The following is a 72,089-nucleotide window of genomic DNA, read 5'->3' on the forward strand; positions in this document are numbered from 1 at the left end:
TGTATGAAAGCCCCATAGATTGAGGCAGCATGTCGGCGCCTCAGTTCTGGATACTGAACCAACCTAGTATATCGCCCTCTTGGTAAGATAGGGAAAGTTGCAGTCATAGTCATTGCATCATAGTGCATTGTCATGCATTTCCATTGTAGCTTGCATGCATTCATTGCATTTTCCCCAGTAGATCACATCATACTGCATTGTTATGCATTTTGTAAATATCCATTCCATTGCATATTTGTAAGTATTGCATTGTAGTTTGCATGCATGCATTGCGTCACGCCTTCCATCTGTGGCTTGCGCCTTTCCATGTTGAGCTTGGTCTGGTATGTGCCCTTACTTTTCACGTTAAAACACAGTTCTGCATGTGCGCGCGCCTATTCCACGCTGGTATGTTGGTTTGAGGGTTGCGGCACCTTTTCTGTGTTAGACATGGCTCGTATGCGTACATGTCTTTCCTAGGCAAGATTTTGTTTGGCCCGCGTGCCATATCCATTGCATCGTAGATCGCATGCATTCATTGCATCACCTTCCATCTATGGCTTGCGCCTTTCCATGTTGAGCTTGGTCTGGTATGTGCCCATACTTCTCGTGTCGAAGCATAGTTCAGTAGACCGTTCTATGTTAGACGTGGCTTGTATGCGTACATGCCCTACCTAGGCAAGATTTGGTTTGGCCCGCGTGCCATATTCATTTCCATTACATTGTAGTATAATTTTTGCATCCGGCATTAGGATCATTGTCCTTTCTCCAGCGGGTCGTTTCCCCACTTATGTCATTCCACCCAATACTTGTTCTTGTGTCTGTCTACAATGCTCACAGTTCAGTTGACCGTTCTGTGGTAGACAGACTTGTTACCTCCATCAATCTATTTGACATAGGTGTGGTTTCGAACCACTCGTGATTGGATCGTGATTCAATTGCTTTGCATTTTAGTTTGCATTGTTTCAATTACATTGCATCTTCATTTGCATTGTTTATACATCGTTTTGTATATATTGCATATCATTTTGTATCCATTCTTGCATTGTCATGCATGTTGCTAACAATATTGTACCTGTTAAGTTTGTTTTCTTTTCAGGCATGATATTGTATGTACGGTTCATTTGAAGCTGGTGCAACCAGACGAGCCGCACAGGTATTGTATCCTCCGAGTGAGACGTATTGAGAATTGCATAATTCTCTTACATCCTTTCTGCATTGTAGTGTAGTTTGGTGTATGCTAGCTTAAAACCGTCGCATGTGTGCTTCGTTACAGCTTTCTTTGCATGATCATAAGTTATGCTCGGCTTCGTGCATTGTCTTGCATTTTGCCCCCGCCTTCGGGCGCATATCTTGTTTGTCTTGCATGTTTGTCTAAGTCTTCGGCCTTGTCAAAAATGGGTCGTCTCTGGGCTTTGACATTCACTCCCATCATTGTTATGACTTTCGAGTTCTGTCAAAGAGGGGCAACTTTAGACACCCCATTTTTGACCGTCCTCATGGCTTGGACGTCACCGTTTGAACACTCGGTGATTATCCATGTTTGTGTTCGTTCGGAGTTCTCGGAGGTCTCGGCTCACGAGCCTTGCCTCAGGATCTCCGAACTCGACTGTTTAGTGTCTAGTTTTGCACCAAACACTTGTGTTTTGCCTTGGAGGGGCAGGGAATGCCTTGTGAGGCATCCCCACTCACCACCGGCAGTGGCTAGAGGCCACCGGCTGGTTTTTGCTGCCATCGGCACTATTTGTTGCCGGTCGGCACATTTTGTTGCAGGTCGGCACTATTTTCTGCCGGTCGGCACTCTTTTTTGCCAAAATGGCATTTTTGGCCGGCCGACTACTGTGCATCTGCTTTTGCAGATATTTTAAGACAGTTGTCTTGCTTTTGGCTCCCCTCCATACACGTGTATGGAGGGATCTCTCTCTTGGAAGCTTGTCTTGTAAGCTTTACAAGACAATAAGCTTCTATAAAGAGAAGCCTTGTCTCTTGGCCTTAGGGTTAGAGACTTTAGACATTTTAGAGACAAAAAACACAGAGAGAAGCTCTGGTTTTTAGGGTTAGGGTTTGATAAACATTATCTCTCTCTTTTTTCCCTCTTTGTGCTCTAGGTGTTTTGTGTCTTACTATTGCACACAAACACCTAGTGTTTCACCTTCCTCTAGCTACTGAGGTTCTAAGGGACTGATTTTAGTGTTTTGGTGTTGGATTCAAGCCAAGGAAGGCCATTGGAGCATCATTGTTGAAGAGGTCTTCAAGGGTAAGAATCTCACCCCTTTATTCCCCATTTTTGCACCTTATTTCTACCTATCTTAGAACTATTTTTGTGCTTAGTTTATAATACAAAAAAGTTATGTTTTTAGACCCTCTTGATTGTTTATTAAGGGTGTTTTGTGGTTTGAGGGTGTTTGACCCCTCTTAGGCCTTGAAAAGCCTCATTTTGTGCTATTTTGTGCTAGTTTCGGGACTTTGGTGTTTGGGCCTCTTCACCACTGAAATCTTGAGGGATTTCAGTGGTGGAGATGGTGCCTTGAAGTCTCCAAAAGGAGAGGGCCAACCCCTCTCCTTATTGTCCTTAAAATGGACCATTTTTGGCCTCTTGAGGGAGCACCATGTTAGAGTGTGTATTGATCATGTCTTGGCTATTTTCCATGCTTAGTATGTCATAATATACCTCTGTTTATTGATGGTTTTGGTACACCATGCATGCTTAGCATACCTACCATGTAATGCCTTGTTTATGCCTTAATATGCCTTAGGTTGTTAGCCTTTGTTCGAGCATGTTTTAGACTTAGTCTTGTGAAGATTTTGTGCATATTTTGCCATGTCTTAGGTCTGTCCATGGTTGTTTGGGTCGGATTTGGCATGCTTAGTATAGCCTCTTTGCATTCCGGCTTGTTGGCCTTAAGTATGTGCATGTATAGCATGACATCTTTGCATTGATTTGGTGATTTGGGGCCACCCTACGTGTTATTTCAGTCCCATTTTCATGCCTATGTGTTTGCCTTGAATGCTTCTTTAATGCTTCAAAAGCATGTGTGGTATGTTCCATGTTTTGGCCATAGTGCATGCTTTGAAATTGAGCCCCTTAGATGCCATCTAGGGAGTCCCTTTTGCATGGTCTAGGTCTGTCTTGAACCTATTTTAAGCCCTCTTAGCCTTGTGAGGCTTGGTTGGCTTAGCCATGGTTCAAGTCCCCTTGACTGGCTTCAAGTACTTGGATCATTTTGCATGTTAATGTTAGCCTATCTTGTTGCTTGGTTTGACACCATCCTCATGCATTTTCAGAGCTTATGTTGCATGTTAATTGTCCATGATATGCCTCTTCCAAGTGTGCTTGAGAGTTGTCCAATTTGTGCCTAAGTGTTGGTCCTTGTGTGCATGTGTGTTTGCTTGCCATTTAGCCCTCATTTTATAGCACTTTGGCCACTGTTTTGGGCCTTTTTTAGAGCTGCCCAAATCATGTTTAAGTCCATCTTTTCATCCATTTGCATTGCCTCATGTTTGCTTGTATGCTTGCATAAGTGCCTTGCCATGCCATGTTGCATCCTTAGCTTGCATGCCTAGGTTGCATTGCATCTTGCATGCATGCCTTGTTCCTTGACTTGATGATAGGAATTGGGCCTTGATTTGTGTGTTTGGTTTGCATTTCATTTGACATGAAAGTTGCATACTTGACTCCTTGGGCCATCATGCATGGAAATGCGTGATTGGTGGTCCGAGAATCGAGACACATGCCCCTTTGAGTCACAAACATGATAAGAGACATGAATGGTGCATATATGCCTTGAATTGTGCTGTCATGCTTTGCCTTGCCCTCTGTTGCTGTCAATTGCAGGTTCTGCAGGCATTCCTTGCCGATCGGCATTATATATTGCCGACCGGCAGTAAACGAGCAGCCGATGGATTCATCTTGTGCCGGTGACTCCACCACACTGCCGGTGGCAATTCTATTCAGCCAGTGGCACTCCTCAACGTCCAGAGAAGCAGTCCTGAGGTTTTGACAACCTCCAGAGGAGTGAAGGAAGTAAAACAGAGGCAGCCTATGCATGGCAGTGCATTTCCGAGCAAGATCCAGGCATGCGCTGCATTTGGCCCTCCCTCCGAGGCGGTTTACTGCTTTTCCTAGATTAATTAATTTGCTTAAGTTGATTAGGCAATTTATAATTTTTAATTAGCTTGCGTAGTTAATTAATTTGTAATATTTATTCGGTCCCTCCGAGTGAGGACAAATCTGTAATAAGTGTGTGTGAGTGGAGTGTATGTCTTCCAATCCCCACTTCTTTCTTTCCTTTTACTTACCTGCTTTGATGGTTAGTATTAGGGCACGTTTAATTTAGCATACCTTATGCTATGCATGCGTGCATCCATACATTTGTCTCGCATGCACCGGGCTCGGTACATCACGCTAACTGCATTTGTATTTCAAATTCCAAACTGAATACATGTTAGTTGTGCATTTTCATATGTCATTCATAGACTGGCCGGGCCTACTCTAGTGACATTTTGTATGCGAAGCATTAGTCAAATTGACATGAACTAGGACATGCATGTTTGCTAACTAGTTTATTGTTTTGGCACGGAGTACGATGTAAGTATTTTCCTGCTTTAGCATCTCGCATGCGTGTGAATGCTATCATGACAGCATGTTTACCATGTGGCTAGATGCTTATGTGATAAACTGTTTTAATGCCTGTGGGTGAAGGTTGGGTTGTTTGAGTTGGGAAAACTCGTTGAAATCCATGTTTTAGCCTACTTGCGAGTAGCAAATTCTAAAGCACTTTTCGAAACAAACGGATATGCAATGCTTATTTCTAAATTAGGCAATCTAGTCTATACGTGTTTGCTGCGCGCACAACGTAGTAATGCTAGGCTAATAATTGGTATAAGAACACATAACGTCTTCAAAATCGGATATCATGGTTAGTAGAGGCCGGTCTTCGGACCGGGCGAAAGGGGGTGCTCATAGCTGACCTTCCCCGATCGTACCCAAGCTCCCAAGCCGAGACAACTCCGGTGATGACGGACATGTGGCCTTCGACACCGAGTCAGGGTTTCCTAAATTTCCCCATAAAAAATATTTAGGTGGCGACTCTGTATCTGGCAAAGCAGTCCATGTTTGGCACTACTTTTTCAAAAATCTGTTTCTCAAAACGATTTGCCAGATTTGAACTCTTTGGTTCAGATTAAGAACCACGACAACAAAATCGCGAGTCCGAACTGTAGTAGCGAAGGCCCTCTCCGCGGGCGCGTCTACAGGCACAAACCTTGTTTTCCTTGTTTGGAAGGTGGTATAAGGGTGGGAGACCAGTTCTTCCCCTTGGAGACCACTTTCATTCCTGCCGGCCAATTTTCTGGTCGGCCAACTGGTTTTCTTGGTCTTTAGACCACCAATAGTGGTGAGCCACCACACCACCGCCTTGCTTTCAGTGTGCAGACCATCTCCCACCATGACCGACCACTTTCTTCCCTGGTCGATCACTTGCACTGGTCGGTCGACCAGTGTAAGTAGCTGGCCGACCACTTCAAGTGGTCGGCAACTTTCCATCACCTTTTTGGAGATATTTTTTAGCCAGTTATAATAGCTGGAGGGCACAAAAGTGATCCTCCATACACGTGTATGGAGGGATGGCTTTAGGCCTAAGCTTGTCCAACAAGCTTAACCTTTGGTTCTCTATATAAGAGAACCTCCCCCTCCCTCCTCCCCTCTCCCTCCTCGAGGTTCAGATTTTGGTGCTTGAGAGTTATACATACATCTTTGTATCTATCTTGCATCTTCTCTTCATTTTTGTGTTCAAAAGTGCATTTTCATCATACTATTGCACACAAACACACACTCAAACACCATACTCTTGTTGCTGAGGCTCTTTGAGGTTGGTTTTGGGGTCTTTGGACTGGTTTTGATCAAGGAAAGTTGCTGGAGTTGCAGCTTTAAAGGGGTTCTACAAGGGTGAGTTTCTACCCTCTTGAACCTTGCTTTTTGGTTAAGCTTTTAGCCTTATTTGCATCGTGTTTTAGGCTTAACTTGCTACTGTAAAAAGTTCTGATTTTTAGTCCTTAGCATGTTTGTTTAAGGTCTCTTTTGTGTTGGGGGTAGTCTACCCTCTCTTGTGCCTTGTTAGGCCTTGTTTTGAACCTTCCTTTTAAGCTATTGGGACCACCTTGTTTTGGCCTTCTCACCACTGAAACTCAGAGGAATTTCAGTGGTGGAAATGGTGTTTTGAGGTCCCAAATAGGAGAGGGTCATCCCCTCTCCTTGTGTTCTTGAATGCTTGCTTCATTTGCCTCATGTTTGAACATGTTTGTTAAGCTTGTGTTGGCCACATCTCAGCCTATTTTAGGCCTTATTTCAGCATGGCATACCACTGTTTTGACTTGGTTTTGTCACCTCATGCATGCCTTATACACTTGTAGTGTAAATCTTGCAAACTAGCTTTGTGTGCTTCATGAAGTAGCATGTCTTTCTATCTTGTTTTGAGTCCATCTCAGCATGTTCTTGGTGTTGTTTTTCCATGATATACCTCTGTTAAGGTTTGGTTTGATAGCCCCATGCATGCTCCATGCACTTGTAGTGAAATTCCATGAACTAGCCTAATGTGTATCATGCTTTAGACTGTTATTCTAACATGATTTTGGCTTAACTCTAAGAAGTTTTTGTCCATGTTTTAGCATGCTCTAGCTCTGATTTATGTTGTTTTGGTCATGCATGTATTACTTTGTATAGCTATAGTGCATTCTAGCTTGTTAGCTTTGTGTGTTGAGTCAACTAGCATGCATTACTTGGGCTATTTGAATGATTTGGCATCATTTGAAATGTGATTTCAGTCCATGTTTCATGTTCATGCACTCACATTTGTCTCTCTTTCAATGCTTTGGAGGGTTGGTCCGTTATGCCTTAAACATGAGCCATTGTGTATGCCTTCATCCCTAAGCTTGCTAGCTATCATTTCAGTGTGTTTTTGGGGTTATTTTTCCATGATATAACTCTGATTTTTGTTGGTGAAGCCATCTCATGCTTGGTCTTGATAGGTGTAGTGTAATCCACCTTATTTGCCTTACATACATCATGTCTTATACCCTTCATGCTAGCTTGTTTTGGCTTCCTTCCATGCATGTTTTAGTATTATTTTGACATGTTCTAGGACTATTTTGGGTTGCCTCGACCATATGCTTCATGTTTTGTATAGCTATAGTGCAAGTGCCTATGCTAGCTTTGAGTTTTGAGCACCATAGCATGCTTCATTTGCATCATGTATATGATTTGGCATTATTTCACATGATATTTCAGAGCTTATAGCATTGCTATGTTCCCACTTCTTTCATGTTTTGAATGCCTTTAAGGGTTATACATTGTTGCCTAGCTTATGGCTTAGCTTGTATACTTGCATGCCTAAGTCTTTGAGCCTCCATCTCAGCATGTTTTGGTCCTTGTTTTGACCTATTTAAGCTCTGTCCATGGTTGGTTCATGCATTTGTGCCATGCATTGCATGTCCCTTTGTATAGTCCTCTTTGCTAGCTTTAATGCTTAAGGACCCCTTGCATGCTTTGCTTGTGTTGTTTGAATGATTTGGCATCATTTCATACCTTATTTCAGTGCTTATAGTGTTGTTACACTTTCATGTTTATCACACCTTGAGCACTCTTGAGGGTTATGCTCTTAGGCCTAGTTGACGAGCCAATGCATGTGCATGCTCGTATATGCTTTTGTGCTTTCATTTCTTGGCATTATGGCCACTGTTTTGGGCATGGCTGAGGTCTATCCACATTCGGTTTAAGTCCATCTTAGCATGTTTGTTTGTATGTTGTTTGCATGCTTATGTTACATTGCATTGAATATGCCATGTTGTTACATTGCATTATGTATGCTATGTTGTTATTTGCATTGTGTATGCCACCTTATTGTTTGCATTGTGTTTAGCATGCTTGAGTTACATTACATGTTTGCATGCTTGAGATGCTTTGCATGTGTTTTAATAGGGTATTAGTCCAAACACGAGAAACGAGGGACATTTCATACTTGAAGTGATGAAACGTGCCTCAATTCTCGATCGCCGACCCTCTTGATCATACCTGATAGAGGTCAAGGCTTTATGTGTTATTTGTGCATTCATTTTACATTGAATTATGCAAATTGGCTTCTCGGCCATCATGCATCGAGATGCGCAATTGGTGGCCTGAGGGTCGAGAACCATACTCCCTTGAGCTTATAAAATGATAGGGAGAGTGGTTGTGCACACATACCTTGCAACTACATTGCCATGCCCTTTCTTGCTCTCTGTTGCAGCAAACTGGAGAAGTGCAGCAACAAGTGGTCGGCCGACCAGAAAAACTAGCTGGCCGACCATTTTTTCTGGTCTGCAACAAAGAAAAGTAGTCGGCAGGTGGTTGGCAACATCAACAACTGGTCGGCCATGTTCCTACAAGTCCCTAAGGTGAGTTAGAAGCTTTCTAGAGCTTGGTGCAAGGTTTTGAGAACAGTTGCAAACAGAGGCAAATTGGGGCATCGTGTTGGATTTCCGAACAAGGCGACCGAGCATGCATGCTCTCATCATCCCGAGGACCTCTCTTTACTGCTTTCCTTAGCTGTTTTATGCTTTCGTTCTGTACTTAAATAGTTAATGCGTTTAGCTATTTAATTTGTGTTGTAATAACTAGTTAGTTAACTTGTTAATTGATTAGCTTGTTTTGTAAATAATTAATTAACTAGGATTAGTTAATTAGTTTTGTGATGTAATAATTAGTTTAATTAGCTTAGATTAGTGTGACAACCCTCACTTCTGATTGGTGTTAATCTCTGATTAAGCATGATAAGTAATTGATCAGACTAAAATTCTGAATTGATTGCATGAATGTACTACTTTAATAGCATTTCTATCTGTCTGCCATTAATTGATCTGTTCGTGTTTTAATTTCAAGCTGCGAATTGAATGCCTTATCGGCGACCGATTCAGAAATTGATTGGTATTTTATGCTAATTAGAATTTATGTGATTTTATGGTAGGTTTAATTAAAATTTAATTTGGAACGATTAAATTCGATTAAATAATGTTAAATCACATTAGTTCAAGTAATTACCTTATTGCCATTAAGTGGACAATGCTAGGCCCTTTATTTAGTCTTGATTTATATATGCTTGGCATCACTCTTCATCACTTTTCCTAGACCAAAACCGTGAGAGATAGAGAGAGAGACTTGGTAGGAGATTGAATTCATCAAGAATTGTTTGAACTTAGAAGAATTGAAGGGAATTTGCATATTTGAGCTTCTACATCTAGAATTCAAGACATAAGGTAGGAATTCACCTTCTTCATTATGAAATTAAGTTGTTTCTTGCATGGTTTATGGAGATTTGGAGCTTAAAGTCAAGAATTAATTTGAAACAGTTGAATTGTGAGCTAATTCATGCATGCATGTTCATATCATAGCATTTTGAAGTTGTTCTTCATGAAATTCTTACATACAAGTTCATATTTTGGTTGTAGTCCATGAATTCACCTTGATTTTGAGCTCAATCTTACATTTGATCATGATTTGGAGCATTGGAGTCCATTAGAACTCATGTCTGTTAAGTTCTTGTATTGTTCATGAAAGTTTATTTGAAATTGTGTTCAATTGTCTCACCTTTGGGCTTGATTTTACAAAATTGATCTTCAAAACATATTGTAGTATGAGTTTGCAAGTGTCTTCTAGAAAATTGGCCCAAAAGGTTGAGTTTTGATGTGTTGAATGCTTGGTTTGAGCTTGGAAGGCAAATCTAGAAATTCTAGATTTGGCTTCCACCCTCGAGCGAAGGATTCCATGCTCGAGCGACCACCGTTTTGTTTAGAGCTCCGCTCGAGCGATGGAATGCTGGCTTGAGCGTAGATTGCAAGCTCTTAGGTTTTTGGTGCACGCAGACGCACGCTCGAGCGACGAGACCTACGTTCGAGCGAAGAGCTGTGTCTCACACTCGAGCAAGCATCGAGCGGGGATTTTCAACATCTAACACTTTTTGCATTTTTACAGACCGTTCGAGTGAGGAAGTCCACGCTCGAGCGACCCCTCTGTTTTGGAAAGCTCGCTCGAGCGTAGAAAGCCACGCTTGAGCGAGACCCCTGTTTCAGCAAAAATTTGAAAAGTGTTTTAAAGTGCATTTTTGCATCCTCATTCCATCTTAGGCATTCCTAGGCTAAGTTTAAGGCATCTTAATGAGGATAATGTTATAGAACCACACCAAGTATAATTAGGGGCTAAGTTATTAATCCCAAGTGTGTGTTCGTTCTGCAACAGTAGGGTTGGCATCCGAGGACGCTCGTTAGCTTGTCTATAGCCCAGTGCTCTGTGAGTAACAATGTTGTAAAGATATGTTCAATTATGATTATTTTCTGAATGATCAACTGTACTACTTACTGAAATGTTATTGACCAATGAATGAATGTTTGTCCTATTTGTAAACTGTACTCGTGGCATCCATAGCAACCTACTGTTACTGTTACTGTTACTGTTACTGCTACTGCTGCTGTTACTGAGATCTTTGTCAATTCCAATGTTAGGACCACTACTGTTCACTGTTTGATGGCCATCAACTAACTGTTCGGTCTGTTAAGACCTACTGTACTGCTTTGCTATTGGATGTACCACATATGACTTTATGTTTCCTAAATGACTGTTATGGCATGAAATATGAGCCACTGATTGAATAACTGATACAATTGACTATTTTAATTACTAAAAGGACATTCATTCTTAACCCCTTTACGCATATGTTATTCACTGGGTTTTAGCTCGCTGGTTATATTTATATGTACATGTCCAGGCACCGGACTGATGCTAGGAGTGTCAACTTAAGCTCTTGTTTTGTCAAGCCAACCATTGCGCCTCACTTTGAGGTTCCAAGTTCGTTCAAGCTAAGGCTGTTTTGGGGTGTCTCAGTTTCACACTCTTGTCTCTGTTTTATAATAAATGTAAGACTTGACTGTACAGTTATAGTTAGGGATTTGGCCCCTGACATGGATGTTTGTGTATATGTGGCATGTTTATAAAAATCTTTTTGCATTCAGATTGTCACAGCTCATTGGACATCTTTTGTTTACTGTTTTGGCTTCCGCCAGCCCCTTTTACTCTGTATTACTGTCATTACTCTTGAGCAGGCCTTCGGTAATCACGGATTCCTGGCCGGTTACGATGCTAAACCCATAGGGGTGGGTTTGGGTCGTGACAATTAGCTAGTTAGCTTTTTATTCAGACCCTCCGTCGAGAGGGCCAACTGTTGTAATAAGCGTGCGTGTGTGTGATGCATGTCTTCCAACCCCTATTTCTTTCTCTCTTTTACTTAACCGCTTACGATGGTTAGTTTTAGGACATATTTTGTTTAGCATACCTTATGCTTCGCATGCGTGCATTCATTCATCTGTTTTGCATGCACCGGGCTCGGCGTATCATACTAACTGCATTATATTTCAATTCCAATTTGAATACATGTACCAAGTTGCATTTCACATGACACCTTAGAATAGCTGGGCCTATCTTAGTTGCATTTTGCATGTGTTGCATTAGCCATCTTAACATGAACTAGGATCATGCATGATTTCTAATTAGTTCTCTGTTTTGGCTCGGAGTACACTGTGAGTGTTTACGCTTTAGCATACTGCATGAGCTGTGTATGTTGCCATGTGAGCATGCTTGCCATGAGGCTAAATGCTTAAGTGATTAACTGCTTGAATGCCTGTGGGTGAAGGTTGGATTGTTTGAATTAGAACAATTCATTGAAATCCGCGACTTAGCCCACTTGCGAGTAGCAAACTTTAAACCGTTTTCAAACAAACGAACATGAAATGTTTTGTTTCAACTTAGGCGATCTAGTCTATACTTGTATGCTGTGCGCATCACATAGTAATTTAAGGTTAATAACCGAAATAAGAACACATGTGTTTTCAAAAATAAAATATCATGTTAGTAAAGGCCGATCTTTGATCGGGCGAACGGGGGTGCTCATTGCATGACCTTCCCCTCTCGTACCCAAGTTCCCGAGCCGAAGCAACTTTGGTGATGACGGACATGTGGCCTCAGGCACGAGTCAGGGTTTCCTAAATTTCCCAAAATAAAACATTTAGGTGGCGACTCTGTATCTAGCAAAACAGTCTATGTTTGGCACTTTTTTTATAAAAATCAGTTTTCCAAAATGATTTGTCGGATTTGGACTCTTTGGTGATTTATCGGTCTCACATTGCACTTTGTGAGATTAGATTCAGAACCCTGACACGAGTCCGAACTGTAGTAGCCTAGAGCAAAACAATTCACGCCATCGCGACGCGGAGAGTGGAGTTCTCGAAGCGGTCTACATACACTGATTGAGTCAAAGAGGCCCCCTGATTGGTCCTTGAGGCCTGTGCTGAATGGGTAGGCTGATGACTCTTTTTCTGTCTTGAACTAGACGCACTAGATGTGCCACCCGCTTGAGGGCAAAACCTTTTTAAATGCCCTGATTGCCCACACTGATAACAGGTAGGTGGCTACCCTCTTCCTTGACTATGGCTCTGAGGACAAGCGGAAGATGGTGCAGACAGTTGCCCTCCTCTTCTCCATGGGCAAATTGAAGACTTGTGGCCCAACTAACCACACTTTTGAAACAAGTGATCTCACCTTGACTACCTCTCCCTGAACCAGATCTCGGTATAGGGAAAATGGATTTTAACTGTGCTGCCTGGGGCTATTGTGGGGTGGAACCTCTTTGCCTTTTGTTGTCCCGAGTCTCCCTTTAAACCTCTTGACTCCTCTACCTGGAGCCCCTCATTTGCTTCTCCTCTGCCTAGATCATGATCTCTAGGTTAGTTTCCGCATCCACAAGGCGACTGTAATCCCTAATCATAAACCCGATCACCTTGAAAAGGACCTCGGTCCTTAACCTCTTTTCAAACGTAATGCAATGTCGTTCCTCCGTCGCCACAAGTTTTGGTGCAAATCTAGAGAGGCTAGTAAAAGCAGCTTCAAACTCGGCTACCGGTGTGTTCAGCTACTTGAGCTCTAGGAATTGATCTCTCAACTTCTCCCTAACAGTGGGAGACAAAAACTTGTTCTAGAAGGTGTTAACAGAGGCCTCCCAAGTCACTTCAATGCACCCTTACACATACTTCCACCATTAATCTACATCTCATTTTAGTTGGAAAGATGCCAAGGTTACCTTCAAACCGTCGTCCTCGATGACAAACATCTCGAACGTCTTCAATATCTGCTTGAGCCACTCATCCGCCTTCAGTGGCTCTTTTGGATCCCCCAAATAGTTATCTGGATTCGATTGAAAGAACTCCCTTTTCAGAAAAAAACGGTCCTATCTCAACAATAGGGGCCTGGACTTGATTCTCAGCCCTGAGAATGTTTATGGATTCTCGCAAAGCTCCAGCCATTTCACGGGCCAAAGCGCCTATGGCTTGCTCACTTGCTGGTTCGGCCACATTAGCCTGACTAACTCCCTCCTCCTGTGCCGGAATATCATCCGATAACAACACCTCCTGCCGTCTAGGCCTGCCACGCCTACCACTACTACGTCTTGACATCCTAATAAAGGTAACACAATATATTAGCACATTTACACATGTGTTGAAGCTAATTTACTCACGTTCTAATATGGTGGACAACAAATAATTCACTCCACATATGCACCTAATCACATAAACACAAATGAACTTCCTTTCTAGATAATGATTGTCCTGCGACATTGCTAGAGTTCCAGTTAGAAATAACAATGACCAAGTGCTCTTCTAATAGGACTTTTAGAAACTTGTAGATCCAATCAATATCTTAGAAATTACATCCCACACTCATTTAGTTACATAAACATGTTATCACATAGCATACCAGGCCTACTTTTAATATCATTTAGTGAGGTAATCCATTGTGGTAAAAACCACATCCTACGATCCCAAAGCATTCAAACCCGTAGCTCTGATACCAAGTTGTGACGCCTCTAAATAATAATAATAACAATAACCCATCTTATAATATTCCTTACAATTGATCAATAACATCTTATTTAATATTCCATTTATAGTCCTTAATCATACAAGAGATGACATATACGTGTATACATTCATAAATCCTAGATCCTGAATCTATGACATGTTTACCAACATTGAAATAAAAGAAAACTTAAGTAATTATATGCCCTAATGGCTACATCTTTCTAAGACAAAACTTGGGTACATCAAAATGAGTTCAACTCAATACAAATAAAGTTTGAGGCTTATACAAAAATAATTGCATCAAAATAAACAAAATGAAGCCCTTGACTCCAAGTCCTCCTAAGCTATGTCTTTGGTAGAGGAATATCATTAGCACCTAAAAGTTGTTTTCCACATAAGGTAAGTTAAAGCCCAGTAGAGATACTTTAACACAATATATGAATCTTAACGAAGTTATAAGGTGAATGCATATGCATGCCATTTGTCAAACGTTTTACATTTCCATCTCAAGACAATGTAATGCCAGATTATAAAACAATTAATGAAAATAACCTTTTATATCAGAAAACGGGCAATGGATACAAAACACTGGGAATCTCTCGGTACGTGTCAGCTAGTAGGCTATACAAGCACTACCAAAACTATTTTATCGATACAAATCAGAAGGATCGGCACCTAACCGCGCAAGTTTCTAGACTTTCACCAAGGAGACACAGGTCAACATAATAACCATAACCACACCCCTAACCAGATTCACTAAGGTATTCATCCTTTTTTTTCTCAAAACAATCCATTTTCAATGTTTAAGTGTAATACAATGCTTAATGCAAGATGTATGAGTAATTAGTTTCAATTCACCTAATTCTTATACAAGTTCTATAACAATCAAAGTTATCCTCCACCGATAGCCCAAAATAGATATTTTCTATTCAATATATAATCTCTAACAAAAAATGTAATCTCATCATTTTTAAATGGGAGTGATACTGCATATCCAACTCTATCACCACCTTCATCATTATCAATTAGATTCGTTCCATTCTTGCAAAACCCAACATCATTTTCCATTTTCTTTCACAAACCAAATATCCATGATTTTAGAACAAAACCCCATTTACTTTCAAAATCAATTTTAAGTGAAGAAATCCACTATTTTAACATATCACAACTATAAACACATTCGCACAACCTTTCTCAAGAATCCATTTGAAAACCCCATATTTTACAATTCAAAATCAAACCCTAGGTTTAACCTAAATTCCCAAACCACTAGATTTTTTCAATGGACAAATAACTAAGGTAAAATTATACCAAAGGTTGAAGAAATCCCAACCTCAAGAGTAAAAGACCAGAGAGAGCAAGGGTTAAAGTTTGGCGGAACCGAAAATGATATCTCCTCCAATTAAAACGAAACTCTTGACGTGCTCTACCTTTTTCTCCAAAGGGCTAGGGTGAAGAAATAAATAGATTGAAAGTATTTGGAGCTTGAACACAAGAACTAGAGAGTGAGGGTGAAGAACTAGGACTTGGAATGTTTTTAGAGAGAGAAAGAAAGTGAAAAGTTACTCAGAAAACCCTTCTCTCGGACTGACATACGCGCAGATCACTCGAGCAACTAAAATACCTCTCAAGCGTCAGACACAAAAAGTGACACTACTCGAGCAACCAAAACACCGCTCGAACGCACAATGACCTCCTCCCAGAAGTTCAAACTTGTAAAAGACCGCTCGAGCGCAATAAATATGTCACGACCCCATTCCGCCCTTAGTAGAATGATACCATGATGGCCAGTAATCTGAAATTATCAAAGGCCAACTTGCAAGGTCACACACAATCAGAGTATACATATGGGGCTTACATGTGCGGAAGCAATGAATTTAAAACTAAGTAGTTCACGAGAGCTGTGCATAAGTCAAATGAAATGACATACATCTTAACATGGTGTACAACCTGGATACAAATAAAATGAGTACATGTTACATCTTGATCAAAAGGTTTCTCAAGCCGACATATACAAAAGAAATGAATACAAAGCTAAGAAGCATAATCTTCAAGATACTAGCAAAACATGAATCCAAAACAACTTGCAAATAACATCTAGGCATCACTTCCTTCTTGCTCGTCACCTACATATATATAAAGGGGAGGGTGAGCTTGGATACTCAGTGAATGATATTAGTAATAAAGGTTTGAATTAATGATATTCGAGATCTTTATCAAAACAATACATAGCATATCTTGTACAAAATCAAAGGATGAGCCAAGTTCATCTATCAAGTCTTTTAAAGCTTCAAGGGATGCTTACTAGTATCAATATAATACAAGGGATGACATTCCTGACAAAACAAGGGAATAATTGACTCGGAATCGATTAGACAAACCCACTTGTACAAGACCGTCGATGGCAAGGGAGATATCTCAAACAAGGGTACTAGTTGCATTATAGTCCCCTAGCACTAAGGACTTTCCAAGAATGTCATCAAAACAAGATAATACTTGATACAAAACTAGGAATAATCATTCATACTTGAACAAACACTTTTCCAAAACGAAACAAGCAAAGCTTTTATCAAAACATTAGAACATAGCTTTATTAAAATACCACTCACATAGCTCTTCGGGTGTAGGGATTAAGGCAAGAATCCACGACCTATAAATACATGGCAAGGTCCACTGAACGCATTTCAAGAAGACAAGAAGAGATGCTCAAAGATGGATATGAAATGCATTCTCAAAATAAGCTGTACATGAGTGCAACTGATCTCAGCATTTCTTTCGAAACTAAGTCAAGATAAAGCAAAACATGTGCTAGGGAGTTAGAACACTGTTTCTCATCTCGGAAAAACATGCTGGGTACCAACCAAGTCTTGGCCGAGGTCCCACACCTCTTGGCCAAAGTATGGTCTCCTAGGCCTAGGTGCGCATGCAAGGTAGACTAAAGTGCAGGTAATCATGCAAGGTAGGCCAATATGAGATACGATGTTTGGCCTAGGTGTGAGATCTAGGCAAGAGTGGGTCTCGGTGACTACACGTAGGGAAATGAAGTTTGGAAAATCTGGGTTTCCTCTTGAAGAACATGAACATGAAGAACATGAATGCTAAAATCATAACTTGTTATTACAAAATCTGAGATTTCATGGCATGAGTTCAAAAACATGGACCTAGGTACCCGTAGTTGAAGATCTTCTTGAAAACAAACACAAAACATGGAACTTGTTATAAACTTTCGGATCAAAACAAGGCTTTTCTTGAAGAACACATGAACATCATTTTCTCTTTCTAAAACCAACTTCAAATCAGTGCATGGCTCATGAATCATGCTAGATCATGCAATGTGATCAAATAAACATAAAGAACAGCAAGAGTAAATCAAGAATCTAACCTCAAAACACGGATCAAACGGTTCAAACTCTAAGGATCAAGCTTGAAAATCTACTTCTCTTTCAAGAACTCCTTCCTCTTCCTAGAGCTTCTCTCTCTTCAAAGGCAAAGATATGACAAATGATGTGGGTTCTCAGTGTTAGCTGGCTTAATCCTCAGCTGGGACACGTGGCATCGTGGGATTGGATCTCCTCAAAAAGGTTCCAGAATGAAAAGACAAGAGTATGACAAAGTGTGTATAACAAATAAGATGACATGGGCACTCTGACAAGGTAATGATCTCGGATTAGGACATAGGCTTCGGGCAAGAAGGTTTCGATGATCTCAACTAGGAAGGATAACATTTGGCCTAGTTGTGCCACACATCGGCCTAGATGTGCCACACCTCGGTCTAGGTCATACCAGTCCAGGAACAAGATCACTATGTGCAAGGATCAAAGATGTTGGTTGCCTAGATGATAACATCTCGGCCTAGGTGATGCACACCTCGGCCTAGATGATGACATCTCGGCCAATATGCCAAGGTGAAGGTGGAGGTCAACCAAGGTGGTTCCAAGATGGTCCTAGGTATAAGAGGTTCAATGGTGTGACCTAGCCTACGCACACCAAGCAAGGAACAAAGCATACAAGCAATACTCAGGCAAATCACATAAGCGCAAAACAAGACAGGGACCTTTACTTTAGGAAAAACAAGTCAAAATCTACAAATGCAAGCTTAACAAAACCATATCATGCAGATACACATGAACATGGCTAAGACGAGAATGGGGGTGTAGACGCGCTCGAACATCCCAGGAAAATCCTGTTTTGTTGATTGGGCTCACTACAGTTCGGACTCAATGTCACGGTTCTGAATCTAATCTCACAAAGTGCAATGCAAGATCGATAAATCACCAAATAGTCCAAATCCGGAAAATCATTTTGAAAAATTAATTTTTAGAAAGAAGTGCCAAACATGGACTATTTTACCAGATACAGAGTCGCCACCTAAATATTTTATTTTAGGGGAATTTACGAAACCCTGACTTGTGCCTAAGGCCACGTGTTCGTCATCACCAAAGTTGCCTCGGCTCGGGAACTTGGGTACGAGAGGGGAAGGTCATACAATGAGCACCCTTGCTCGCCCGATCAAAGATCGACCACTACTAAACATGATATCTTGTTTTGAAAACACATGTATTCTTATTTCGATTATTAGCTAGAATTACTATGTGATGTGTACAACACACAAGTATAGACTAGATCGCCTAAGTTGGAACAAAACATCTCATGTTTATTTTTGAAAGCGGTTTGCTACTCCCAAGTAGGCTAAAATGCGGATTTTGCCACCCTCAAGTGGGCTTTGAAAACATGGTGATTTTCCGCTCTCAAGTGGGCTTAAAACTTGCAATAAATGAATTGTTCCAATTCAGGTAATCTAACCTTTACCTACAGGCATTCAGGCAATTATATTACATAAGCAAATAGCCTCATGGCAAGCATGCTATCATGGCAGTCACTCACACACTTGCAAGGATGCTAAAGCATAAACACTCACCGAGTACTCCAAGCCAAAACAGAAGATAATTAGTAATCATGCATGATCCTAGCTATGTCAAGAATGCCTAATGCAACACATGCAAAATACAACTAAGATACGCTCGGCTATTCTAAAATGTCATGTGAAATGCAAGTTGATACATGTATTCAAACAAGAATTGAAATACAATGCAGTTAGTATGATGCGCCGAGCCCGATGCATGCAAAACTAATGAATGAATGCGAACATACGAGCATAAGGATGCTAATTGAAACATGCCCTAAGACTAACCATCGTAAGCTAGTAAATAAAAGGGAGAAAGAAATGGGGGTGGGAAGACATGCATCACACACACGCACACTTATTTACAACATTACCCTCTTGGAGGAGGGTCCGAATAAATAATACAGAACCGACTAATTAACTAACTATTCTAGCTAATTAATTATTACACAACCAAAATTGAAACAAATATACATTCTAACAAAACACTGAAATGGCCTCATGACGAGGGATGCATGCATGCTTGAATAGCCTCGCTCGGAAATCCATCGCGATGCCCCGATTTGCCTCTGTTTGCAACTGGTCCCAGAACACTGCACAAGGCTCCAGAAGGCTGAAACTCCACCATGGGAACCTGTAGGGATGCTGCCGACCAGTTGTTGGCATTGGAGACCACCTGCCGACCACTTTTTGTGCTAAAAACCAGAAAAGGTGGTTGACCAGCCACTTTACCTGGTCGGCCGACTAGTTTCTGCTACCAAACTTCAATTTGCTGCAACAGAGAGCAAGAAAGGGCATGGCAATGTATTTGCAAGATATGTGTGCACAACCACCCTCCCTCTCATTACATAAGCTCAAGAGGGTGTGGTTCTCGACCCTCGGGCCACCAATCACGCATCTCAATGCATGATGGCCGAGAAGCGAAGTTGCACAATTCAATATGGAAATGAATGCACAAGTAAACACATAAAGCCTAAAACTCTATCATGTATGATCAAAAGCGTCGACGACTGAGAATTGAGGCTCGTTTCATCACTTTAAGTATGAAACGTCCCTCGTTTCCCGTGTTTGGACTAACACCTATTCCAAACACAAGTGCGAAGCAAGCATGGCATACCCAATGCGACTCAAGCATGCAACTCGATGCAATACAACTAAACAAGTATGCAAACAACATGCAAGGGACAAACATGCAAACATGCAATGCAATGTAACTTAGCATACTCAATGCACATGGCATGCACAATGCACAGTGCTAAGAACCACATGGCCCACTCAATGCAATATGACATGATTAACTTAACAAAGCTAATGACATGCAAATTATGCTAATGCATGCATACTCAATGCAAGACAACATAAGCATGCAACAATATGAACAACAACTAGCACACACAATGTGAATGGACATGGCATACACAACGCAATGAACATATGGCATACACAATACTCGATGGACTTAAACCAACATGGACTGACCTCAGTCATGCCCAAATCAGTGGCCATACATGCTAAGATAGAAACTCAAAATGCTATACAAACATGCATGCATATTGGCCCAAGCTCAAGGCACAAAATACAACTCTCCAAAAGCATTGAAAGGATGAAACATGGAGTATAATGGCATATGTTTCAACACTGAAATGGCATGCAAAATGACTTAGAATCATGCAAACAACCCATGTAATGCATGTTGAAAGGCTCAAGCATCGAAGCTAGTGAAGTGTATTACACTAGAGGCATGCAAGACATTGCTCAAATGGTCAAACCAGCCCCAAACAGACCTTATGCAGGCCAAAACAGTAGCCAAAATGGACTGAGATGATGGCTTGAAAGGCAAGAAAATGAGACTCATGCAATGGTTCACAAACAAGGCATAAAGGTGCAACTCTCAAACACATTGGAGGAGTGATAAACATGTGAATATGGCAAAGATATAAGCTTTGAAATATCATTCCAAATGATACTAAATCATGCAAATAGCCCAAGCAATGCATGTTAGTGGCTTGGAAACTCAAGGCTAGTGAGCTAAAATGCACTATGGCTATACAAAGCATGGCATGCATGACCAAAACAACATAAATCAGACCTTAAGTATGCTAAAACATGAACAAAGTCTTCTCAAAGCGAAGCCAAAAGCATGCTAAAATGATATGTCGAAGCATGATGCATGTTAGGCTATTTCATGGAAATGCACTACAAGTGCATGGAGCATGCATGGGGCCATCAAACCAACCCAAAACAGAATTATGACATGTCAAATGATGGCCAAAAACCCACTGAAATGGAGCCAATACATGCTAGAAAGACATGCTACTTTGATGGGCCACAAATGGGATTTCATTACACATACAAGAAGCATGCAAAAGGTGACCAAACCAGCCATGGACAGAGTCAAGGCAGGCTCTAGAAGTCACAAAAAAGTGCCTAAACTAAGCCTCAAAATAGTAGAAACACATGCTCCTTTGATAGGCCAATAATGCAAGCAAAAAAAACAAGAAGAGAGGGGATCACCCCCCTCTGATTTGAGGCCTTAAAACCACATTCCTACCACTAAAAATCCACTGGATTTCAGTGGTTAAAAGGCCAAGCAAAGACTAATTCAAAGGCCTCAAGGCATGGCACAAAACAATGCCAAACAAGGCACAAAAGGGGGTAGAACACCCCCAACACCCAAGAAGCCTCAAACAAACATGTTAAGTACTAAAAAATAAAGCTTTTTTTAGTTTAAAGTTAAACCAAGAGAAGCATGCAAATATGGCTAAGAGAGTGATCAAAATAGAGCTAAAAGAGGGAAAAAGAAGGTTACCCTTGAAGCACTGCAATACCAACAAATTTTCTGAGTCAAAAGCAACTCTTGAGCTCCCTCAAGACCCTTCAGCAACTCAGCAACAAGGTAAGAGTGTTTGGCTGTGAGGTTGTGTGTACAAGTGTGAAACAAAGCACCAACATAGAGAGAGTGTAAGCCTCTGCTCTCAGCCAAAAAAACTAGCCTGGAGAAGGGATGGGAAGCCTCTCTCTCATAGAAAAACATAAGCTAAAGCTTCTTGGAGAAGCTTAGAGCTTGGATAAATCCCTCCATACACGTGTATGGAGGATACAGTCTGTGCCCTCCAACTGGCACAGCTGGTATCCATAACACCTATAGAATATGCAGGAAGGCCGCTGACCAGTTAAAGTGGTCAGCCGACTACTTTTACTGGTTGGCCGACAACTTTTCATGAGAAAGTGGTCGGCCAACCACTTTTTCTGGTCGGCCAGCTACTTTTTCTGGTTTTTCAGGACAAAAAATGGTCTCCTGGAAAGAAAAGTGGTTGGCCAATGGCTGGAAAGGCTAAAAAGTGGTCGTCCAGTGTCCAAATTGAAGCCCCAGAAGTTAGCTTTCCAATGGCGCCAGCCTTGTATCAAAATTCCAACTGTACAAAAAGTTATGCCTGTTTTGGTGAAGCCGCGCAGTTTCGGTTCAACCGGATTGATGCCCTACTTCAACCAACCATATCTCCTCCATCCGAACTCGGCTTTAGGAGATTCTTGAGTGCAAAATGAAGCCCCAGAAGTAATCTTTCCAACGGTGGTGGCCTCATAGATAAAATCCAAGTGTATAGACAGATAGGCGTGATTTAGCGAGGACCGCTCGGCTCTCTCTCTTAGCGATTCATGCCCATCTTCTTCTTCAACTTGGTTTCTTCCCTCTTCTCCAATTTTCCTCAACTCCAAACCCCTAAACAAGGTGTTTTGAAAGATTTTTCAAAGATTTCAACTCTCTTTCATTCATTTCCACTTCGTCCTTGCTCGGTTTATCGAAAAACGCAACATTTAACGAAATACGAGTGTCGGAACATCGTAGGAACTTTATTTTCAAAACATTTTGAAAGAGAGGGTTTCAAAGTCTAAAATCTTTTGATCAAGATTGTTTTGGTCCAAAAAGGGTATGAAGTTGAGATTTGACTCTCTCCTTGCCGAAGAAACTGAACTTTTGCCCTGCACACCTTTCTCCACCAAGTAAACCATCAATAGTGCCCAAGTCTTAAGGGCGGTCAAAAATGGGGTGTCTACAGGGGGTCATTACAAAATATTGCTCGAGTGGAGATACCCCACTTCTAGAAGTTTTGCAGACTGTAAAAGATCGCTTGAGCGCAAGAAAGACCACTAGAGCGAACAGGCAAAAATCTAGACAATAACTCTTTTGAAAAACTAACTCCCAACCTGTTTCAAACACAACAATAACTCCCAAACAACGAAACTCAACTAGCAACAAGATGAAAATGAAATGAACAATAGTTAAGGACATGGATTCCCGAATTCAAAAGTAAGAAGTGGGTCGGGTCTAAACTAGAATCTTTATAAAAACCCTCATTGTGAACATTATTTACGTAGTATTTTTTAGTAATAAGAAATAGAAAGACGCACTATGTGAATTGCTTTTTGCCTTTCAACGATCTAATAAAAGGGTTATTTACATAGAGATCCTCTAAACTATTGAGAAATATCACTTTGATTCTCTAAATTATAAAAGCGTATAAATTGACCCTCTAAACTATTGAGAATATCACTTTGCTCTCCTAAACTCTAAAAACGTACAAATTGTTATCCCAGGTAGGCAACCCAAGAGGGGAGTGAATTGGGTTATTAAAAATAATTTCACAATATTAAATATAATAAGCAAAATATTCAGATTCTAACAAATAAAAAACAGAGTAATAATAATCAATATAAAAGTAAAAAAGATAGGGAAATAAAATCAAACACATTAATTTATAGTGGTTCAGCATGCCGGACCTACATCAACTCCTAAGTATTTTCCTTGGGAATTTTTCCACTATTCTTCAAATTGTAATACACTACTAACTTCACGGGTGCTAATAAACCTATACAACAACCAATCCTGATCACTCCAACTAGTTTAGAATCTGATGCATGGTCACACCTAACCAAGCGATTTTATCCCAAAAATCACTCACAAAAACTCTCTTTTACAAGAATAATAAGAAGGGTGTGAAAACCCTTTTATAATTTTTTCTCAAATCCTCAACAAAATTTTTCACAAAAAATGTAACTCAATGAAGTACAATACAATATTTTGAAAATACTTCAATATTACAAATTTTTTCTTCTTTACTTCATATTTTTCTCTAACCAAAATACTTCTATATATACCCAAAATTATATCTGTTGGAGAAGACGCTCCTCATGTTGAATTTGACGCCTCTAACGCGCGGAGCAATGTTTCGTTTAAAAATATTGGCCAAGTCGCTTTCAATGAATAGTGATTTACTTCTTCTTTCAAAATTATACAAATTTCAAATGTTGCATAGTGATTGAATAATAACTTTTCTGTTAAAAAATTTGATTGCACAGTAAAATCTATTTAAATAATATTATATTAGATATGAAAATATATACCCTTTTAAAAATTTTGTAGTTGTTGTAGAGATATTAAATACACTTTAATAAAAAATAATCCACCACCCCCGTGTGGGTATATTAATTTTGTCAAAAGAAGATAACCCATCAAATTTGTCAAAAGAATACAATCCACCAATATCAAATTTGTCAAAAGATGAGTGACCAATCAGATTTTTTTAAATGTAAATAGTAAAATTTTCAAAATATTTATGTAAAATCAGATTTTGCACAGTAACTTCCATTTAAATAATATTTATAACAAATACATCATATAATATATATTTTTAAACAAATAATATTTTCTGTCAAAGAATATAAAATATGTATATTAAAAAATCATAATTTATCCCATAATATTTTAAATATCATCAAAATTAAGCCATATGATTAACACAAATGAACATCCTAAACTGTTGACGTCCCTTTCCGTTAACGATCTAATTTGTACGTTAAATATGGGTACTTCTATTCTCAATTTGTACGTTAAATATGGGTACTTCTATTCTCAATTTAAAAAAAAAAAAAATCCACTTAATATACTTTTAAATAAAATTTATAAATTTTGGTGAGATTAATACAAAAATAGAGACTAATGTTTTGAAAGAAGTTACTGGTTGGTTTTGGAATAACGTCACGTGATGCCCCATTAGTGTTGGTGATTGATAGAAGGGATAGAGCTCACAAATTTGTATTGAGTGATTGGGGAATATAAAAAGGCGTGATAAATTATGATTAGTGAAGGACATAGCTACATGGCACTCTTGAACCAACTAATAATTTTCCTATTTTGAATCAATAATAATACTTGTTCATACACAACAATTTTCCAAAAAAAAAAAAAAGAAAAAATCAAAAGAGAACAGTTTATTGTTTTGTAGTGATATAAGAAGTTTGGTATGATAGTAATAAGTAATTTCGGTGCATCATGAGAAAATGTTTAAATGTTGTTTTGAAGTAACAGCAATATATATATATATATATATATATGGACAAGACATGTTAACTCATTTTTATTAAGGTAATTTATATGAAGACCATTTAAATATTGAGAAGTATTATTTTAACCTCTTAAACTATAAAACTTTATAAATAAATCTCCTAAATTATTGAGAAATATTACTTAGCCCTCTAAATTATAAAAAGTACAAATATTCCTAAATTATAAAACAAAATTAGATAAAAATAATAGTAAAGTATTGAAGTAGCTTAACAAAGTACTTATCAGAGGAGAAGTGATAGCCAAAATTGACATGGCCTAATGGATTTCTTCTCCTTCGTCATCGTCTTCTTCTTCTTATGATAAGAAAGCATGTTATGATGAGAAACTAAGAGGAACATACAATTACATTCAAAACATGACCTGAGGCAAATAACTCCAAAAAAGAAATACACATATTTTGTTTCAGAATTGATTTTTTTAATAGTTTTCGAATATTTTATTAAAAAAAAATGTATAAAAAAGTAGAGATAATAAATTAATTTTTTGACTTTTTAACTAACTTGTTCCCAAATAAGGCTTAGCCTAGGAAAGGCTCCAAAGGCTAACTTGAAAAGAAAAATAAGGTAACTACCAAAACCTAGCTTAAAAAAATAATAATAATAAAAAATAAATAAAACATAAAATTGGTGAGGAGGTTAAACAATGACACAAAGTAAGCAGCCTGTTCTTGTCAAAAATAAAAAAATAAAATAAAAGTAAGCAGCCTCTCACAATTCAAGAGGTAACCAAAGTAAGTGGTGCTTTTTCCTTTGAGTTCTTTTGGAAATAAAGAATATTGCTCCAACCTTCTCTGAGTTATCCAGATTGGTTTCTTCTTGTGATTGGGGCTTTTATACCCTTTCAAGAATGAACTTAGAGGTGAGCAAATTGGGGCCAATCATTACCCTTTCGATTTCAAAGCTTTCTTCTTCTTCTTCTTCTTCTTCTTCTTCTTCTTCTTCTTCTTCTTATTATTATTATTATTATTATTATTATTATTATTATTATTTATCAGTAAAATTAAAATATAAGAATATAAAATAGAGTATAACAAGTACATAACTTTACATCAAAAAAATAGAAGGGTCTAGCAGAAATAGCATCATTGCTAAAAAACCATATCCAAACTAAGTTGACACATTGCAGTTAAGCCAATATATGTTATGCCAAAGCCCACACCAATGCCAAACATAAGAGCAGAACACATAACACTAGCCAACAAAGTGTCCAACTGATAGACACTACTTGAAGAAAACAAAACGAAAATGAAACCAGAGCCTATACCAGCAAAACACCTACATACTGAAAATATCAAAGTCTAGATAATATCAACTGAACAAGGATAATTAGAATCAAGAATCCATTCTAGATCCAACAGTCAAGATTGAAGATTGCCAATTCCGCAGCCACATACTACTACATGTCACCCTCCCCAGCCTCCCAAAAGCATTTGTTTGGCAAAAATGTGTGACAAATAGACGCGGATCTTCCTTAGTCAATTCAACTCCATCACAAAATCAAAGTCAATCATGCATAATCATGAACCTCCAGCCTTGCTAAACAACATGCATACTTAACCCACCTCTAATTGCAAAATCACCAAAGATGGCCACAAAGAAACCAAAGGTTGCAACTAACCACCCCCCACCCCCAAAGAAAAAAAAAAAAAATGAACCACCCCCACTATAGTCATTCAAGCAGCCTACTTGCCTTCTTGTCATTGGAATCAACATATTACAAACTTCTTCAATGTGCAATAAGAAATCAGAAAAAGAGTAGTCCCTAATTTGTGCCTCAGATTTTACCCAATGCGCAACTCGGACTTTAATCAGCTCCTCCACCTCACTCGACACCAGTTGTTGCTTCAAAAATCAACTTTTTCCTTATTTTCCATAAGGTCCACAATATTGCCAATAGCATGGCTTCCCAAAACAATATCTTTGCACACTTAAACTTGAAACTAAACTACCATCGAAGATGGCCTGAAATTGAAGCCAGAGTAACCCAAAGAAGACCCCACCACTTCAGGCATGTCGACCATATCAACCAAGAAAATGAACACAATAACAGAAAGTGGCTTGCTGATTCATTTTCCAGACCACAAAAAGGGCATAGTCCAACCACTGCTAACACCCGCCTTTGGAAAAGAAAGAAGTAGCAATCCTATTTTCTCCATACCAACCATTCAAAGAATTACTATTGGTGGAGCTTTTGTACTCCAAAGACAATGAAATTTTGAAATACTAATACCCAATGATCTTTCATAAGCCTGATATAAAGAGCTGATATAGAACTCCCCATATGAGCAAGCTTTCCACTTCAATAAATCTTTCTTCTGCTCTTGCAATTACACATTCTGATTCAATAACCCTAGAAGATTGATGTATTGCTCTTCCTCCCAGTAAAAAAGAACTCTTCTAAAACTCAAAGACCAACTACTTTCCTCCCCAAACGTAAAGAAGCCTTGCAAGAAACCATTTTTGATAGTATATAGCATGAATAATCTTGGAAAAGCAACTCTTAATGGACCATTTGCTATCCACTTATCATCCCAAAATCTTGTTCTTCTTCCATTCCTGACTTTTAATTCAGAATTTTCCATGAACAAATCCAACATTTTGGTATTCCTCTTATTGTCCCAAATGATACCTCTCCAAATTGCAGAGCATCTTCTAGAGTCCCTTGACACAGGGTACCACTTACATTCTACACCATTCTTCCCACACACAACTTTTTTCCATAATGCCTCATCATCCCTGCTATACCTCCACCACCATTTACATAACAAAGTGCCATTCATGCCTCAAGCCTTCTAATTCCCAACCCTCTATTCCTTTTATTAAGACAAACATTGTCCCAATTCACCAGCCTAATCTTTCTTTTAAACTGTGTCTTCTCACATAAAAGGCCCATGTAGCTTATCAATTTCCTTGATAACACTTGATGGCATCTTGAACAAAGACATATAATGGATAGGAAGATCAGACAGGGTGGACTTAATTAGAGCATGTCTTCCTCGAATTGATAAGTAATTCCTCTTCTATCATGTTAACTTCCTCCTGAATTTCTCAACAACCATATCCCATGTTCTAAGTTCTTCTTGGATTTTCTCCCAAAGGTAGGCCTAGGTACTTTAATGGCAGACTTCCTACTTCATAATTTATCTGTCCAGCCTCATCCCATGTAAACAAATCAGAGATTCGAATTCCACATACAGTTGACTACTGAAATATATTTTTAGCCTTGAGATGACTTCAAAGCACCTCCAAATTCTTTTAATAGTTCTAATCTCTTATATATCTGCATTACAAAAGTCCATTGTTTCATTGCCAAACTGTAAATGCATAAGCACAATTCCATCTGCTCCAAACTAGAGTCCCCAAACCAGATTTTATTTCTTGCTTTATTGAACAGTATGTTTAAACCTTCTGCAATGATAGTAAATAAAAATGGTGAAAGAGGATCCCCTCGTCCTAGTCCCCTTTGAGCCTCAAACACGTTGGAAGAATAAAAAGATTCTAGCCAATACAACACAATCTTTGCTCATAAGATCCATTTATTACTGAATCCAAAAAATTCCATCATCGAGAAAAGGAAATTTCAAATGACATTATCATAAGCTGTTTCAAAGTCCAACTTCATCAACAAGCCTCCAAAATTGCTTCTCTTCCAATGAACAACTCCATTAGCTATCAACACCCCATGCAGGATTTGTCTTCCTTTAATAAAAGCTTATTACACTTCATTGATGATCTTAGGCAAAACCCTTTTTAGTCGACAAGCCAAAACTTTAGCCATAATTTTATAAACTCCACCAATCAAATTAATAAGTTGATATTGGCTTAATGAAATAGGATTGCAATTTAGGGATGAGTACAATGAATGATGAATTCAAAGCTCCTACCAATTTGCCATTATTCCTTGAAAAATTGAAAGACATCCTTCTTTCACCACTTTCCCATGTAAACATATCAGAGACTCCAAGTCCACATACAGTTGACTTATGAAACTGGTGAAGAAGGATCAAGAGCTGCATTCTCATCACAAGAACATACAGCTTCCCATATCTCTGGTTCAGTAAACTCAACTTCAAGTAATAACACATCTTATCAGCATCCATTGGGCCTTTTATCTTTAATTTGCCTAAATTTGTTTGTTTGTAGTTTTTAATTTTTTATTTTTCAATCAGTAGGATATTTACAAATATGATAAGAGAATTATATCAAATGGACAATCATAATCCAACGACTAATAGGAATCCAACAGCCCAATACTAACCGCCAATACAAGAAAGAGCTCATAATGGGAGAAAAAAAACCCACTATAACAAAGCTCCCATAATGGGAGAAGTAATCAATCTTTCCATTTGGTAAGAATTAAACCTTTGACCTTGCAGTTAGGAGTACATAGGAGTGACCAACTGAGTTAGCCCAGTTGGTTAAACTATGTAAGTTCACCCCTCTAAAATTTTTAAAAAATGTAAATATTATGTCCTACCTTTCGCTTTCTATGTCTAATACATTAAAATTTATACATCAAATTGATATAGAAAAATTGATAATCATACAAAATGTCAACACAAATTTTTTGACAAGAAAGATGTGGTGGCGGTTTTTTTGAAATATAAATCAACTTAATGAGTCTTTTGCTTCAAAATGACAAAATTACGACTTGTCACATTTAGGTACATTCTTTTTTTCTTTTTGTTTTGTTTTTTTTTTTTGTGTGTATATCACTGCTCATTAACAATATATTTTTTTTTTCAAAGAAAGAGAAATATTAAAGTTTTACAATATTTGGATGCTATTTTGGGTGATTAGGTCCAATACAACAATAATTATGTGAAATTTTCGTTTAAACTGTGTGCATGGAGTATAAAATAACCACCACTCATAGATAGCATCAATATAAGAAAATATATTTGTAATTCAATACACATATAATAAAACATATTTATATAAATTTTGATATAATTTCATATCTTATGTTAACAGATTTTGATGTTATAATTCATATTTTCTTTCTAATTTTTTTATTAATATATATATATTTTCCCTATACTCCTCTGCCCTTTCCATCTCTCCCTTTTGACTTGGAGAGTCAACTACTTTTTCACCTGCCATGATGGCCTATGGCTTCTGTTATTACCTTCTAATTCTTGTTTAAGAAATTCATTCCTTTTTTTTCAGAATTTATGACTAAAAATCTCTCTCTCTCTCTCTCTCTCTCTCTCTCTCTCTCTTTGTTGTGGAAGAAGTATGTGATTCATTTGCATTATTGTAATTATCAATCACAATATGCCAAGCAATGTTGTTACAGTAAAAGTTGCTTTTGTAGCCTCATTTCCATAGATGTGATTTTCCAATTACACAGATAATAGTCATTAGTCTAGTTGATGGATGCTTCTCTCGGAAGAAGTAAAAAAACTAGCAACTAAAACCATTTGATTTACAAATCCATTTCTTCTGTAAGTTTTTGTTTGGTACTGATTTTTTTAATTTTTTTTTTATATTTATTATCCAATACTGATCAAATTAAATGGTTAAAACTTATCCAATCACATCAATTTCTTTCTTTGTTTTTTTTTTTTTCTTTCCTTTCTGGTCATAATCATGGGTTTCACTTTTGATACTGATATTATATTTTAGATGCCAACATGATTTTCAGCTGCTTATTCTGCTAGGTATTAATTTTTGCCCAGTAAGAGAAACTCCAATGGATTCTTATTGTTAAATTATAATAAAAATCATCTCCGACGGCCTACCAAAAGGCCTATCAAAAAATAGCATTGTCAAATCTTGTGCCAACTCAGTTCGTCCAAGATAAAGTTTTGATCCAATGATCTGGATATGAAAAGTGTAACAGAAAGAAATTATAATGATGAACGTGCCAAAATGACATTTGCACCGTTAAAACAACATTGCCAAAATTTATATTCTAGCATGCAAAAATGACAATGACATTATTATTTTGACACAAAAAGGAATAATGGCATATACATATTATTTGAAACAATAATTTGAGAAAGTGAGAGAGGATAGAGAGAGAGAAAGAGGCACAATTGTTTTATCTGTCAAAAGAATGTATATTACACACAGAGAAGGCACTCTCTTTTATAGAGAGAAATGGATGCCTTGGATGCCTTGGAGGATGTCCACCGAAAGCATGCCTGTGATGATGTCCACCTAAAGTATACAATTATACAATTACCACCGAAAGTAAACTAAAGGTAAAGGTACCTAAAGTATACAATTATACAATTATATACAATTATATATTAACACAATTATACACTAACATCCCCCCGCAAACTCAAGGAGGGAAAGCATCAACCAAGTTGAGTTTGGAAACAAGATCATTGAAGCGGCCAGGAGGATGAGCCTTAGTGAAGATATCAGCGGGTTGATCGATGGAAGCAATAGGGAGAAGACGAACAGTACCACAGGTAACATGCTGGCGAATGAAGTGACAATCAATCTCAATATGTTTGGTGCGATCATGAAAAACATCATTGTGAGCAATCTGAATGGCACTCTGATTGTCACAATAGAGAGGGGTAGAATCAGAAGAAGAAACACCCATATCAGTAAGGAGCCAGCGAAGCCAGAGAAGTTCCTGAGTAGTATCAGCAAGAGCTCGATATTCAGCTTCGGTGCTAGAGCGGGCAGTGAGGGATTGTTTTTTGCTACGCCAAGCAAGAAGAGAATCCCCTAAGAAGAAGCAGAATCCCGTGGTGGAGCATCGATCCGTAGGATCCCCAGCCCAATCAGCATCGGAAAAGGCACGCAGTTCAAGAGAGGAGGAAGCAGAGAAGTGAAGGCCATGGAACAGAGTGCCTTTGAGGTAACGAAGGATGCGGAGTAGAGCAGTATAGTGGGGAGTGCGAGGAGCCGACATGTACTGACTGACAATGTGAACAGCATAGGCAATGTCAGGACGAGTTACTGTGAGATAGACAAGGCTGCCGACGAGTTGGCGATAAAGAGTAGCATCAGAGAGAAGAGTCCCATCAAGAGGAGTGAGTCGTATCTGAGGATCAACTGGAGTAGATGTAGTTTTGCAATCAGTAAGACCAGCACGAGCCAGAAGATCAGATGCATATTTGGCCTGGGATAAATAGGAACCAGTAGAGTCATGAGAGACTTCAAGGCCCAAGAAGTAGTTAAGAGTACCAAGGTCCTTCATCTCAAACTGGCGGTGGAGGAACTGTTTGAGGTGGAGAATACCAGCTTCATCATTACCAGTGATAATCATATCATCCACATACAGAAGAAGAAGAGTGGTACCATGAGAAGTAGTCCGTATGAAAAGAGCAGAGTCATAGGAGCTAGAGGTGAACCCGAAGTCATGAATGGTAGAACTGAACGTAGCAAACCAAGCACGAGGTGCTTGCTTGAGGCCATAGAGAGCACGCTGGAGTTTGCAAACCTGATGAGGGGGAAAAGTGGACCCAGGTGGAGGTTGCATGTAGACCTCCTCAAGAAGATGACCATTGAGGAAAGCATTTTTGACATCCATCTGAAAGAGCCCCCAGTGGCGAGCAGCAGCAACAGCAAGTAAACTGCGAACAGAGGTGAGCCGAGCAACATGAGAGAATGTCTCCTCATAATCAATACCATATTCCTGGTTGAAACCCTTGGCAACAAGACGAGCTTTGTAGCGTTCAATAGAGCCATCAGAATGTGTTTTGATTTTGTAAACCCATTTGCAGCCAATGGCAGTCTTGCCAGGAGGAAGATCAACAAGATCCCAAGTATGAGCTTTGTCCAAGGCCTGGAGTTCATCAGTCATAGCTTGCTGCCAAAGAGGATTAGTACAAGCCTCACGATAGGAGGTAGGTTCATAAGTAGAGAAGGCAGCAGATCCAACAATATAATCACGAAGATGGAGAGGAGGTTGAGTTACCCGGCGTGGTCGACCCGTAGGAGGATCGGTGGGAGGAAGAACTGGTGGAGAAGGAGGTGTGGCAATAAGAGGGAGACCTTTAGGAAGAGCAGGCTGAATAGGATCAGGAGTGAGCAAGGGCGTCTCGATGAAAGAGGAACCTGTATCAAAATCAGCAGAGAAAAGATCTATGGAAGGATTAGTAAACAGTACAGTAGTGGAAAGTGCGGGTAAGTGAAAGGAGGATAGCGAGGAAAACATTTGGTGCTCCCAGAAAACGACATGGCGGGAGATACGAAGACGTTTAGAGAGAGGATCCCAACAACGAAAACCTTTATGTTCAATTCCATACCCAAGAAAACAACAAAGACGAGAACGAGGTTCAAGCTTGGTGTGTTCATGGGATTGAAGGAGAACAAAGCAGGCAGAGCCAAAAACCCGGAGATTGGCGTAAGGAGGGGGAGTGCCATGCAGACGTTCAAAGGGAGTTTGATTATGGATGACAGGGGAAGGAGCACAGTTGATAGTGTAAACAGCAGTGAGGGCAGCTTCCCCCCAAAAGTTTTCAGGGCAGGAAGAAGAGAGAAGTAGAGCGCGAGTAGTGTCAAGAATGTGCCTATGTTTCCGTTCAGCGCGGCCATTTTGTTGGGACGTGCCAGCATAAGATCGATGAGGCAGTGTACCATGATGTTGAAGAAAGGAAAGGAAATCGGAATCCCGATATTCCATAGCATTGTCAGAGCGAAAAATTTTGATGGTTTTGGAGAATTGGGTGTGGACCATTTGGGCAAACCTATAATAAATGTGTTTAAGTTCAGACCTATTTTTCATGAGAAACAACCAAGTAAACCGGGAAAAATCATCAATAAAAACAACAAAATAGCGGGATCCTCCCATAGTAGTAGTAGGGGAGGGCCCCCAAATATCTGAATGTATAAGATCAAAAGGTGCAAGGGAAACAGACGTACTTTTATTAAATGATAAAGCAGGTTGTTTGGCAAGTTGACAGGGGATACAATCAAAATTATCAGGAATTACATGACCCAACTGTCCACTAGAGACCAAAGACTTCAAGCGATTAACAGAAATATGCCCTAAACGACAATGCCAAAGATGAAAAGGAGATAATGAGGAAGTAGATGTAGGAGCAGCAATCTGAGGAGAGGCAGGAACATGAAGGTGCAGGAGTTCATAGAGACGTCCATGCTTACGGCCGATCCCAATAGTCTGCCCTGTCTGAGGGTCCTGTACCAAACAATCAGTAGCAGAAAATGTGACAGTTAGATCAAGTTCACATAATTGACCAATGGAAATAAGGTTTAAGGTAAGAGCAGGGATATGATAAACTTGAGGGATAGATAAATAAGGGGTGGAAACAGTACCAACATGACGGACAGACATGAGGGAACCATCAGCAGTATGTATTGAGGGAATATGAGGAGATGAAGAGAAGGAAGAAAAGATAGTAGAACTGGATGTCATATGATTACAACAGGCAGAGTCAAAATACCAAGAAGAGTTACCTGGGATTACAGACAAAGCAGTAGGAGGAGGTGTACCAGATGGGGAGAGAAGTTGTTTGAGCATGGCCTCTACATCCGTCGGAGAAAAACTAGGGGTAGACGGAGCAGGTGACTCAGAAAACCCCGCAGAGGTGGCAGCATCAGTGTGGGGAGACTGATTCCCGGAAGCAGCAGCAGCAGTGTGATGAGTCTGATTCCTAGAAGCAGTAGTAGCAGTGTGATGAGACTGATTCCCGGAACGATGAAAGCTTCCTCGGGAAGAGCCACCGCGAGAGGAGTGGCTATTGGACGATGATCGGGATGGATTGCGAAAACAATCCTGTTGTAGATGACCAGGACCAAGTTTGTTGCAGTAGCGGCAGGATCGGACGGGGCAATTGACCAGGAGATGGGTTGAAGGAAGGCCCCGATTCTGACAATAGAGGCAAGCAGTGGTCCGTTGGGTAAATGATGGCCGGTACGGAGGAGTGACAAGAACAGAGTCCACATGATGAGTGTGAAGAGTACCGAGACGCGTCTCCTCTGATAGCAACTCAGAAATTGCTTGTTCAAGAGTGGGCAAGGGATGACGATGAAGCAGAGAGGCACGTACGGGCTCAAAGGAGGCAGTAAGAGCCATAAGAAAGTGCACCAACCTTTGCTGGTTGCGATAGATAGTAAATAAAACAGCATCTTCGGGGGTATGCCAAGTTGGTTCTGAAAGAGCAAGCTGATCCCAAACAGAGTACATTTGAGAAAGAAAGTCATTAATGGACTGAGTGGATTCTTGGCGCATGCGGTGAAGTTGGGTCTGAAGTTGATATTGGTGGGCAAGACCAGTAGTCTGGTATCGTTCTTTCAGGAAATCCCAGATGTCTTTTGCAGGAGTAGCTACAGAGTCAAGCTGAAAGCGACCAAACTGAAGACTGATAGAGGTAACAGAGGTATTACGAAACCAAGTAATGATTTGGTAATTCTTACTGTCCCATTCCTCAAGTCGGTCTTCAAATGTAGCAGTAGGAACAGTAGTTTCATTAGTGTCACTGTCTTTCATCGGTTTAGTCACATCCTCGGTGACAATTCGCCAAAGCTTCTTTCCTTTGAGGAAGGAGGACATGGCTTGGGCCCACAGAACATAGTTTGAACCATTCAAAATAACGGAAATAGGATGGGAGGCATCAAGACGATCCATAATACTAGTTGAATAGGGTTGAAAGTAATAGGATAGACCTGTAGGAGCAAAATTAGGTAAAACAGAGTGTACCAGTGAGTCCGGAAGGTCGAAAATAGCCAGGAAAGGTATGCTGGACAGAGATGATGTCAGCAAAGATGTCAGCGGCGCACGTTAGCAGAGTGCAGAAAGGAGCACGTTAGCAGGAAGCGGCGGTGCACGATAGCGGTCAGGCGCAGACGCGGCGCACGGAAGAGATAGGGCTGACGTCAGCCGCGGGTCGTGTGGGCGCGTGTGGGCGCGTGTCGGAAGTGACAGACGACGGATGGCCCGTGCGGGCGCGTGTGAGAGTGGTGGCGGAACTGATGACGCGCAGTTGACAACGGCGGCGCGTGTGGGCGCGTGGAAGGTTGTCTGAGGCCGGGCTTGGTGTCGTTGGAATCGTGAGGAAATTTCGAGTGGTTTGGTGTAGTGCCGCTGTGTATGGGACTAAACACCAAAATCGCAAATTGCCAGAAATGTAACTCTGGGCTCTGATACCATGAAACAATAATTTGAGAAAGTGAGAGAGGATAGAGAGAGAGAGAGAGGCACAATTGTTTTATCTGTCAAAAGAATGTATATTACACACAGAGAAGGCACTCTCTTTTATAGAGAGAAATGGATGCCTTGGATGCCTTGGAGGATGTCCACCGAAAGCATGCCTATGATGATGTCCACCTAAAGTATACAATTATACAATTACCACCGAAAGTAAACTAAAGGTAAAGGTACCTAAAGTATACAATTATACAATTATATACAATTATATATTAACACAATTATACACTAACATTATTCAACAAAGACAAAAATGATAGTACTTTACACACGAAAAAAAAAACAAAGAAAAAAAAAGAGTAGAGACTGTTTCAGGTGAGTATAAAGGAACCAAAATAAGTTCCACCCTTTTCATTCACTAATCTAATTCATTGCAATGGCAACACATAATCAACTATTACTTAATTGATTCCTGTGGCATAGGATGGGACTACAAACCCTCAACCTCTGAGCAATAAAGTCTTAGAGAAAACTGAAATTTTCAAAAAGTAGTTATGTCAGTTACACTTCAGATTTTGTGGGTGGACTGATGGTGGGTGGATAGTAACCTTTTCATTTCTTGAATGTTTTATACATGTTACAAAAAAAAAAAAAAAAAAAAAAAAAAACGACTTCTAAAATATTTGTGCAAACCTCTACGTTTTGAATTGAAATCTGCTGATGTCATGAGTTCCCACTCTTGTTGCTACTCCAGATTCCACTCCATCTGGTGTGACTTGAGGAAGGATCACTTGAAGCTCTATTTCCATCTTTATGAAAGCTTGATTTTGACAGTTCTCTCAACTGTTTCAGCCATGATTTATCTGTCATACCTGAGCCCCTCCTACTTCCAGAGCTTCTCCGTGTGTCTACTGATTCGCAGTCCACTGGTTGATCTAGCAAGAACCAGCTCTGTAGCTTTTTGATCAACTTCTGCGGAATGAAAAACAGAAAAAACCCAAGTGAAGCCGTTTTCAGACCCAATACGGAAGAGTCCTCAGCAGGATCAAGCCGTTTTGTCTGTCTATATAAAGCATACCATTCATTGATTATTTGTGTCAAAAAAGCAACTAAGAACAATGAAAGCATAAATATCCCAATTTTCACTTCATCCCCGGCTGAAAATTCCATCTCTAAGAGAAGGAAGCAAGTAGCGAAAATACCAAGTTCACTGCAAACCGAGATGATCTCCACCAGTTGAACCTTTTTCTTAATAAAGGGCTTCTTGAGAACTATGAAGAACAGCTGAAATGAGGCAATGCAAAGTAAGATAATGATTGGAGTTTTAGAAGACCAGTTCTCTGAATAGGCACCCCCAGCGATAATTCCAAGACAAACCCGTTTCATAGACTCGAGCAATGTATAGTATATTCTAAGCATACCAAACAGTTTTTGAACACAAGGTGCTTCTGCGTCTTCGGTTTCATCATCGGAGGCGATGATTTTATCACCACGCTTGCGGGGGGGATTTCCACGGGCAATCTGTGAAAGCATGTACTTTGGGGGACCCCTTAGATCTTCAAATAGAGGGCCTAACATGGTTAGCCAAACAGAGTTGGGCTGGTTCTTCCATGTCCATTGGCCTTTTTTACCAGGACCTAGAGTCACCTTGACAATATCTCGATACCAACGATATTTCCGGCTCTCTTGATGTATTTCCTTGTATTGAAGTAGTTTCCCATATGTAATTCCAATGGAGAGGAACAAGAATAAGGCTAGCAATAGGGAAGATACAATAACCAATAGGAGAATGCCAACTATGACGCCCGAAGATGCTCCTCCTTGAATCATGAAGAGAAGAAACATAATTAGCATAGTAATGGCTTAAAGTTGAGCATAAATAATTTGAGATCAGGTAGTTTTAGCTTTTGCTTTCTGATTATGAGCTTTCAACTTATTAGAAGCTGCACCAAATAGTACAACATATTATTTTCAAATTTATTACTTTATATCCAATAAACTAAGTACCCTTGTAACAAAGTTGTAATTTAACTGAAATGTCAATGCCGTTCTCTTTTGACAATGACAGAGTTATATATATGAACAACTTTGCTTCCTGGCCAATGCTGATTGAAGAAATTATTTATACTAGTTACCTTTAATTAGAGCTGTCGAAGCTTCACAAATACAAGGTAGTGCAAGAATTATGAGAAATATTTCAAATCTGGGGAAAATGAGTGCTCCGTAACTGCCCTGTTCTTCTGAGTTATTGTTCCTCAACTTTAAGATAAACAAAAGTAAACCATGCAATAGTATCAAGCTGCCACCAATAACAACTAGCCAAAATATGTTTCGGTTGAAATCCCTCCACCTAAAAGAATTAAACTAGTCAGACAAGGGGGAAAAAAATCCTAGCACTTGGCAACTTAATAAAAAGTCCAAGATGTTATGAACTATTGCGTTTTCGGTGCATTTTCTCATATAGTTTCGTTCAATATGCATCCATGAACAAATACATAGTACTCTCTCAATCATTTAATACAAAACATTTAGCTAACATTTCTTCCTACTGATACAGTGAATAAAGATTTACTAAACGCACTTGGGATGAGATATTCCAACAACTTACCCATTTGAATTATGCAGGTCCAATATATATTCAGCTACGGGTTCAATATCCTGCCAATAAAACCAGCCTATATCTCTCAGTACTAACAGGATCTAAAACTATTTTCAAGAAAACTATTTTTTACCTCCAAAAGTGATCTGTATTCCATTGGAGTTAGTGGCGACCCGTATATTGAAGCAGCCATATATGAATTTCGTTCTCGCAATTGCACATTTTCAAAAGTTTCTAGCTCATGAATTTTGGAATTATAAGAATGTGAATTTGTTGGACAACTTGAGCCAACCATGTCTGATTGAATGTGGCCAGTTTCCCATGGGAGACTGAAGTAGGGGATACTCCATTGTAAGCCTCTTGCAAATTCATAATACTGAACGGGCAATGTGTCTGCCAAATATCGGGAGAGTGCGAAAACCTGAATGTGGCATGCACTTCTCTGTGTCAACACAAAACAGAAGATGCTTAATTAATTCTATGATGATACGGCATGGCTAAATAATATGTAGTTATCATTAGAAATTCTCTTAAACAATAGTACTTCCATGAAGTCCATTTCTCAGTTAATGATAAATATATTTACAGAGAGTTACCATCTATGCCGCCAAAGAGTCTTCAGCACCAATTTGCATTCAATTACTGGGTTTTTTTTGTTATATGTCACCTCGCCCTCTCTCAAAATGCTAGGCTTGACATAATAGTTGCTTACATTTTTTTTTTCCTCCCCAAGGTTGTGTTTAGATCATGGATTTAGGCAGAAATTTGGAAAGGGAAAGGAAAAGGTGAGAGAAATGAAGAAAAAATTTAGCTTATATTTAATTCACATTTTCCTCAACTTTTCCATTGCCTTTTCAAATTGCTATCCAGATCCACCATCCAAACACAGCCTTGATCTTTTATCTTTATTTTCAATTCTGATCCATGATTGCTGACAAGATGGAGGAAAGTAAAAGAAAACATGAAATCCAGTGACCAACATTCTAACAAGCAATTTCACTGAAATGAAGGTGGAATGGTATGCTCATTCCTTAGCCTCTGACGCAACAGAATAAATTATATGAGGCTAGATATCATTTTAGTAGACGAACAAAATCCTTGAATCCCCAAGGAAGTTTTTTTTTTTTTTTTTAAGAACTGAATTATATTGCATCAAAGATGATTTGCCCTAAGGCATACATGCATATTTATTATAAATTGAACCTTAATTAAATAAGGAAACAAGGAATTAGGATAATTACTTGCTAAACACAAAAATAAACAGAAAATTACCAAAAATAGAAAATATGAGTTAAGCCCAAATCTGCATACTAAAAAACAATAGAAACGCGCCAAAATAGACAGCGCTAAAAACGGACTTCCCAAAATAAAATTATTCTCAAAACGAAACTTTCCTAAAACGACAAAATCACTAATTTGAAGGCCTAAACGAAGGAATTTGACTAAAATCCACCGTTCATCATTGCCAAAATGGCGATGACTTCGATTTAAAACGCCGTTTCTGATCAGACTACCAAATTTGAGATAATTCCAAGCTTGTCCAAAAGTGTCGCTATTGCCCTCAATTTGGTTTCTTTCTTGCCTTTTGTCGGACCAATTGTTCTAAGAAGTCTTCGGCTACTTGTTCTATATCAGCCTCCCTACAGAATGATCAGTCATTCACAATGGTGAATGATTTCCATTTCGTAATGTAATTTTTGTCATTTTTTTCTAGTGAATCAAACGTGAGAATGTACATTCCGATGAAATAATCATTCCATTCCACCTTCATTCCAACAAACCAAATCCTTAGTAAATGTGAATTCCAATTTTCTTCTATGTTTCTTGGTAGTGTTAGCTACCAAATGAAGTCAATAGAACCCTTCCAATCTAAAAGGTCCACTAACTTGTTTCATAGAAGATCATAAAATAACAAAATAATCCAGAAATCTAGCTAATGGTAAAAAATAGATAGGTAATTTACAAAAAGATTCCTTGTAGGATCGGATGTCAAAGAAGAAGATGGTGCTGAAAATGACCCAACAGATTGAAGGCCTGCAGTTGAAAGTGTGAGCGCTCCCGCAGCTGAAGCTGTCACTGCAAAAGACACAGTTGCAAAAGTGGAAAGCACCGTAGATATTACAGGTACAGAATCTGTAAATTGTTAGTTACCCAGATCAGAACATCACTAAATAATCAAAAATTAAAAAAAAAAATAGTATTCTAAAAACAATAAAATCCTTACAGTGCCTGACTTGTAGAACATTAGATGCCACATTTTTGTTTCCAGAAACGTCCTGAGTTACATTTTCAGGGATGCTGATCAATATGGTATGATCATCTGCCTGTGTCTCTAAAACATATAAGCTCCTACTCACTTCACAAAAGCTGGATTCATAAAAAGAAAATGATCAATAAATATTTCAATAACCTAAATCTGACTGCACAATGTGAAAATTTTCATGGTTTTGGAATACAATAATTTATATAGATGATAATACACATAAAACTATTATAATTTATTATATATAGATATGCCAAAACATTGTGTAGAAAATTTCTCACCTCTGCAAATGCCCTCCTCTAATGGATATATGGGAAGAATTAAAGCCAAATACAGGCTTCATGAACTTTATCAATACTGAAATATTGTTTTCTTTTGTCCTCGTGCTAGATGTTGTGCTCAATCTCACTGCAGGCCTCTGAGAATCTGAAGATTAAATCAAATCTCATGTATGCAATTTTGAAGGCAATGCTAAATTATCTGTATAAAAAATACAAACTTCTCATCCAATATTATTATATGAAAGAAAAAAAAAAAAAAAAAAACTGGATTTAATTTTATTCCCTTGAAAATAATATGATGTAACTTATCCAGATGTAAAAATTACCGTAAAGAAAGGTAACCGGAGCAACAGGAGAAACTCTGGTCCCCTGTCTGCTTATTATTAAGCCTGAATTAAGGCTGATTGTGACTACACATGTGCTTGATATTTCTTCCACCTGAGACACAATAATGAAAATGAGATGATTGGCACAAAATTAAGGAAAATGTAGTTGTCTGTAGAGAAATAAACATTAGATTGTAAAGCTCAAATCTATTAGCCAACTAACCATAAAGCCAAATCTGCGATTTCTGAGCCTATTTCCACTAATAGGAAGAAGTGAGCCCTGACTTGTATGGAGAGAATTTAAAATTTCAGCAGATGAGTTGAGAACGGGTACTGAGAAGTACAGATATACTTTGAGGTTTTTATGATTATTAGTTGCTTGTACAGTTCTAGTTTCATTGTTAAGTTGAAGTAGCCTTTCAGGGATACGAGTCCTCAAATTGACAAAGACACTTCTTCTATCTGTAGAATCCAACCACCAAAATATCAGAGTAAGTTAGATACTGTTCATAGATACGCAGATTATCATATCATTAACTTCTTTCAGAAGTTTATAATCTAGAGACATCTAACAAAAGTTTATGGTAAACTAATCATACAAAAATCCCAAATAGAATATCAAACTCACCAAAATGTATCAAAAAACTTGAATTTTCTGTTCTTGTAAATTTGTTTCCAGCATTATCTGTACAGAAATTTTTGTCCATGACCAAGATCACTCGTCCATATTCAACACTCGAAGACAAACTCACAATAAGAGAAAATTTGAGGTTGGGCTCAAGAATGTTGAGTGTAGTTGGTACAACTTGGCCAGCACCATAGACAAGAAGCTGAAATGAGAAAGGCATTTGTCCATTATTTTTCAATTCATTTTTCACTTTGCAGACTTCCCTTGGCAGGGCAACTGTATGGCTGTACCAAATTGTTACAAATCAAATTGATAGTGCAATAGAACATTGTGGAAAACTTAAAAAAGGGGAACCTACAACAAAAATCACTGATCACAAAGAATTATCAGAAATGTATAAATTAACAAAAGCAACAACATATTCAATACAAGAAAAGAAAAAGATTGAGACCCCTAAAAAGCCTCCCCTAATTTTACCCTCAATGACATGACAAGTTACGTGACAACTATTGATTTGTCAGAAACTGAAAACCATGTAAGGCCCAACTCCCTTACCATGTCAATGTAGGTGAATTTAGGGATTCAAATTGTGGGTCTTGTGGCAGGTTGAGTGTCAATTTTTTATTTGCCACAAGCTCAACCATGTAAAGCGCAACTCCCTTGCCATGTCATTGTGGGTGAGTTTAGGGATTTAAATTGTGGGTCTCTAGCATTCTTGTACAAGAAATTACGAAGTAGGTATAATTTATTTGAGGTTCTCTTCAAGTATTTAGGCAAGTTTGACTATTACTCTTCAGCCATGGAGATATTTCAACATTATCTTTGTGTCCTGTGTGTTATTGATCTCACCATATGAATATTTCAACTATCCATTTCTGTATGTATAGGGACAAAGCTGTGATATAAATATTTCAACTATCCATTTCTGTATGTATAGGGACAAAACTGTGAAAGAAGCGAACCTCTCATAAATCCATAATTTATGGACAATGCGAAAGTGATTATATACAAGAGCAGAGGAGGGATGCAGAAAACTATTGAGATGCTTAAATTCCATGTGGTCAAGTACTCACATTGCAGGTATTTGTGGACGAACATCCAAAACCACCTCCACCAGTACATGGTTCACTGAAAGAAATATTTACGGTAACATTTCGAGTATTTGTAAAAGATGTTGTTGCCATAACATATGCTGTAGGGGGAATGGTGTCTGCATTGTTAAAGGTATAACAGAATTAGAAAGAACTTCAAAACACTAAGGCCCTAAAAGTTCCAATGTATGTAATCTCAACTTTCATACTTACATACGGTTCCCTCATTCATAATTTCAGAAACTCCTACCTCCTATGTTATCAACGTGTTTTTAACTGAGTAGACATTTTGAAAGCCAAAAGGTTCAGTGTTTGGATAGATGTGTTTTATACATTAAACACAGTTTGGAGTATGATTATGTTTTATGCTTTCATCCAAGTTGGATTTTCAGGACGAAGAAAGCAAAAGAAAATAGAAGAACCTTTAACAGTTACAAGTTGGATGAAGTTTTAGTGAATCCCAGTTTGATTCGGGGCTATTGGCAAAAACAAAATACGATCATCTTCCATGATATCATTTTTTAATGAACAACATTGAACGAGATAAGACATTTTTGTTGGACTAGTGTGGATCCTAATAAGTATGAGACACTAACCACTCGACCATGAGCAATGCCTCCCTTGCTCGAATAACCAGCCTGAGGGAAGTATTCGTTAAGAAATCCGTAAGCAAATAGGGTCATTTTGGAAATATTCGCAGTTGTGACTAGTCCTAATTTCTATGATTTCTAGTTAAGGGTAAACAACTATCTTTGTATGGCTTATAACCTTTCTGATCACAGTGAAAACTTAACCTTAATTTTGGGATGAACCACATAAATCTTTGTGTTATTGTGTGCTTGATTAGAATCTTATTTTTATTTTGATTTGTGTCTTGTGTCTCATCAATCCTGGTTAGATGTATCAATTCCTAACAATTTCATGCTAACACAACAGACAAAAAATCAACAAGAAGATCTCATAAAGGATAAAGGATGGTTTCCTAACCAACAGTCCAGTTATGGATAGCACAGCCAACACCTTGAGGCCCATTGGTGCAGACCTTGAACGTATGATTTCCATCCTGCAACCCCATGTAAGAAACTTCTCTAGTGTCACAATTTGAAGGCTTTCCACCATCCAACTGCATGAACAGTGTACAAATATATGTTAGTCCACAAAAACAAAATAAAATAAAAATGACCAAATTAATTTCATAAAAAAATAATAATAATTCAACAAATTACTGAGGCCCCTTCTGATAAGTTCCCCTCCATACTTCATCTCTCCATACCTCTTCAGACTCCAATTCACCCGCACCGATAATTCAAATCGCCTATTTCGTAAGTTTCGTAATAAAAGTCATCCATGCAAACAAACAATATGGGCTACCCACCCAGATAAACAATCAAGAAAGAAGGAAAAATATAGGCCTAGAACACAGTCAAGCCATGCAACTTGGCATTTGGATAGATTTTTAATAGAAGTTGCAATAGGTGAACTTTATAATCCAAAGATAAAATTCTAATGAATGAGAGATTAAATAAGCCTCAAATTCCCAAGTTTTTGTCAACTAATCTATTATAGAATTTCTCAAGACCTATCACATCTCTATTGAAAAAAAAAAAATAATCCCCAAAGGGAACAACAAATTGTCTAGAGCTCAGAACTATAAAGTGGAAATCCCCAGAACAGATCCATAGCATCAATTAAGAGTGACCAAAAACTTTCTAGCTACCCACATGAACATAGGAATCAGAAGATATACAGAAACACAAGAGAGACAAACCGTGCAATTGGTGTTGCAATTTGTGCAAATGTTGTTGTGCCCATTAGGACCCAACAAAACTTGAAAGCCAAATGTAGCTGAGTTCAGATTTGAGAAAGCATGGGGGGTCTTCAAGAACTTTACAGAGACCTCTGATGAAGTGTCACAATGAACTTTCATACACAAAACCACAAAAACCCAACAGTGCAGAACCAGCCATGCAGCTTTGCCAAAACCCATCTCAGAAAAACAAAAACACAAAAAAGGATTGAACCAGAATTATATGTTAGACATGTGTAATTTGAGAGGTGGTTTTGTTTCGATGGCTAGTGAGCTGAATTTTATGTTTTGGTTTCTGGCGTAGAGAGTATGGAAGTGTGGAGGTTATTGCATTGTGTCCTGGAAACTAGTGGTGAATATGTGCGTGCGTTTGAGAGGGAGATAAGAGAAAATAATTGCAAGTGTCTCAAAATAAAAACATCACCAATCACAATCATTTGGGGTCATGAAAGTGTCTCAAAATGGGGTCCCAGGTATTTTCCCGGGAACTAGTATGGGAATTAGAAATTGTGAATCCTTTGGCTTCGTCTGAAAAGTCGGTTGTTTTTTAAATTTTTTTGACTTTTTTAATTAGTTTAGCTTGACGTTAAAAAGTTTAGTATGGAAAGTACTTTTGATTTTTTTGTGAGAGAAAGAGTATAATAATTATGGATTGGATGTGATGTTTTATCTTATTAGACTAAAAAGCCTATTATATTTTTCTCAAACCCAACTTCCCAAGCATCTTCTTTATTTTGACAAAGTAAAGTGGCACAATATTAGGAAATTATTCAATATTCTCGAAATACCACAGGTCTGTACTTCCTAAATAATCATTATTCAATATGTTTCTCATGTTTCTCAATTACCCATCACAATATCCCATGTATTCACCTTCTCTACTAATCATGATATTATGAAATACCACATATAGATGTTTCGAAATTACTGAGTAATTACCACACAATATTAGTGTAAAAACGAACCTTATACTCAAAAAAGATACAACATTCACACAAATGAATGGTGGAAATTAGATCAGTGTATTGTGAAATCTATGTATAAAATAAATATGAATCATATGTTGAAAATTCTACGGAATTTCATTTCTAGGTTTGTAGCATGACTCTATTATTAATGGGAAAATAACACAATAGAGCAAGTTTTCAAAAAAAAAAAATATCAAACTAATAGAAAATTTTATACATATTAATAACTAAATTTGTAAATTTTTCTATGAATTTGTACTTTTTTTTTCCAGACTTTACTAACATGTAATAATCCCATTATTAATTGTAATCAGCTTGTTTGGTTATGGTTTTCAAAAAATAATTTTCAGAAAATTTTATTTTTTTATTTTTTGTATTTTAATATTTTCAATGAATTTTTTTTAATATTTTAAGCAATTTTTTTTTAAAAAAAATCTTTAAAAAATACACTAAATACCAAAAAATACAACAACAAAAAAAAGAAAAAGAAAATCAGTACATTTTTTTATATTTTTGTGTATTTATTAATTTTTTAAAATAATTTTTCACAAATATTTTACTATTTAGATACATTTAAGTGAGGTACATCTAAAAAAGTAAAAAAATTATTTAAAATTTAAAAAATATTCAATAAAAACAAAAAAATTCGTTTTTAAACAAACCGAATTCAGAAAACTGAAACCAAACACACTAATTATAATTTATCTTTATTAATTTATTTAGTAATATCAAATGAAAGATCATGTAGTAGTTAATAACTTATGCTATTGCCAAGCCTAGTTCAAGTGATTGTATTTCTAATTCAAGTTTATGAAGAGCCTTAACTATATCGACTCATAAAGCTTACATGATTATATTTTGAGATTGTGAAGCCTATCACAATGTATTTTGATTATTTAAATTTTTGATTAGATAATTGTAACTATATCATCAGATTAAGTTTCGAATATTGATATAGGTCACATGGTGAGATCACCAAAGCTTAACCCTTTGTATTTGAATACAATCTAATGAACCCTTTGTATTTGAATACAATCTAATGAATACTTCACATGATAGGAGAGGTTTCTCTTGAGTCCACATCTAGATTTAAAAGGATTGTTTGGGCCTGGGAGCCTCATTACGGATCCCGTTTTAATTATTCAAATAGTTCATTTTATCGGGCGTAATGTGTATATCATTTATAAAAAAAAAAAAAAATATTAAGTTGATTCGATAATAGTAACTCTTTTATTTTATTGCATTTGTACCCAAAAAAATAGATGGTTTGTTCTAAAAACATATTGACTGATAATTTTTTTTGGAGACAAACTCTATAAAATGAAGAGGTTACAAATATCAAATTAGCCTGAATTTTTTTATGAATGATATACACGCTAAACCTGATAAAATGAATAATTTAAATTATTAAAACGAGACTCATAATAAGGCCTCATTTGGCAAGTGACTTTTTAGCTAAAAAGTAAAAAAATTATTAAAAAAATAAAAAAGCCAACAACCCATACGAAAAAATCAAAAATTCTCTTTCCTCTTTACTTTTTGCACATCTTTTCGTAAAAAGCTAAAAAATATCCCAAATATACTAATTTTTTTTATATCACATTTTAGTCAAAAAACTAAAAATTAATAAAAAAACCTGTTCCCAAACAAGATCTAAATCTCATAAGCCAAAATAGTCCTCTGCAATTCAAATAAGCCTGCAAAGAAGCCATCCCTTGCATAATACTAATCACACATATCATGCGCACACAAAATATTGGTGTCAACGCTTTCAGTATAAAAGATGGGATCTGTTGGATAATCTGATTAGTGAATATTGGTGTTTATACTTTCTATGCAAAAGTTAAAATCTATTAAATAATTTGATTAGTGTCATATGAGTTGCTACATACATTTTAATTCAAGAGGAGATCATTACTTTTAAGCATCCTACTAATAATAATTCTAAAGATTGTCAACAAGGAAACACAAAATGTCGACAAATGGATTCTAACATAGAGGAGTGAACATATATTCAAACAAAATTTTTAAAATGAAGCGTAAACTACAACATCAATTTTTACAGACACAAAATGTAAAAAATAGCATAATATATATATATATATATATGTTCTTCTATACTCATATTGAGTTATAAAAGATTAATTGTAAGACAATCTATCAACACTAATTGTGAGGAACTAGAATTTTTTTTATTATATTTGTTGAAATTGTTAAATTTTATACTTTGAATCTCACCTTTCATTTATAAAAAGGTGTATAGGTCATGCAAATACTTTTTTTCCCCCAAACCTAGTGGGGGAAAATATTTATAATTTAAAAATAATTAATAATTAATACTAATATATAAATGATTTTTTGAAATCGTGGGGGCAATCGCCTCCCCTTGCCCCTTGTAGGTCCATCATTGTCAAAATATTTATAATGTCATTACATTTTTCACATATTACAAATCACTTATATATTTTTATAAGATAAATAATGAGATACCTATTTTTGTTGATAAAAGATAAATAATGACACATATTTAACGAAAGTTTTATGAAATAAATAATTTTAAAAAATGATTCATCCACACAACTCTCCCCTTTCCTAAACTCCTAGAATGATGTGACAAACAAAATTTCAAAAATTGACGTATGCTCTAATATTCTCTCAAAATTTTCTTACTTAATTTTTTTACCAGTTTGCATTTTTTTGCTACCATATTCGGGGGGTTCGGAAGGGAAGAATTGTATGAATGTAGCACTGCTAAATGATTTTATATAGTGAATTTCACATAAAATTTCGTATTTATAGGAGAGAATAAAATAAAAGAAAAAAATTACGTATAAATATTCATATTTCATAGGTAACCAAATAAAAATGAGCTCTGATCAAATAAATAAATAAATAAAAATGAGCTTCTTCTTTTTCTTTTTTTTTTATTCATTTTCTTAACCCAACAAAAATAAATATATTTATTTTCATTTTCATTTTATTTTTATTTTCTATTTCTTTATTTTCTGTTTAACCAAACATAACATAGAAAGATAATTTGTCAAAATAATTTTTTACTTGTACAAAAATTAATTATAATTCACATTTATACAATGTGAAAATATTGTGTCAAACTATTCGATTTTTGTGTTCGTTTACTTTTACTTTTAACCGGAAGATATGCATGTATTGTTATGAAGAATTGAGGTGAATTTGAAGCTTAAATCTTGGACTATATGGGAGACAAAAACAAAAGCATTTGGACCATATATAATTCCATCTACAACAAGACAAATTGTCACTCAAGATTCAAGACAAATAAAATTAAATGATATGCACCATTGTTGTCCCATTTGCCAACAACCGCTCTTGAAAATCAGAGTGGTCGAATTTTTGAGATTGTAACAACACCATTTTAAATTTTACTTTTGAAAGCTCCTTTACATATCAATTTCACCAAAATTAAATTAAATTGAATGGCTCATGTAATTCAAGCATGTTGATATTTCAACGGTCAATTTGGTACATGTTTTTATTAAGGTTGTGATTTCAATCAAGCAAGCTAACTACATCAAGGGGTACTTGTAGATCAGATTAGGTCGAGTGACCTTTCATTCACTGTTCGTCCAAACTTAAATGAATTAAAATAATTAATTTGTATTCGTCCGCTTAGTTAGCAAATACAGATTGAGTGGGTCATACAGGTTGATGGTAGATGCAAATCGGTTTGACGGTTTGGATTTCATTATTATAGATTTTTTTCAAACTACTCTCCAATAATTCTTCACTATTTTGGGCCTAAAATTTTTTATTTTTCATTTTTTTATAATTAAAATAAATGCCCAACTTTCATATTTTATAAATAGTAAATATAATTACTAAATAAAATGTCTTTTTCTTAACAAACAAAGCATAATATTATTTTCTTAGAGGTGTTGGCGGATTGGCTGGGTTGGGTTGGGTTGTGTTGGGTGGCCTCCCCATCCACCATCCGTTCGGACTTTGCAGGAATGAAAAAATACATTCGCATCTGTCCGCTCGAACCATTAAAAACTTCTATTTTATAATGAATTGGTTTGGGCCATTTGATTTTAGCAGGTCAAAAGAATGCTTGCCCAGCCTTACATGACATAGATTAACTAACAAAATTAAACATTTAAAACATCAATAATAATACTTATATTGGTAATAAACATGAGTAATGAGACTTATTAAATTAATATAGTATTAACATATAAAACAATAAATATATTATGGTAAGAATGGCAATTCTAACATAAGGTTGCATAAAAAAAAGCTAGAGATGGAGGACTTGTTTGATTAGACGGATTACAATATATGATTGAAATTACTAATTTATGAGACTTACATTCAGCATTTGGTTGCAATTTATGTTATCGAGATTAGATTTCAATAGACATTCTATCTAATGAAATTGACAAATTTTTTAATCTAACAAGTTATAACTAATAATACAAAAACAAATATATAAAAATAAAAGGAGAGAATTATGGACTCCACTAATTTAGTTGGATAATTAATCATACACTTAATCTCCTAACTAATAATCTTACGAATAAAAAGAGTACGAGGGTTTACTAGGGTGTGTACCATATGCACCATACTACAATTTGACGTAATTTTATCACAAAATTTCATAACATAAATGACAATAATGGATATACCTGTGGGAGTTAAGATGTGCCCGATAATCATAGAACGAAGATATGCACCTACATACGAGTTGATAGCGGCAATTAAAGAAGTTCATAATGAGAATCCATGGTATCTTGACATCTGAAATTTCCTAGAAAGTGAAATATTCCCACAAGGGAAAACAACCAAGGACAAGAGAGCAATACGACATCTGGCTCCAATTTATTATTTGCGAAGGAAAATTGTATCGGAGAGGTTATTTGGGAATGCACAAGTTATGTGTTGATGAAGAAGAAGCAAAGCGCATCATGAAAGTGATTCATAGTAGTGAGTGTGGAGCCCACATGAATGGAGTTATGTTAGCAAGAAAGATCCTTTGACAAGAATATTATTGGTCAACAATGGAAAAATGATAACATTGATTTCGTTCAAAGATGTCACAAATGTCAAATCCACTCTAATCGCATGAATATACCACTGTTCAAGCTTTGCAATATGATCTCACCAAGGCCATTTTCAGTATGGGAAATAGATGTCATTGGGCCTATCACACCAAAAGGATCAAACGGGGCATAAGTTCATCCTAGTTGCTATCGATTACTTCACCAAGTGTGGGTCAAAGCGCAGTCTTACTTAGTATTAAAGGCATCGCATGTGGCCAAGTTCATCAGAAACAACATCATCTACAGATATGGTGTACCAAATGAGATAGTTTCGAACAACATTTCACACTTCAAGGGGCAGGTGGCTGACTTGCTTAAGAAATACAACGTGACTTTACATAAGTCATCAAAATATAGGCCATAGACTAATGGGGCCGTTAAAGCTACGAACAAGAACTTCAAAAACATTATGCGAAAGATGATTGAAACTTACAAGGATTGGCCGGATAAGTTGCCTTTTGCACTATGGGAATATAAGACTTCTATTCAAAACATTTACTGGGGAGACACTCTACTCGCTTGTGTACGGAATGGAGGTTGTTTTGCTTATTGAAATTGAAGTCCCTTCACTAAGAGTCATGGCCGAATGTCAGATTTCAAAAGTAGATTGGTAGAGAAATCAGTTTGAGGAATTGATACTATTTGATAAAAGGAGGCTGAAAGCATTGTATCACATTCAAGGTTACCAACACAGGATAGCAAGAACATTCAACAAGAGGGTTAAATCCAGGAATTTGAAGGAAGGTGATCTAGAGTTGAAAGATAATCATGTGCCCATTTACGATCCAAGAGGGAAATTCAAACCCAACTAGACTAGCCCTTATATCATCAAGACCATCTGGTTAAGAGAAGCTATTATTCTTATGGATTTGAATGAATTGGAGTTCACACAACCGGTCAACATGGTCAAGCTGAAAAAATACTATACTTGAGAGGCTCGTTGGGCTAAAAACCCAAAAAGGGCGACCTAAGCAAAAGTTCAAGCATTCAAAATGGAAAAAGAGAAAAAGGAGCTTGCAAGGTCGAAAAGCTAACAGGGCGACTTTTGCAAAAGTTTGAGTACAAAAGGAGAGTGTTAATACCTGAGTGAACTTTAACCGTGAACTACGTAAGGCCTAATTCTCATCCTTGGGATACGTGGGCAACTTCATTATGAAGTCAGACCCCAACCATATTGTAGACGCGCTCGCGAGGCCTTCGTGCTACAGTTCGGACTCGATTTGTGTCACGGTTCTTAATCTGAACCAAAGAGTCCAAATCCGGCAAATCGTTTTGAGAAATAGATTTTTTTGAAAGAAGTGCCAAACATGGACTGCTTTGCCAGATACAGAGTCGCCACCTAAATATTTTTTTTAAGGGGGAATTTAGGAAACCCTGACTCGGTGCCAAAGGCCACGTATCCGTCATCACCAAAGTTGCCTCGGCTCGGGAACTTGGGTACGATTGGGGAAGGTCAGCTATGAGCACCCCCTCTCGCCTGATCCGAAGATCGGCCTCTACTAACCGTGATATCCGTTTTTGAAAACGTTATGTGTTCTTATTCCGGTTATTAGCCTAGAATTACTATGTTATGCGCACAGCAAACAAGTATAGACTAGATTGCCTAATTTGGGAATAAGCATTGCATATCCGTTTGTTTTGGAAAATGTTTTGGAATTTGCTACTCGCAAGTAGGCTAAAACACGGATTTCAATGAGCTATTCCAACTCAGGCAATCCAACCATCACCTATGGGCATTCAAGCAGTTATATCACATAAGCAACTAGCCTCATGGTAATCATGCTATCATGGCAACACTCACACGCATGCGGTATGCTAAAGCATAACTACTTACATCGTACTTCGTGCCAAAACAATAAACTAGTTAGCCAACATGCATGGTCCTAGTTCATGTCAAATTGACTAATGCAACACATACAGGATGCAATTAGAGTAGGCTCGGCTAACCTAAACATGGCATGTGAAATGCAATCAATTGATGCACGTATTTAATTTTGAAATTGAAGTACAAATGCAGTTAGCATGATGCGCCGAGCCCGGTGCATGCAATACTGATGAATGATGCACGCATGCATAGCATAAGATATGCTAAATTAAACATGTCCTAATACTAACCATCAAAGCAAGTAAGTAAAAGGGAGAAAGAAGTGGGGGTTGGAAGACATGCACGCACTCACCCACACTTATTACAAATTCGCCCTCGCTCGGAGGAACCGAAAGAATGATACAAATTAACTAACTCGCAAGCTAATTAATTATTACAAGTCACCTAATTAATTAAAAAATTAACTAAGCATAAGGAAAGCAATAAAAAGGGGGCCTCGGGAAGAGGGTTCGATGCGCGCGTGCTCGGGTCTTGCTCGGAAGTGCACTGCCATGCATAGGTTGCCTCTGTTTTCCCTGCTCTACCTCTTTGAAGACTGCCAAAGTCTCAGAATTGTTTCCCTGGACATTGGGAGACACCACCGGCTGAGTAGAATGGCCACCGGCAGTAGTATGTGATCATTGGCTGTTGATGAAGCTATCGGCCCAGGAAGGATTGCCGGTCGGCACTTAACACTGCCGGTCGGCAGAGAATGTCTGCAGAACCTGCAATTGACAGCAGCAGAGGGCAAGGCAGAGCATGGCAATGCAGTTCAAGCAATGTATGCACCAATCCTATCCCTTATCATGTGTATGACTCAAAGGGACATGGTTCTTGGTTCTCGGACCATCAATCGCGCATTTCCATGCGTGATGGCCCAAAGAATCAAGTGTGCATTTTGATATGTAATGCAATGCATATAAACAAACCAATGGGACTCAACCTCTATCACAAGCATTTCAAGAGGCCAAGCATGCATGCAAATAGAATGCAATCCTAAGCATGTGAGCTAAGGGTGCGGCATGGCAATGCAATGCATTCATGCAATTATGCAAGCAAATATGCGAGGCAAACATGCAAACAAGCAAAGGGTGGACTTAAGCATGGTTTAGGCAGCCCTCACTAAGCCCAAAAACAGTGGCCAAAGTGCCCAAAATGAAGGACTAATGGCATGCAAACATGCATGCAAATAATCTCCAACACTTCAAACATTAAAGAGCAATTTTCAAGCACACTTAAGAGGATGCAAACATGAACATATAGCATGCAAATTAAGCCTTGAAAATCATGCTATAGGAGGTGCCAAACCAACTTAAACAAGACAAACATAGCATGCAACAAAGCCAAAAACCCAAGACAAGCCAAGAGGCTTAAACCAAGACTAAGTCAACCAAGCCTCGCAAGGCTAAGAGGACTTAAAATAGGTCTAATGCGATCCTAAACAACACCCAAGGGACACCTAGATGGCATCTAAGTGGCTCAAATTCAAAAGCATGCACAATGACCAAAACATGGAGCATGCAAGACAAGCTTTCAAAGCTTCAAAGAAGCATCCAAGGCAAGCATACAAGCATGTTAAAGGGACTGAAATAACATGGCAAATGGTCCCAACCCACTAAATTAAGGCAAGGATGCATGCTATACATTCACACACTTAAGGCCAACAAACCAAAAATGCAAAGGGGCTATATTAAGCATGCCAAAGTCGACCCAAACAACTATGGACAGACCTCAAACATAGCAAAATAAGCATGAAAGCTTCACAAGGCTAAGCCTAAAACATGCTAGAATAATGGTTTACAACCTAAGGCATGTTAAGGCAACAAAGTGGCATTACAAGGCATGTATGCTAAGCAAGCATGGTGTACCAAAACCAACTAAAAACAGAGGCATATTATGACATAATAAGCACAAAAATCAGCTAAGGCATGGTCAACAAGAGCCTAAGCTAGGTGCTCCCTCAAGAGGCAAAAATGGCCCTTTTCAAGGACAACAAGGAGAGGGGGTGGCCCTCTCCTTCTTGGGACTTCAAGGCACCATCCTTACCACTGAAATCCCTCAAGATTTCAGTGGTGAGGAGGCCCAAACACCAAAGTCCCGAAGCTCACTCAAAATAGCACAAAATGGAGCCCCTCAAGGCTTAAGAGGGGTCAAACGACCTCAAACCACAAAATACTCTAAACAAACTATTTAGAGGGCCTAAAAACAGAACTTTTTTATGTTATATACTAAACACAAAAACAATTGCAAGGTAGGCAAAAATACAATGCAAAAATGGGGAATAAAGGGGCAAACTTCTCACCCTTGAAGACCTTCTTCACAAATGGTGGACCAGCTGCTTCCTTGAGCTTAAACCAGCCCCAAAACTCCAAGAACAGACCTCTGGTCCTTCAAGAACCAAGAAAAGGTGTAACACTATGCGTTTTTGTGCAATAGTAAGACACAAACACACTTATACACACACAAGAGAGAGATATAGAGATAGGATATGTATGAAACCCTAACCCTAGAACTCAAACCCTAAAATGGCTATCTAAAATGTCTAACCCCAAAGCCAAGAGTCCTCTTATAGAGCTTTTTGTCTTGTAAAGCTTACAAGACAAGCTTCTAAAGAGAGAGATCCCTCCATACACGTGTATGGAGGGGAGCCAAATGCAAGACAGCTGTGTCAAAATATCTGCAAAAGCAGATGCACAGTAGTCGGCCGGCCAAAGATGCAATTGACTAAAAAAAGATAGCCGACCGGCCATCTATAGTGCCGGCCGGCCAAATATTTGGCCGGTGGCCACAAAACACAGCCGATGGCCTCAAGCCACGGCCGGTGATGGGTGGGGATGGTCTACAAGCCCTACCCTGCCTCTCAAAGGCAAAACACAAGTGTTTGGTGTCAAACCAAGCACAAAATAGTCGAGTCGAGAGGTCTTGCGATGAGGCACGCTGCCAAGGCTTCCGGGGACTCAAGACGAACACAAACATGGATAATCACCGAGTGTTCAAATGGTGACGTCCAAGTCTTGAGGACGGTCAAAAATGGGGTGTCTACACATATCCATTTCAACAATGTCTATCTAAATTCACACCCATCCATGCCATGTTCAAATTTAAGTGCTCCAATTCCATATTATGTTTTGGGTTGTATCCACGCTAAATGCTCTTGAAAACTGAATTGCAAGAAGAATATTGGTAATTCAAGCAATGTATAGTAATTGTGATAAGATGCAGTGTAGTCTTGACCCAGGGTTGTACCTTCCAAGAATCGATTGCATGCTTGTCAAGTTTTAACCATTTCAAAAATTATTTTGACTTTATTTTAACAAAATGACTTGTTTTTCTCACTCTACTTGTTGCAAGCATTTGATTATTCATGGAACAAAAAGTTTCTGTAACGCCCTCAAAATAACAACATTAAATCCATCAATAAAGATATGCATTGATATGTGAAAGTTCCACATTCTTCCATTTATCAGAGTTCTATTACAAAAGTATTACATGTTAACAACAAAAGCAAATGCCCTATGGGCTTACAGCTTTCCAAGTTAACACTTGGTTACAACAAAAGAGTACTAACTCATTTACACATTAAGCCCTTGGCTTGAATTTACATGTAATACATCAAAAGGTAAAACGACAAAAGTATGTCCGCCTCTAGCCTCCCAAGCTATGTCCTTGGAGGTGGCATGCTACCAGTACCTGAAAATGATATTCCCATATAGGGTGAGCCACAGCCCAGTAGAAATACACTAAACCAACCATGAACAATGACTAAAAGATTAGCAATTGATAGATGGCCAACACTGATACATCCACATAAATCACATTTTATGTCATATGACTTATGAGTCCAAGTTACTTTTCATTTTCCATTTTTCAACAGATAAGCATATAAGCTCTATCCACATTTTCAACAGATATGTATAAAAACTATATCCCACATTTACAGACAAGCATATAAGCTGTATCCACATTCTCAACAGATATGTATAACGACAATATCCCACATTCACAGATAAGCATATAAGCTGTATCCACATTTCACAAAGATAAGCATATGAGCTCTATCTTCACTTCTCTAGACAAGCATATGAGCTGTATCTACGGAGTTCATCCCCTATCTTCTCCCAACACTATCCGGTTTAGAGGTACATCCCCCATCTTCCCCTAAACCGCGGAGTGCATCCCCCATCTCCTCCTCTACACATAACGTATACAAACACATTGGTTCTATATACAATCACTCAATACATACAATTAATGTATTCTATCAACCGTCAAATTCCATGACACATTCCATTGATTAGTTTCCGTTTGCCTAATCATCATGCATTGTCTACAACAATCACGACTATCCTCCACCGATAGCCCAAAGCAGTTATCTCTAAACAGAAAATAAATGCACAATGGATATTCAATCAACATTTCATTTTCTCATTTCTCACAATTAATTATCCCAATTAATCAAACAATGTAATTAGGTCATTTTCCATAATTAACATTTCAACCCTTAGGTCCCATTTTCACCAATGATTCAACATTTATTCCATTTCTCTATGCCAAACATGCATCTAGGTTTATTATGAATAAAACCCCAACTTTTGTAAAATAACACAAAAGTCCCAAACTTTCACCAAATTACCAAACCAACCCCAACATCTCAAAATACTAAAATTTAAAGACAAAATCCATAGAGAGGAGTAGGATATCCCTACCTCAAATTAGGAGACCCAAAGGAGAAGATGACAAAACCCAACGTGCTCCAAATCCAAACTTTTTCAGATTAAGTCGAAGCTCTCAACGCCTTCTATCTTTTTAACAAAGGCCCTAGGCTAGATTCACACTCTAGGGAGATCAAATCTTAGAGAGAGTGTAAGTTTAGAGAGAGAGAGTCTCGGATCTAGGGTTTGAAAGAAAAAGAAAGTGAAAAACTGATGTTCAAAAACGCTACTGTCTGCTGATATAAAACGCGCTCGCTCGAGCGAAGCCTTTGTCGCTCGAGCGACCAGACACAGAAAACTCTCGCTCGAGCGAGCCAAGAAGTTCTCGCTCGAGCCGAAAACTCAGAAGTGCGCTCGAGCGAAAGAATGCTCGCTCGAGCCAACAACTCAAACCCTCAGGTCTGCAACCAGAAGCACGCTCAAGCGACAGACTTCTCGCTCGAGCGAAGAACAAACCAGACTGCTCGAGAGAAGAAAACTCGCTCGAGCCAAGAAGTGCAACTCTCAGGTCCAGAACCAGACGCAATCGCTCGCTCGAGCGAAGCCACTCTGGCTCGATCCACCAGGCACGAACTCAACTCTCGCTCGAGCGAAGGTCCAAAAATCTGGGCAGCAGCACTAGGCTCCCAAACACAACCAACCTGTAACAAACCTGTCCAACACATCCTATAACTCAATATACAAAGTAAAGAGGATGCAAACAAGATAATAAACAACTACCAACATCCACGGACACATGTCCGGATCACTGTACAACAAGGGTAAACCCGGGATCGCTATAGTTTCCTTTCAGTACTCAAACCTTTTTCATTTGCATTGATTTCAAAATACAAGTGGAATGTGCATGTTTAACTAAGTCTCATTTCAATTAAAACTCTTTTCATGATAAAAAGCTCAAAAATAGTAAACTAGGGGCACAGTAAAAGAGTTAAGCATCAGTCCTTTGTCTCTTTCTGGTTCCCCTGGAGTCTTTACCATCTACACCTCGTCAATGTATATCTAATCCTCCAGCCAGAAAAGGTACTCATCAAATAAGGCATAACTGAACTTAGTCAGAGGGGACCGGAGCTCTCTCTCACTCCATATAGCTCGGAGCTGCGAAAAGTGGCTAGTACGGAAAGAGTAGGCAACTGGATACACCATGAGTCTAACTGGACACGTCTGTTCCCATCTAAACTGCCACCTGAACTTGAAGGGAAAGTAGTACAGATTGTAAAATAGTCCAACCATTTGAACGTTGGGCTCTCAAGACATACTGTAGGGCATAGTTGGCAGATCCAACGAAAGGCATCTTCAAGTGATATCAGTCTCTGATAGAGTAATCATCCAATCATACCACTTCCTTTCTATCCGAAAGTCACCAAGCTAGCCCGAGAACAGTAAGATGCTATAGAATGCTAAGGGGCAAACGCCACTACCCTCAACCTATTCATAAGCTATATTTGGAAAATGATGAAAAATAAGAGAGATTAAAGAATAGGGAGGTGTGAGATGAGCTGAAAAGTAAGAATGGGGACAAAAAAAATAAGTGTCGAGAGATCAAGTGATGTGAGAAACCAAAAGTGAGCAGAGGGTGGGAAACACTGTACCTGAAGGAGTAGTGGGCTACTCGCAAAGTTGCCTAGTCCCTCATGTGCTAACATCATCAAGACCCATCAAGGTCTCTGCCAATACTAAACCTATATAGCTCTAACCCTCTGAAAGAAGCTAAGCCACCCCGATCAAAGCAACATTAGATCTGCCAATACCCAAAGCCAACAAGAAATGGGCCAACATGCATATACAGAGAGAAAATTTCCACTGGCTTTGAAAACGGTTGTTGCTATGATCACATGCACAAGAAAATCTACACACCAAGTAGGGAATGAGAAGCTCCCCTCCGGCAACCAAGGACCTAGCCTTGTTTAGGGACAACTCGCAAATCTGAGCAAGAATGCTACAATGGCTAATCTAAGGAGAAGCCAAGATAATACTATCCTAACTACACTCTATTAAGGGTCAAAACTCCCAAAAGTCAAGCATATCTCCTAAGAACTGAATCAGAAGACATGAGCCGTCAAATCCTAAAATAAAGTTACAACCCAAAGAAATGTGAAGTCCAAAGGAACCCAACAAAGGTGGAAAAGTGCATTAAGGCCAAAGTTGACAAAATTTAGCCTATTACACCCGTTCAAACCACCCATCCAATCTTCGAGCCTTGAAAAGCTTTGAGAATCCACTTTTAGCCAAAAGAAGAAAGAATGTTGTTTCTGTGGACGCTGAAACTGAGGATGAGTTCTTAAAAAGGAAAAAATGTTGTTTTGGGCGTAAGACAATGAATAGTCTACGTTTGAGGGAGATGGTTGGACCTCTTTTCAAAGGACGAATCTTATCCTGACACGCCGAAATACTTTAGTGGAGGACATCTTTGCCAGATTGTTTCCCCTTAGCCAGATCTTTTAGTTGGTTACAGTTTGTTTGTGTCTTGAGTCTCTTTTCTTGTCTTGTTTTCTTAGTTTTATTTGTTTCAATTGTATGTTGTTGTTATCAAGTTGTATTTTTAAGATTATCATGTCATCTGATTCAAGATTTTGTGAATGTTCAACCATTTTAATTTTGGATTAACTAAAATTGTTCAAGTGCTACGCCAAATCCATACATCCATGTGCAGAAATTTTCAAAAGGAGTTCTCATTTCATTAAACAAAGATTTGAACCCTTGATCAGGTTTTACAAAGCATTCTCCAAACAAAGAAGCTGATACTATCCTACAAACACACTTTCAAAAAATGGGAACTTCTAAACAAAAGAAAAAAATGTCTAAAGCAAACCCTTAGGCCTCCTCTGTCTTTTATGATGGGAATTTGGCACCTAAGACAGCGGTAATCGAATCACCATCACTCCTATCATCTTTGGCAATGATGGTTATAGGTGATATTGGAGCGTAAAGAATTGGAGAGCTCATCGAAACCTGCAAAAAGAATACCAACATCAAAATAATGCAAGGAAATGAGCAAAGATGGCAACATGAACTGAAGAATCGGAGAAAAACATAAGCTTGTTGAAGAAATCAACAGGAGCCTCGGCTATTGTGGGATACTTTTGGGGTTACCAAGTGCATCCAACAGTTCGGACTATCGATTTCCTGATCTAGTCCCACAAGTGCAATGTGAAACATAAATAAAAGTCCAAATCTGGCAACTTGTACAAAAAATCCATTTTTATTGGAAAACCTTTGCCAGAAAATGAACTACATCACCAGATCTCAGAATCACCACCTAATCTTTTAGGGAAATTAGGAAACCCATGAGTCGTGCCAAAGGCTACTTTCCGTCATAACCAAAGTGTCTCAGTTCAGGAACTTAGGTATGAGAGAAGAAGATCATGAATTAAGCACCCACTCACCCGATCAAAAGTTCAACCTCTACTAAATCATAATGTGATTTTTATAGTCGATATATGCTCATGTTCTAATTATTAATGGTGACATTACTATCTAACGAAATCAAGTATAGATTGTGTCATTAGTTTTGGTTATGCTTTTATTTTGTATGTTTTGAAAAGCCTTTTTGTACAAACTCAAAAGCATAAGAATCAATTGCACTCCAATACAAGCAACCAACCTCCATCCACCGACATCAAACAGATATTTCATTTAAGCATCTAGCATCATGGTATAGCAATGGAAATGATTAATTACATACACATACAATATGCTAAAACATAAATGCGCACCTAATACTCCGAAAAAGCAGAAAGAATATATATTAGAATATATGCATGATCCTATGTACAAGTAACTAATGCAATGTATACACAAGATGCATCTAAAGGGTTCGACTATTAATATATGACGTGTGTATCATCTCAAGATATGAGGTAGCGCACATAATCAATTTGGAAAGGATAAAAACCACGAATGCACATGAGCTAAACTTGGGTGCATGAAAGATAGATACAATACATGAATATGATAAATAAAATATGATGCTATGTATAGATAGAAAGCATGTAAATAAAAAGGATAAAAAGACGTGGGGTTGGAACATAATTTCAACAATTCAAATGAGAAAAAAGGGAAAGAAATTATTACAACAATTGAATGAATAATAATGAAAAGAAAAGACGTGAGATTGGAGGAATTATTACAACAATGAATAGATTCAGCCAAATTACTGTTGAATCTTACAAATCATATTAAATAAATAAAGGAATTTTCTTAGTAGCTCCAGAACCACCCGAGATAGCACTCTCCAAAAACTATTTGTTCTGTTCTTGAAAAGATTATCTGGCCAAACACAAATGGCCTGGCCGACTGCTAATATAGCCGGCCGAACACTTCTTCTGGGGAAACTTAATTTGGTGCAGAGAAATCCATGATAGAAGTCAAGCACATCTTCCAAAGAGTGCTTTTCCCTTCTACATATCCCACTTGTAGAGACCACTTAGGGGGAAGGTAAAAAGGCTTTAACCCTCAATAATAGGATATAACAGATATGTAAAATAGATATTTTGCAACAATTCATCAAATTAAATGGTTTAAAGCAATATCAAATTCAAGCCTCAAAAATAGATGGGAACCTACATCATCTCTTTGTGAATAAAGGCAAGTTAATACTCAAATCTATGCTATTAATTGGAAAGAATAGATTAATGCACATCATTTCTTAGTGGAAACTTTGCATTTAAAGCAAGGGATTCTACAAAATCTATTGAGAACTCTTCTTCTATTCATGGAATAAGGATGTTTCCAACTTTTTCTATATTCCCGAATAATTGAAAAGAGAGATTCTAACACTCTTAACATAGAATATCTTATTTTGTTTCCAGGAAAACAATCAATGAAATGAAAAACCACAATCCTCTCAACATCAAATCCCAAGAATCATTCAAGTAGTTCTATGAAACAACCACTATTGCTCACTAGGATTGAGCATATGTTGAAACATATGGATCAACATGCTTAGATGATGAGATATGTGAAGAGAAGATGTGTAACAAGGACGAAATCTACTCTACACATTGAACTTGTGAATAGATGGCTATTTTTTACCCCCAATCACATCCTCAAGGTTCCAAAACGCATAACAACAATAGATTTAAGAAATTCTAGCTGTGGAAAGTAAGAAAATAGAGATAAACTATGGCAAAATGAGCAAAACTATCAATTCAACGAATGAGTGACTACTTTCTACCCCCAACCACATCCATGATGACTTATTACATAATTACAACAGGAATGGAACACGAATAAAGTTAGAAATAAAGAACAAGGGAGATAAGATGGTGAAAAGTGTAAGAACTTCACCTTTTTAAGAGGGTAAGCTCTTTGGTTTTCCAAACCCTTTCTTGGTACCCTCAAGATCCTCTAGATGTGTCTTAGAGTGTCCAAGATCCTCAACAACCAACTTAGAAGTAAGATTTGATGGTGTTTTGATGAAGAAAAGTGAAAGCAAATAGGTGGAAGGTGATGAAAAATGAGGGAGCTCTCCAACCTTATTCTAGTCCTTGGGCAAGTGTGCAAAACAAGCTGAAATATCTGAGATATTTGTGGAAAGTGTGTAGAACAAGCTAAAATTCCTAAAAATACTCTATACCCGAACAATTCAGCTGGCCGTACCCTTTGGTGTCTGGCCGGATGTATTTTGAGCCGGCCATGACATGTTGTCCAGCCAGTTGAAAAATACACCATTGGATCAACAAGGTAAAGTTAGCACAAATAGACAGGAAAAATAGGTATTTCAAAGGATTTCACCCTTTTCATTCATTCTCTTTATATCCCTTGCTCAGTCTATTTGAAAGAATACAACATTTTGATTTTGAAAATATGAGCCTCAGGACATTATAGAAATGTCTAGAACTGCGCAACCAAACATATTTTGAAAAAGGTTTTCAACCGGTCAAAAAATATTTTGGCCAAAACAGGTGCTTGATTAGTTTCAAGGCTTGACTCCAGGGCTTCCTGCTGAGGGACTCATAGGACTAACACGTCTTGGCTTTCTTCATTGGGTATCCAAGAAAGAGTGACCGAGTCTTAAGGCTGGTCAAAAAGAGTGTCTACAGCTACATCCTCCACGTCCAAAACTCCACCTTAGCTGTGGTTTTGACCTCGGTCAAGACCTTGACCGGAATTTCCTCCCTAGTCTCGTCTAGGTTTTGGAACCACCATGGGTTCGTCAGGTGTGATAAAGTCAAGAGCACAACTTCTAGTCCGAATTTGTCATCCATGAAAGGAAGGTTACAAGCATAAATCTCCCTCAAAATTGGGAAGTAGAGAAGGCATATCCTCATCAACCATGAGCAAATCAAGAGCATATATTAAAAAATGAGAGAAAGAGTAGGCAAATCAATGGCGAAGGCAGCTTGAGAAGGGAAGAACAATTCAAGACAAAGGGAAATATAAGGTTTTCAGCCAAATCAAATTAGAAATAAAGGGAGAAAACGGCCCACGATGATGAGAACAACCCCCAAAGGCAATATAAGCATAGAAAAAAATGAGGGAATCTAAGGGAAAATGAGGAATCTTAGAATGCATATGAATTAGACAGCAAGTCGAGCTGAAAAGATGTAGACTGAGCAACAACTTTAAGCAGTACCATTTGAATCTGGAAAGGTATCGATGGAGCTCCACCACTGAACAACTTCCTCTCGACTAAACATTTTATGTGACACGCGTGGAAAAAGCACAGAAAAATTAAAAAATGAGAAGAATTGAGAAAAATTGAGCAAAAATTGAGTAGAAATGAGTTAACCTAGAGCAGAATTCAGATCAATGCATTGTCTTGGTTTTTTGTCCTTAGGGATGAGGTCATCCTCAGAAACTGTTCAAGTCAAAATTCAACACTGCTTCTTGAGGTGCTGCATAAAGCATCGCTTCTTGGTTATGAGGTGTATCTAATATATCATTTTTATATACATTTGCTACACTAAATATCACTCTCATCACACCATCAATTATACATCTGTCATATCACTCATGTGCACCCATCACATTGTTGTTACAATTTGCCATCATTTATCTCTTACATCTCACCTTTTTCGCATGAAATGTGTTTAGGTTTGCTATTGCTTGGCTACAACTTTCACAACACTCACACCATTTGTTACATCTATTGCATCATGTATGGTTATAATTGTCACACTATTACGATCACTTGGCTATAATCATTTCACATCACTTGGCTACAATCTCCTTACAATCACTTGGTTACAACTTTCATATCACTTAGCCACAATTCTTAAACCACTTGGTTACAATTTTCATATCACTTGGCTATGATTCTTACATCGCTTGGTTACAACTTTCATACTATTACATTCACCATGATCACATGAAATGTGTTTAGGTTTGTTATTTCTTAGTTTCAAACTCTTAGTAGGCTATGAATTCTCTTCGCTGATTACAAATCCTTTTGTAGGTTACAAACCCCCTTCGGAAGGCTACAACTTTACCCTTTTCACCACCAGGTGATTAGGCTTGGAAGGCTACAACTTTACCCTTTTTGCATGAAGTGCATCTAGGTTTGGAAGGCTACAACTTTACCTTTTTCACCACCAAGTAAGCTATAACTTTATCCTCTTCACCAAACAGGTGATTTGTACGGAGTGCACCTGGGCTTGGAAGGTTACAACTTTACCTTTTTGATCACCAGGTGATTAGGCTTAGAATGCTACAACTTTATCCCTTTCGCACGACGTGCACCTAGGCTTGAAAGGCCACAACTTTATCCTCTTCACCAAACAGGTGATTAGGATCGAAAGGCTACAACTTTATCCTCTTTACTAGCCCGGTGATTAGGCTTCAAAGGCTACAAGTTTACCCTTTTTGCACCAAATGCACCTGAGCTTGGAAGGCTGCAACTTTACCTTTTTAACCACCAGGTGATTAGGCTTGGGAGGCTATAACTTTACCCTCTTCACCAAGCAGGTGATTAGGATCGAAAGGCTACAACTTTACCCTTTTCACCAACCAGGTGATTAGGCTTGGATGGCTAGACCTTTACCCTTTTTGCACGAAGTGCACCTAGGCTTAGAAGGCTATAAATTTACTCTTTTCACCATCAGGTGATCAGGCATGGGAGGCTATAACTTTACCATTTTCACCACTAGGTGATCAGGCTTAAAAGGCTGTAACTTTATCGTTCTCACATTGAAGTGATTAGGCTTGATGGTTACAATTTTACTATTTCCACACCTTGTATGATTGGCTACAACTTTCTCTTATTTGCATGAAATGCATTTAGAATTGCTATCTGTTGGTTACGACTTCACCACTTCACATCAATTTGCATTTGTTTCTTCATAGTTCATATCATCTGCACGAGGCTTGCCTTGCATATTTGTCATCTTCACATCTTCAATATCATTCCATCTACATTCCATCACATCTCATCAAAATAACTTTGCAAAATCAAGCAGTATGGTATACGTAAGCCCAACTTTCAAACTATCAGCAGCTCGAAGTGTGTAAGTCCAACTTTCAAATGATTTTTGAGTTCTTGCATTGCATCTGCCCCTGAACTGCATTGATTTGATTCCTTACAAAGGGATACATAGGAACCTTCAGGTTCAACCAACTGCATTCTTGCACACCTTGTCTTGCTTGTATCTGACAACCTCGTTAAAACGATTGTCTTCGGGCTTTGACATTCACTCACGTCATGAAATGACGGACCGAACTCTATCAAAGAGGGGCAACTGTAGACACTCCATTTTTGACCAATCTTAAAAATTGGGCGCTCTGCCCAAAGCTCCCGATGAAGATACAAAATGTCACTCCAAGCAACAAGTAAGGGATAGGAAAGATAACCAAATCCGCCCTATACCCATTTTGGCCAAAATGTTTTCAAAATGTTTTTTTTTTTTCTTAAAGAAAATTGGTACATTTTCATTCATTTTGGCAATTCTAGGCAGTGTGTTTTCCAAAAAATTCACTTTTCCAAATTGTTAACTTAGAAAGCCAAAATGAATAAGAAAACAGGGAAACTTCCAAGAGAACCAGTCGGATAAGCTTTTCTCGACTGGAGATTTTTTTCACAACACACTGAACCTTTTTGGCCGTGGACGCATGCCTAGATCTTTTGCTATACTACCAAACATTTTTCAGGCAATGCGCCAAATAACTTTGATCCATAGATGCGTCTCCAGGTATTTTCCAGCTCCGCCGGGCAAACTTCTCAAGAGATATGCCGGGCTACTCTGTACTAGCCGAGCAAGTCTTATCTGGCGCATCCTATTTTGGCGTTAGCCAAACAACTTTCTTGTAAGGTGTCCAAAATATCTTGGAATATGCCATCCGGATCCATGGGATCTAAAGGCATATTCCAAGCCTCAAATGCCTATAAAATCACCCCCTCTTAAGGAAAAAAGGGTTCTAAAATTTTGAATCGCTATTCCTGGTCCTCTCTAATCAATTCCTTTATACTTCATCAAAAACCCTACAAAAGAAAGTCTGGTGAGAATTTTTGGACAACTTTCTACACACCTTTACTTGGATGGCTTGGAGTTAGAAGACCTCTATTAATTAGAGGGAGCTTGGGTTAGAGTTTGTGATCAGCTTAGGCCTTATCTCTGTTATTCTAGAGTTAATCCCTACTTCCATTTAAATTTTAATTCTATCTATACTCTTTTTCTTCTATTTTGGAGATTTGTTGAGATTGTTGGTTGAAATTGCTGCTAGCTTAGTTGATTTCTCTCTTTTTTCCCCATTTCTGTAGTTACTAGAGGCCTGTATAGCGGCTTTGGCCAAGCCTGAATTTCTTTCTTTTTTATTTTATAGGTTAGAAACCTAGGCACGGTTTCCACTATGAGAATAAGGAGTTTCTCTCTTCTTAGACATATCTTACATGAATTTGAGTGGTTTACGCTCATTTTCATATGTAGAAAGATGAGAATCCCCCTTGTCTCATTTGAGTTTTTTTCGTTCTTACCTTTTTGCTAGCTTTGAGGAAGTAGAAGTTTGGATATGGCTTTCCTCCATGAGAATGAATTGGATCTTCTCTCTCATTACCATTTCTCATGGATTTGGGTCGTGTATACTCATTTTCATGTATAAAAGGGAGAGACCCTCCCTATCCTCGTTGGAGCTTCCTTTACTCTTGTCTCGTCATTTTCTTAGCTTCCATTCATTATACTATTGTGTACGTTAGGACGGGCCTCTCTTCTCTTTACGCTTACTCTGTACTCGTTTACTCTTTGATAGCTTAGACTTGTTTTTACTGTCATCATAGTCCTATGATTAGCATAGGAGCATGCATTTTGGCTTGGACCTGTAGACACCCCATTTTTGACCGACCTTAAGACTCAGACGTCACCGATTGAGTGCTTGGTGATGTTGCATAATGTGCTCGTTCAGAAGTTTCAGAGTCGCGGCCGTGAGCCCTGCCTCCGGACTTCCGAACCTTCTTCTGTGCCTTGTCTCGGTTTGCGAACCAGACTCGATTTTCTCTGTTTCTTTTCCTGAGGGGAGGGAGAGGTCCCGTAGACCATCTCTCAATGTCCGTAGGCTACATTTGGTGGCCGTAGGCCATTTTGCCCATTTCGGAGTCCGGTTCCCGGTTTTCGGGACCGTTGGCCGTGTGCCTCGGTTCGGGACTGCTTAACCATCTCCTTTTGCTCTGGTTTTTGGTATACATCTTATTTAATCCCTTTTGAGGGACACTGGGGTCTGAGAAACCCACTTCGTGGCCGAACACCACTTTCGGTGTTTAACAGCCCATTTTCGGGACCCCGAACTGCGTGTTTTGGTCCTCGAGCATTCGTTTTGCAACGGTTTTCGTTCATTTTTGGCAGGTACCTCTGTTTTATCACCGGGGAGGTCACTGAAGGGTGGGAGGCCAGCAATTGTTGCAGCAACCAGTTATACATCCTCCGACGCCCTCCGGCGCCCGTTTTTTCGTACTTCCGGGCTAATGTTGAACCCTTTGGACCTTTTTTCTCGAACTTTGAACCACATATTTGTGATGTACACACATGAGAGGACCCTAAAAGTTCATGGCCGGCCAGTAATTCAACTTGACCCTTTTGAACCCCTCTTTCCGGGCCAATGTTGAACGCCTTGGACCCACTTTCTTGGAATTTTAACCACATGGTTGTGTTGTACACACATAGGAGAACACCACCAGTTGGTGGCCGGCCAGAAAATCTCATTGAACCTTTTGACCCCTAGCCGGCCGGCTAGGGGGTGTGGCCGGCCGGCCACCTGCAACAAAAGTACCAGGCCGGCCTGCTTCCTTGCACTGTTCCCTTTACAGCTGTGAGGCTTTATCCCCCAGAAAAGATCTTTATGTGGGGGATATTTCGTGGGGGAATATTACTCTCCTTTTCCCCCACCTTTACACCCCTTCTTTGGCCTATATAGCAAGCAAGCCTTGTAGTATTTTGGGGTTAGAAAAACTCTCCTTCAAGCCTCCATACACAACTCCATCTTCATCCTTCTCAATTCTTTGAAAAACCCTAAGTCCCTAACCATCATTCCTTCTACACCACCAAGCTCTACCACCACCACCTCATTTCCAGCAACAAGTAAGGTTTCTCAAAGGCTAAAGAAGCTGCAAATTCATCCAAGAAGCAACAAAAGTTTGAGTCTTCAAGGGTAAGCAATACTTTTACCCTTTTGACCCTTTTTCTTGATCTATTTCTAAGCCCCACTTTCTTTTTGTTTCAAGCTCCGGCCCTAACTGAAAAGGGCCCTCTTTTGACCTCATCTTCACTTTTCATTAAGGGCTCAACCCTGTTTGAGCCCTCCATGACACACTTGCTTCATTGACCCTCTTGTATGTCACAATCTTGCATGCTATTTTTGGCCCATGAGAAATTTATTTTCGAGCATGTTGTAAACTGATATTAGGCTTATTTTGAGCCCCTCTTCAACATTGAAGAAGGGCTCAACACCATTTGGGGTTTCCATGTTGTACCTACCTTTATACTCCTCTTTTCTTCCCCATTCTTGCATGCAATGGCAGCCTACCATGCTTTTATTTTTGGCCATTTTACAGTTCTGAAAAAGTCCTTATTTTGGTCCATTCTTCATTTTTCATTTAGGTCCTTTCATGGTTTGAGACCTCCATAGGTCACTTCATGTTATATCTCTCTTTTATTCCCCATTCTTGCATGCAATGTTAGCCTACCATGCTTTTGTTTTTGGCCATTTTACAGTTCTGGAAAAGTGCTTATTTTGGCCCATTCTACATGTTTTATTAAGGGTCTTTGGCTGTTTGGTGATTATTTTGTATACTTCATGTTGTAGCCACTTTTGAGCCTAATTTTGCATCACACTTTTAGCATGTTTGTATACTGATTTTAAGGCTGCCATAAACTGTAAATATTCATATTTTTGGTCCCTCTTCAGTGTTGTAGAAGGAAATTTTTCAGTTTGGGTTTTGCTTATATCACTTGCTTCATTACCCCTCTTTTGGCCCCTATTCTTGCATGCCATTTTTGCCATACCTATGCTTGCTGTTTGGCCATGTTTATAACTGTGAAAGTGCCTTTTTTGGGACTGTCTAGCTTCTGTCTTTGCATTGCATGTCCATATTGTGCATGTTTGGCATAGCTATAGGCCATTTCGGGTGCCTAATGTTGCATTTCGGGACAATTCCTTGCATTGGTATCATTTCGCTTCATTTCGGGACTGTTTTCCCCCATATTTTACTGCTGAAATTCTGTTAGAATGATTGCCATCCATTTCATGTCATTTCATTGCATTCCGCCATCGCCTCGGTTTGCGTGCCCGTGTGCACGCATTTCGAGGCACTTCATTTTTATCCGCCGGCATCCTATGTGAGTGTGGCTGAGGCTCACTCATGTTGGTATAAGCCCATATCATGTTTTCATGTCATTTCATTTCATTCCGCCATCGCCTCGGTTTGCGTGCCCGTGTGCACGCATTTCGAGGCACTTCATTTTTATCCGCCGGCATCCTATGTGAGTGTGGCTGAGGCTCACTCATGTTGGTATAAGTCCATATCATGTTTTCATGTCATTTCATTGCATTCTGCCATCACCTCGGTTTGCGTGCCCGTGTGCACGCATTTCGAGGCACTTCATTTTTATCTGCCGGCATCCTATGTGAGTGTGGCTGAGGCTCACTCATGTTGGTATAAGCCCATATCATGTTTTCATGTCATTTCATTGCATTCCGCCATCGCCTCAGTTTGCGTGCCCGTGTGCACGCATTTTGAGGCACTTCATTTTTATCCGCCGGCATCCTATGTGAGTGTGGCTGAGGCTCACTCATGTTGGTATAAGCCCATATCATGTTTCCATGTCATTTGCATTGCGTATGCCATTGCCTCGGTTTGCGTGCCCGTGTGCACGCATTTCGAGGCACTTCATTTTCATCAACCGGCTTCTTATGTGAGTGTGGCTGAGGTTCCCTCATGTTAGTATAAGTCCATGTTGTGTTTTCCATAGCATTTTACCATTGCCTCGGTTTGCGTACCCGTGTGCACGTATTTCGAGGCATCTCATTTTCATAGCATTTTTCCATTGCCTCGGTTTACGTGCCCGAGTGCACGCACTTCGAGGCACCTCATTTTCATAGCATTGTGCATACTAGGTTGTATCTTAGATTGCATTCTGTTATTTTCTCGGTTTGCGTGCCCGTGCGCACGTATTTCGAGGCATTTCATTTCCATAGTATTGTATATGTTAGGATTGTATCTTAGTTGCATTTCACGCATATCATGCATATTGCATCATGTCCGGAATAAGAGTTAGCCTGGGCACGGGAAACGAGGTGCATTTCGTACTCCGAGTGACGGAATGTGTCTCAATTCCCCAGTCACCGACACTCCGGATTATCCATGATGGAGTTAGGTTTTAGCTGTAGTTTCATGTGCATTCATTCTATATTGAGTTGTGCATTTCGACTCCTCGGCCATCATGCCTCGGTATGCGTGATTGGTGGCACGAGGATCGAGACATGCATATATCTGTGCAAATACATTGCTATGCCCCTTTCCTGCTCTCTGTTGCAGCAAAATCAGGAATCAGCAACTTTCCGGGACTTGGCACGCATTTTAAGAACAGGTGTAAACAGAGGCTAATCGGGGCATTCCGGTGGATTTCTGCGCAAGACAATCCGGACATGCATCATCCATCAGAAGCAAGGCAGTCCCTGGCCTGCACGCCAGTTTTATTTGCTTTCTTAGTTAATTCATTAATTAATTAGGATTCTGTAATATTTTGGACTG

At 38.5% G+C, this 72,089-nt stretch overlaps 1 pseudogene across 1 annotated transcript; it reads right to left on the bottom strand.

Moving 5' to 3' along the window:
• Window positions 1-36,675: 36,675 nt before the first annotated feature.
• On the bottom strand, window positions 36,676-45,677 carry LOC114270769 (uncharacterized; annotated as a pseudogene). The gene is made up of 13 exons (XR_014356121.1): window positions 45,256-45,677; window positions 44,475-44,610; window positions 43,470-43,606; window positions 42,397-42,598; window positions 41,992-42,230; window positions 41,769-41,880; window positions 41,443-41,587; window positions 41,123-41,265; window positions 40,862-41,031; window positions 39,032-39,340; window positions 38,908-38,957; window positions 38,435-38,649; window positions 36,676-38,119 (listed from the first exon to the last, which is right to left on the bottom strand). The product of XR_014356121.1 is annotated as an uncharacterized LOC114270769 (transcript).
• Window positions 45,678-72,089: the final 26,412 nt, after the last annotated feature.

This window comes from Camellia sinensis, chromosome 15 (genome assembly GCF_055761805.1).
Source record: "Camellia sinensis isolate YWXY chromosome 15, ASM5576180v1, whole genome shotgun sequence".
In the NCBI taxonomy this organism is placed as follows: domain Eukaryota; kingdom Viridiplantae; phylum Streptophyta; class Magnoliopsida; order Ericales; family Theaceae; genus Camellia; species Camellia sinensis.